Below are 71,423 nucleotides of genomic sequence, written 5' to 3'. Positions count from 1 at the left end.
TGTTTGTATGAATGATTTACTGCACACATAGTCTTCTCTATCCTGCTCTTACTGGGCACTGTATTTTTAAGAATTTCTTGATGTTAATACTTAAACTGCTAGTTTACTCATTTTCATTTCATATAAAAATAAATGATATATAAATTCATTTGATATGATCATCAATTGATCTATTAATTTCCCTGTTAATAGGGGCTGGGATTTTTTTTTTTTTCGTTTTTTTGTTTTATTTATTTTATTTTTTTCGAGACAGGGTTTCTCTGTTTAGCTTTAGAGCCCTTCCTGGAACTTACTCTGTAGGCTGGCCTTGAACTCTCAGAGATCCGCTTGTCTCTGCTTCCCGAGTGCTGGGATTGAAAGTGTGTGTTACCACCTCCCGGCAGGGTCTGGTTTTTAAAAAATAAACATGATTGATGATTTTGTGTATATAACCATGTTTGAGAATTTCTTTAGATATACCTGACAGGAGGATTGTGACCAGGGACACATAATGAAATACTTTAAAAAACAACAAACCACACACATGCATACACACACACACACCCCTCTGAGGGTACAGATGTTGTAGGTAGGCCCTTCTCAATACAACCAGAAATTACTAAACTCTTCTCCAGAGCAACTGTTCCAAATTACATCCACCAAGAATATGTGTGAGCCCTTACTTTTCTACGTTCTTGTGCATGTCAAATAGCATTTCATGGATTTGTGTTTTGTACTTTCCTGATTGCTTGCTTGCTTTTTTTTGTTGTTGTTGTTTTGTTTTGTTTTTTCGAGACAGGGTTTCTCTGTGTAGCTTTGAAGCCTTTCCTGAACTCACTCTGTAGCCCAGGCTGGCCTTGAACTCACGGAGATCCACCTGCCTCTGCATCCCAAGTGAGTGCTGGGATTAAAGGTGTGCGCCACCACCGACCAGTCTTGATTGCTTTCTTAATTTTCTAGGACAGGACTATGTTTGTCATGAGCTGTTATGTATTGGTTGGGTTTTGGTTTCATTGGTTGACATTCTGTTCAGAATATAGTCTTTCTAAGGCAGAAACACCTCTCTGGTATGCTCTATTAGCCTCGGAGCTCACATCAGAATATAGCATATAATAAGGGTTCAGTATGTAGATATTTAATAAATTAACTTGGAGTGTGTGACACACACACACACACAAAGCACATACATGTGTAAATCCCTTCAGTAAGTCTGGCATGTCTATAAATAAATGCCCATGTAATAACAGGGATTTATATCTTTATAGTCTTTCTATCCAAAACCTATGCTTCATATCATAACCAGTTCATAATACTCAAGTTCTAGTCTTCATTTCTTCCTTCCTTTATGTAAGTCATGCAGTGAGCTTTCATAGGCAAAATCAGTAACCAGGAGCGTCAAATAGTGAAACATATGTACCATGAATCAGAAAAGGTCTCTCTCTACTCTGGTCTGGAGCCTAGGATTTGAAATATACTGATGTCCTATTAGGCAGAAATTGTATTTTCCACATGAGAGAAACCAAAGTTATAGTGAAGTTCACTATTAAATAGAAAATTATACTGGAAGCCCATTGCATTTGTTAAGATTATCTGTGGCACAATTAATTCTTTCTTATCCATGTGAAACTTTCTGAGACAGATGGAGACTTCAGCAGAAATTCATGAGGCTAAGTGCTATAATTTTTTTTTTAGAAATGTAAAAGTTGGAAAAGACTAGAATAGACCTCAGCATTCTGCCCCCTCTCCCTTCACATCCACCGTTCTCTGTGCTGCAGGCACCCCAACACTACCAACTGCAAACCTTTCTGGCTTCACTCAGTTCCCTGAGCTGAGCGCTACTCTGACTGCTTCTCAACTTAGTTTTGCTTTGGTTCCTGTCTTATGGGATATATAGGACAAACTGTCCAGCACACCTTAAACCAGGAGCAGTCCAGGATGTCTTACGAGCACACACAGTGAGGACCAGGAGTTAGAGTAGTAGCAGGTCACCCAGAAGCTACCAAAGTTACTCCTGTTTCAAGAGAAGCACCAAGTCACAGATGTGGTCTCAAACAGATTCCTAGGGAAAGATGCCTTCCTACCTCTAGGAAGCCATGGTCCGAAGGTTTCATTCTACAATTCATGCTATGAACATGACAGCCAGGAGTCACTCCTGTGACAGATGATGTAAGACACATCCAAGAAAGGAGAAGGATTCTAGGCCAACATTCCTTTTGATGTCTTCCAGAGTTATCTGCAGCTGAACATGTGTTCAAGATCTTTGAAGCCTCTGGCTTTTACCCAGGAACAGTTTCACATCTTCTGTTTCTTTAACTGTTCTTTCCCTAAGTATTTCCTGGTTCTTTATCCAACTTGTTGATCTCCTTCCATTACCAATTACAAATTTATCAACAAATCCTTGATTTCCTGGACTCCTAAAACTGAGCTTTGAGGACAACAAGGGGTCTTTTTCTGTATATTTATTTATTATCTATTTAATTAGTAGAATTAGAAAGTTCAAATAGTGTATGTAGCACTGCCTCTTTCTGGTGGGCTTATGGTCCACTAAGCCTTTCTGAGATTTTACATTGTCTTATTGCAGGAACATGACATCGAAACACCCCATGGTATGGTCCACGTCACCATAAGAGGCTTACCAAAAGGAAATAGACCAGTTATCCTGACATACCATGACATTGGGCTCAACCGTATGTATTTGATTTACAGCTTCACTTTTTATCATCGTGTGTAATCTTTATATATTAAGGGAACAATAGTATTCCATTACTTGTTTATTTATTTATTGGTTTTTCAAGGCAGGGTTTCTCTGTGTAGCCCTAGAACTCTCTTTGTAGACCAGGTTGGCCTTGAACTCACAGAAATCCACCTGCCACATGCTGGGATAAAAGACTAAATGCGTGTACCACCACTGCCCAGCCTTCTTATTTTTATTTTTATTTTTTGGGGGTGGGGGAGATAGTATTCATTTTTTTTAAATTATTTTATGTGTATGAGTGCTTTTTTTTTTTTTTTTTTTTTTTTTTTTAGATTTATTTATTTATTTTGTATACAGCATGTATGACCAGAAGAGGGCACCAGATCTCATTACAGATGGTTGTGAGCCACCATGTGGTTGCTGGGAATTGAACTCAGGACCTCTGGAAGAGCAGTCAGTGCTCTTAACCTCTGAGCCATCTCTCCAGCCCCGTATGAGTGCTTTTACAGCATGTGTACCACATGTGTACTTGATGCCTGTGGATGTCAAAAGATCATCAGATCCCCCAGAACTGCAGTTACAAACAGTTGTAAGCCACCAAGTGGGTGCTATGAACTAAACCCTAGTCCTCAGTAAGAATAGCAAGTGTCTTCACCACTGAGCCAGCTCTCCAATCCCAAACAGTGGTGTTTAATAGAGCAGAGCTACACTCCATCGTTATTGTCATGTGCAGGGTTAGCATCCTTAGGTAGTATACAGGACATGTGCTTGGGGGATTTTAGACTATATTCTCCTTTCTGTTATGTCCACTTCAGACAGATCAATCTACTTCTATGAAAGCAGAGCTGAAGTCTGTTTCCTGTCTTGTTTTTGTTGTGATGGTACTGGAAATGGAATGTAGGGCCACAATCATTCGAAGTGCTTTGCAACCACCTCAGCCACGGTGTTTTGTATTGTTTTGTTTATGTTTGAGGTTAGAAAACTTAGAGTTTTAACTTAATTTTATTGTGAGAAACTCACTGAAATACTAAGTTTTCTTTCTACAGCCTATTATTAGCTTCTTTAAGTTGGTATTCTATCATGGTACAATTTGAGTATCCCTATTATCCAAACTCAAACACAACAATACTACAAAATCTGAAGCTGTTTCAGTGCTTCTGTGATGTGATAAGTAGAAATTTCCATGCCTGACTTCATGTAGTAAGTCACACTCAACACAGAGGCACACTAAAGATACTGTATACAATGATCATTAGACAATCTGTATTAAGTATATGTGAGATAAAAATGAATTTCATATTCAAATTTGACTTCCAACCAGAAGATTTCTCATTATTTATATGCAGATATTTCAAAATACAACATCCTTGGCACTTCTGTTAAAAAGCATTGCAGAAGCCGGGCGGTGGTGGCGCACGCCTTTAATCCCAGCACTCGGGAGGCAGAGCCAGGCGGATCTCTGTGAGTTCGAGGCCAGCCTGGGCTACCAAGTGAGTCCCAGGAAAGGCGCAAAGCTACACAGAGAAACCCTGTCTCGAAAAACCAAAAAAAAAAAAAAAAAAAAAAAAAAAAGCATTGCAGATAAGTAACACTGAACCTGTGGAATGAGATTAGACTCTAAGGCAGGGAGAGTGTAATACCAGTGTTGGAATACCCTCTCAAGTTTAGATTCTAACTACAGGTGCACAGACTCTGTAAACCTGTAGCCTTTATGCTGACTCCAAGTGTTGAGTTGTTAGCTCAGGGCTGGTCTTTAGCATGAGAATTGATGAGGGCCCTACACTAAGAGGGTAAAAATGAAGCAGCATCTCCTCCTTGCACATAACAGTTCTGACAAAGCCCCATGTGATGACCAGCAGCTGAGGATGTCCTCTAGCCAGAGTCAAGGGAAGGTCAGTGTCTCCTCATCAGGGAGAGGAAGAAGGTGCATGGAGACAGCACTGTGGGTAGAAGACTACTTGTGCACCACCAGGAAACCCAGCAAACCTCCACAAGGTGGTTCCTACTCTGAACCCATGGCTGGAGTTGAGAAGCAGCTGTTCTCCAGTCACTGAGAACAGTGCCTCCTGTAGAGTCTCCTTGAGAGCTTGAGTCACAGGCTTTGTGCAGAGCCCTGGCTTAAGTGGACTGCTGCTGAGAAGGGAGTGAAAGGACAGTGGCCCAGCATTGCTGGGCAGAGGAAAACTGGGGAGAGCTGGAGAACTTGTGATCCACAGCTGTTCTCATCTCATAGATAAATCCTGTTTCAATACCTTCTTCAACTTCGAGGATATGCAGGAGATCACCCAGCACTTTGCTGTCTGCCACGTGGACGCCCCAGGCCAGCAAGAAGGGGCACCCTCCTTCCCAACAGGGTAAGGCCCTAGGGAAGATCTCTGGGAGGCATGCAGGCCAGAGAACAAATGGGTGAACCGGTTGTAGGGGGCTCTTGGTGTGTTTCCCTCCCTGTGATGGTATCACACTTACAGGTGGTGCTGCTTGCCTGTCTTTCTGCCCCTGGTCTGAGAAGCCTGTGTGTAAGTGTGTTGAGGACTGTTGTGTGTTTTCACAGAGAGAGGAATGCCTCTTCCTGGCCAGCACCTATGTGCCTATAGTCTCAAGGCAGAATGTGTCTGGAACACCCACTTCTCACAGACTCTGATCTGTCCCCTGACTCCTTTGTTTTACATTTGTCACATGTGTCTCTTCCTAAAGTGCCAAACACATAGGCTGAACCCAGACTCCTTCGAGCTTGCCAGTCTGGGAGTACCTTTCCATCTGAGTTCCCACCTAGAGATGGATTTTGGACACCCGGGAAACCATTTACCCTGGAGCCATCTTGACAGGCAAGGGCACCATCTGACTGGCCTTGGCACTCAACATCATCCTAAACTTGTTCTGCATGTCAGCATCACAGACTCCCAAGTGCCCCCTGGGCAGGGTGCCAATGAGAGCTTTGGAGGGAGGAGAGAGGAGGGAGACCTTCCCCTCTTGTGCTTCATTTCCTAGTGACTTCTGGAGCTTAAACATTCCAAAGACAATAGAGAGTCTGCCCCTGCATAGAAGCCAGGCTCTTCCTGTTTAATGCTTGTTGTTAGCTCCCTTGATTCACAGAACCCTATAGGGTCTGTGTCAGTGTACAAGTAAGTAGATGAGCTGGGATTCCAACCCAAGAAGTCTTGTTACAGAATCTTAGTTGACCTTTCCAAGCTGTTGTGTCTCTCAAAGACAAGTTGTCATTCGCCCAGGTGACATCCATCAAGATTTTTCCTGACTTGTGCATAAATAGTTTTGAGGACACTCTATCCCTTATAGTGTTTACCAGATACAGTCTGAGCTCCCTGTTGGTTATAGAGCCCATCCTGCCTCCTTATATAGGAGCCCATTTACTATATACATACACACACACATACACACACTTACTCTAGTACAATATGTATTATCCTAAGTGAAATAAATGACATTTATTCTGAGGAACCCAAGTTTTATAATGGTGCATAGGCCTAGGAAACGGTGTTTCCTGTTATATTTAAATGCCTAAATATGATTGGCAGACTGCAAGCTACTTCCTGACTTGACTCTTGCTGCTGAACATTCCTGAGCCTGGCAGCGAATGTTCAGGGTTTGGAAATAGCACATAGTGGGCCATCTAAGCAGTTCTCTTCCTATAGCTTCCTCTGGCATAAAGAGTGTGGCCCCTTTTACTCCCTTCCTCACATGGCAGTCATGGAGGATTATGGAGCAGGCCACAGTTGTTTCTAGGCACCACATCACATCCTTTGAGCCTTTGGTTTAAAAAAAAAAAAAAATCATGTGTTTTTCTAAGACTCCTGGACTGGTCAAGGTCTCCTAGTGCCTGGGAACTGTGGGTGCTTTCTAATTCAGAAGGTGTCCTTCTGGGTTTCAGGTATCAGTACCCCACCATGGATGAGCTAGCTGAAATGCTGCCTCCTGTTCTTACACACTTAAGGTGAGTAGATTCTATAGTCTTCCACTTTCTTCCCCTCATTGCTACAAATGAAACCCAGGCTCTCACTCCCAATAAACAGATATCAAAACAAAACAATAGATTATCGTGTTGTTTTATTACTTTATATTCCCTAAATATAAATACAGTGATTCACAAACAGAAGAGTCATCACGTTCGTTGTATTTAGTTGGGACATGGGTGTAGGTGAGAGATCATCACAATAAATGACTTAGACAAAGTAGGCTGGAGTGTATCTCAGTGATAGAGCAAGTGATAGCAAGTATTGTGCTCTGAGATTGGTCCTTAGCACCAAGCAATATCAGTACAAAGAGGTCTGTGGCTGTTATGATAGATAAAAGAGCAAGCAGGCTCCTCATAAATGAAGCTAGCTAGGGAATGTCTCTCTGGATAGATGCCATATAGACTAGGACAGAGAGCCAGGGAAAAAGAAAGACTAATTAATAAGATCGAGTGGAAGAAAGGCATGTTATAAAGTCTGAGAAACACAGACCAGATTCCATAGGTCTGAAAGATTAGATAAAAGTTGACAGTGTCCTTATTGGTAAAAAGGAAAGACATCGAAGGATTTTAATCCTGGTCTGATACACAAGTTAGACTTTTAAAAGGATTACTGTAGGTATATAAATTATACATTGGTAAAACTATTAACTTTAAAAAAAAGGATTGCCGGGCGGTGGTGGCATACGCCTTTAATTCCAGCACGTGGGAGGCAGAGGCAGGCGGATCTCTGTGAGTTCGAGGCCAGCCTGGTCTACAGATTGAGATCCAGGACAGGCACCAAAACTACACAGAGAAACGCTGTCTCAAAAAAACAAACAAACAGAAAAAAGGATTGTTCCTCTTCTAGTAATTTGTAAAGGAGTAAAAGCAAAATGCATGGAGACAAGTTAAACAACCACTGTAGTTTAGGAAAAGATAAGGATAGCTTGGTACTTGATTGTGTTAGGGGACAGATTAAAATACATTGTAAGGGCTGAAGAGAGGGCTCAGTAGTTGAGATTCCTGCTCCTGCAGAGAGCCTGAGTTCAGTTCCCAGCACCTATGTTGGGTGACTAACAACTGTCTGTATCTCCAGCTCCAGGAGATTCATTTCCCTATTTTGGACTCCACAGGCACAATGCACTCACCCTGCACTTATCCACACATAGATACAGGGTATACATATAATAAATGAAAGCTTATTTATTCTTAAAAAGTTAAAATTATATAAAATGTAAAGTGAATAGTAACTAATGGAAATATTTCTGGGTAGTTTTGACATGATTTGCTGATGAATTTTGAGGTGATAGTGAAAATGAATTCCAGGTTTGAGGCATATATATATATATATATATATATACAATTTTTGAGACAGCATCTCTCTTGTAGTCCTGGCTGTCCTAGAACTCACAATGTAGACAAGGCTGACCTGGAACTCACAGAGATCTGCCTGTCTCTGCCTCCCAAGTCCTGAGAATAAAGGTGTGCATCACCACACCCACAGCATATTTCATTTAACTATAAAAGGAAATTTGAAAGTAGGTGGTGTCACCCTTGTTAATATAGGTAAGACACTCTGGGGTTGGAGAAGTTAAAGAAGCTTGTCTAGGAAACTGTATGAGACCCTGCGTATACACCCAGCTTATATTCTTTCCAAAGGTAGTTGACTTTGTCAATTGTTGATGTGTCCTATTCACAGTCTGAAGGGCATCATCGGGATTGGAGTTGGAGCAGGAGCCTACATCCTCAGCCGATTTGCAGTAAGTACAGGAAGGATTAGTCTCAACTCCTGAGGCAGTGAGTGTGGAGGTCCCAGCTGGGTGCCTGCTTGTGTTGGCTTTGTAAGTTCCAGCTGCTCCAGCCACATGTGTGTGTAGAGGACCTGAAAATCCACACATGAGGACAGAACACTGTAAAGAGACTCAGATGCTACTTCTGGGGGGATTGTTAAAGCCATGAAAAGTGAGCTTGGGAAGAACTGACACCATAATGTGACAAAACAATGGGACTGCACTTTCCTACCAAACCCTATGGAAGGACTCCTGCTGTGACATTCCTCCTGGATCCCAGGAAAGTGGTTTTGGGGGTGGCATTGCCTATTCAGATGGCTTCAGGAAAAACATTTCAGGAGCCCGAGTTGTACCACAGCAGCCCACATAAGCCCCTATGGCAAGTGTTTTAGCACACTTGCTCATAAGGAAGTCCCCCTAGGAGTTGAACCACTGCAGCATGCTCTCCTCTGCTGCAGTAACAGAACTCTGGTCTTCCCCAAGCCCCCATGCAAGGGAAGATGGCTTGACAGCATTTTGAGAGACTGGTTTCCAGGTGCTGGGTCAGATTTCAAGAGGTATTATTGTCTGTAGGTGCTCCAGTCTTCCTTCCAGACAGAGGCAGTGAGGCCTAGCACAAACCTGCTTTAAGAGAGTGGGGGTGGGAGTCTCACAGTTGTCTCTGTCTCTCTCTCAGCTCAATCATCCAGAGCTGGTAGAAGGTCTTGTGCTCATTAACGTTGACCCGTGTGCTAAAGGCTGGATTGATTGGGCAGCTTCCAAAGTAAGTACTAAATGACGGTGTCCATCTGTTCATTTTCTGGTCCCTTAGAAAATTACCTATTTATGAAGTTTAAAGGAAAATGAGATGTTTTGTTTTGTTGAGTGTTGTGAACTGAATGTGTTATGCAAGCATTCTTAACATCAACCTTCATCTACAACCCATCACAAAATGTTTATATAACTTACAAATGTTTATACAGGTAATCACTACATAGCTAGTACATAGAATATTTTCAGATCTTCTACCTTTTCCCGAGAGATACTACTCTTTGCCAGTTACTACTTTATTCTGACTTCTATTACCAACAGGTTGGTCTCATGTGTTCTGAAGCCTCATGTAATTGGTATTGTAGATTATATTCTTTTGTGTGTCTCTTCTTCTTCCCCTTATTTCCCCCACCCCCACCCCCTCACCTGCCCCAGGACCGAACTCAGGGCCTTGTGCTTGCTAGGCAAGCACTCTACCACTGAGCTAAATCCCCAACCCCTTCTTCCCCTTATGATTGTAACAACAACAACAACAAAGAGTTTCCTGCTATTATATTTGTTTCTTCCCTGTGGTATAGGGAATGAGTCCAGGCCATTTCACATGCTAGAGAAGTACTATAATGTTATGCTATACCCCAACTCTTATCATCTTTTTAAAAGTTATAGGTTATAACTTGAATTTCCCTAAGAGGCAGTGACATCTCTGCCTATTTTTGGAATATTCTTGTAAAGTTCCTTTTAAAATTCTCTGCCCTTCTTGTGTGAATCCCCATTCAACATAAAAACATTTTACATGTATGGAGCTGGAAAAATGGCTCAGGTGTTAAGAGCACTGGCTGCTATTCCAACCTGGGTTCAATTCCCAGCACCCACATGGCAGCTCACAACTGTCTCTAACTCCAGTTCTGGAGATATGATACCCTCACATAGACATACGTGCAGGCAAAACACCAATGCACATAATAATAAGTAAATACTTTTTAAAATTTTGCATATAAGTCCCCTTGCTGGATTCTTTCTTGTATCTCAAATGTCTTAATCTGGCTTGCATTTACTCTCTTAATAAATAAAATGAATGAATGAATCATATCTCTAGTAAACACAGAAATAGCTTTTCCCTCATAATCATGAGGATTATTAATGTTTACCATATGAAAAATGAAGAAATTTGATCTCTGAAATATGTGCCAGCAGATAGGAAACAAAATAAGTATGCTAATTGTTGGTTTTAATGCGGAGGCGCTGTGTTATTTATTAAGCTGCCCTGTAACTGTGCGAGAAAGGCCACAAGGCATGACAAAACCCACTATCAGAGTTTTATTAGGAGAAGAGAGGGACAGAAGAGAGCGTGACCATGCCTGTGGAAGACATGTGAAGAGAGAGAGGTGGGGGGAGGAGAAGAAAGGGGAGGAGTCTGTGTCCAGCTTCTTATGGATTCCCCTGCACATGCGCATATGGGCTTCCGGAGCTACACACGCATGCACATAGATTGTGTGATCACTCTGTGCACAATTATGAGATCATGCAGCACACTGACTATGTAGGACATAAGGCCCCTTACTTGTCTACTGAACTTCGCATATGTGGTTATGTAGCTGGGGGAGTGGCCAGGAGTTCCAACACTAATGACCTAATGAATATAAAAATCCTCATGCTAAATTAGAGTAAAAGAGAGATCATGGAAAGGCTTCATATTCTGTTAGCATTGGGTTCTCCTGTGTTAAAACATGATTCCCTGTTTTCAGATTGAAGTAGAAGCAGTCTGTTTTCTTCTTGAAGGCAAATGTTATTTCTGTGTTTTAATATAAATCCATGGGTGTTGAAATTAAAGCAGTAATGTTTTCCATAAGAGAAAAAGAACTTAAGCTTTCATTTTCTTATCACCAAGATGACTAATGTAAAATCTCATTTTTAAATACCTGCTTTTAAATACTTTTTGGTTACCGTGAATGTCTTTGTAATTTGCCACCGAAAGACATGTTCTCCAGAGCACTACAACCTCATTGATCACATGTGTCAGGGACTCAATGATACTCAAACCCATGACATCTAGTAATTCAGTATCTGAGAACTTTAAAGAATAGTGATGCAGATTTAAGGGGAGGGTTAATAATGATTTTTAAAGAAATTAACACATATTTAATGCTTACTGTATAGCAGCCACTGTTTTGTTTTTGGGGGGCGTTTCTTGGTTTTTGTTTGTTTTGGTTCTGGTTTTTTGAGATAGGATTTCTTTGTGTAGTCCTGGCTGTCCTGGAACTCCCTATGTAGACCAAACTGGCCTCGAACTCAGAGATCCACCTACCTTTGCCTCCCAAGTGCTGGGATTAAAGGTGTGTGCCACCATCGCCCAATTTTCTTTTTTTTTTTTAATGTTTAAACTGCTCTTCTCAGGTTAGCCAAGTCAATTAATAAATTATTTAAAGTCACATAGCAAGAAACTCACCAAGCTAGGATACTTGTGAAAACATTATTTGTAAGACAAAAAGATAGACAAAGTCTAATCATTAAAGAGAAGGTAACAAAAATTTGATACTATAGGATAAAATAGTATATGATCAAAATTTTATCTTATTTAGGCCTGATGTGAGATGAGGATAGAGTTTGAGGCCAGACTGAGCTATACTGTGAGACCTTGTTTCCAAAACAAACAAACAAAAAATATTTTGGCTGTTTGATAAGGAAAATTATAAAATTCTCACATAAAGAAAAATCTATCTGGGCCAGGAATGGTGGCACACGCCTTTAATCCCAGCACTCTGGAGGCAGAGGCAGGCAGATAGATCTTTGTGAGTTTCAGGCTAGACTGGTCTGTTTTTCAAATTCCAGGTAAATGAGACCCTGCATATATTTTCTACCTATCACCAGACCAGATTCTGGACAGTCTGTTCCTCCCCACATTTATTTACATTTGGGGGAATATTGCCTTCCCTAGCTTTGGCTGGAGTATACTAACAATGCTGTTGGCAGCTGCTGTGGAATTCTCTCACAGTCGGACTTGAGTAAAATGTGCTCACCTGTCTAGTATAGCACTCCCGCACTTAGGTGTGTAACAACCTAGTGACATCTAAGAACACTCTGGGGCTCTGAGCATCAGGAATAGTGCAACACTTGACATGAGCTGGGTGATTAATGTCCTCCTCTTACAGCTGTAGTCTTTGGCTCCCCCACAGCCCAGGGGTGATTTCAGGTCATCTTTCCTCCTTAATCTTTCACCCATGTCCATGTCTCTCCCTCACCTCCTCTTCTGCATCCCCACCTCCAACTCAGTGCCTTACCTCCAATCCAAGTCCTCAGGAGGAATTCCATCTAAAGCCCAGGAAGAAAGCTTAAAGGGGAGTTGGCAAGATGGTTTGAGCTGGAAATGTTTCTGAAAATAGACTGTCTCCAGATTTACACAGATTGCTGCATTTATTAGATATGAGATGCATCATTTTGAAATGGGAAGAACTGGGAGAAAAATGTTCAAAATGTGAGAACATTCTGTAAATATAGCTATTCCTCCCACTGCCTGAAATAAAGATGGCTAAAACTGGAAGGAATTTTTTTTCTTTGTCTCTTGCATGTCTTGGGCGGGATTGTAAGTGGATCTCTACCTGCCGTCAACCCAGTGTAGATGCAGAAATAGGGGCAGGAATGAAGCAGCAGACTGCCACGAGTCTCAGGACTCAGAGTTTTGAAGAAATGGCCATTATTCCTTCCAGCCCTATTTCAAAGCAAGCTCTGCTCATACCATGGAAAGAATACTTAGTTTTTTCCTTATATTTTCCCTTTTTTTCACATTTCTTTGAAATGATACTGATCTGTGTTTTTGATTTGCTTTTGAAAGATAATATGTGTAAAGTACCTTCCTTTAGTGAAGAGCCATGAAATGCTCACATGTGCTCACTCTCCTAACACAGTTTTTATCTTGTAGCTCTCAGGCTTGACGACCAACATCGTGGACATAATTTTGGCTCATCACTTTGGGCAGGTAAGCACCTGTGCAACCTGAAGAGCTGGGTTTACTGGCTTGTGTGCAAAGCTTTGTTGTGCTCTAGGAAAGAACGAGGTACCTTGCAATCTACTGGATCCTGTAGTCAGAAGGGTATGTGGCCCTGCAAAGGCCAGGCCTGTGGGAGAGGCTTCCCTTAGCCTCAGGGATCTTGGCACTTGGAGAGTGACAAAAAAAACAGCATCTCCCCCACCTGTCCCCTGTGAGCAGAATGCCATCTGTGAATGTTTGACAACACCAGTGCCTCACCAGACATATTTAGAGCTATCAGGAGGTTCAGAAAAGGCTTCACAGAAGTACAGATTTCAGAAGAAGAAGAAGAAGAAGAAGAAGAAGAGGAGGAGGAGGAGGAGGAGGAGGAGGAGGAGGAGGAGGAGGAGGAAGAAAAGTAAAGAACTCTAAAATGTTATTGTGAGGGGAGCTTAGAGATGATTATATTCAGCCCTCAGGAACTGGTGGACACTGAAATCTCCAGCAGGGGTGACTGTGGTCCTGTGGATAATTGTTGGTGGGGATTTGCCTCCTGTCCTGTTTTCAAAGGGAAAAGTGAGTGATAGAGAAACTGAGCAGTGAGATCAAGAGCTGTGAGGTACCTGGAGTGTGGAGGAACAGTTACAGCGAGGGGTAAAGGCTGGTCAGCCTGCATACCTACTTCTAAAGACGCCTATAGGAACATGGAAGGTTAGAATAGATCGAGTTGGTATTACCTGCTGCTTATGTATGAATTAAGTGTTTTGTCTTGTGTATATAGTGTAAGCCTGTGTCCTCTGGATAAACATCCAATGCTCTCAACCACTGAACCATCTCTCCAGCACCTTTGGCTTTATTTTAAGATAGGGAAACAAAGGGCAGAAACACAGCATAATATTTCACCATTGTCCACACGGAAAATAATGGAGCTGACCTTTGATTCAAAGTCCAGCTCCAAAGTAATAGTCTTTCCTTCATTGTTTTCTTTTTTTCATCACATTTTATCAGTGTAACAAATTTATTTTAGAGAAAGGAGCTTATATAGGCTTATTACAGAAAATCTGCAACCCATCTCATTTCCTGTTTCTTATAGGCAGTCACTCTTTAAGTCTTCTGATTCCTCCCTCTCTTGCCTCTGAGACAGTGCCTTATGCCCAGGCATGGCCTCAAACTGGGATCCTCTTCCTTCTGCCTTCCAAGTGCTGGGATTTTAATCTCATTCTTTTGTTGATGGGTGGCCTCCATCCTATTGTTTTATTAATAAAGGAGACATAATTCACATATACTGCGATGCACACACTGTAAGTGCATGTCTCTGACCTTTGTCCTATGTATTCACATGTAGCTACCATATATATTATTGTATAGAATATTTCTATCAGCCAAAAAGGTTCTCTTGTATTCTTCCTAGTCACTAATCCCCCTAAACAAAGTACCCACTATTCTATTACCTCTCTTCTTTACTTTGCCTGTTTTTGAACTTGAAATAAGTAAAATCATAGTGTATAGTGTCTGGGCCTGACATTTTTGGCTCTATGTAACTGTCCTTAGTATATGCCATTCCATATACCAGTTGGTGCCCTCATTTGACACAGAATATGGAACTGAACTATGGATGAGTCAAATAGAAAAGATGTTAGCCATTCAGTGTATCTGTGCATTAGTAAATCCTAAGCTTCACCCCAAGTCCCCTCATGAGCGGAAAGGCTATTGCCACTGAAAATACAAACCAAATAAGATGGACTTGTTCTGCAGCCCAGTTTACTGGTGTTTTCTTTCACTTATTCTAGGAGGAACTGCAGGCCAATTTGGACCTCATTCAAACCTACAGACTGCACATTGCCCAAGACATCAACCAAGAAAATCTCCAACTCTTCCTCAGTTCCTATAATGGGTAGAGTTGTTTCTCATTCCTTCAGTTAACTGTGTAGTCCAGCTCTAAAATCTGCGTAACTTCTAAGAAAGCAGAGAGGAGAAATAATCTACTGCCATTGTTGTATTGCCTGTGCTGTTTGACCATTCTAGGGTGGAAGAGCTATAAGGCCGATTTTAGAAAGAGCTTGAAAGAAGTAAACAGTGAGTTCTAAAAAGAGTTGTAGTTTCTAGATTGTCCTGAGGAAGAAAAAAGAAAGCTAACTTACATATATTCAAGAAAAGCAAATAATCATGGGGACCTGAAGGGAAGCACATGTAGGAAGACACTGGAGAGAACACTAGGGCTTGATTTTGATTCTGTTTGCTGATATCTCATCATGAAGCAGGCAGAGTAACATGTGGATGTAAGTCAACTCCTTTTTCCTTGAGTGTTTCAAACTTTACTTTCCTGTCTATTCCTGTCGGAGGGTAGGCTGAGGAGAGAGCACTGGTTCCTACCCTAGTGGTAGTTTTCCAAAGAGGGAATGTGGTGGGAAAGGCTGCATTTGTCAGCTCTGAGTTTGCAGAGTTACACACCCAGTAAGGTGCAATGCTAAATTCTGAATCTGGTCTGGAGAGCTTTCCTGCTTTTAATTGAAATGAAAAAGATAAGAGCTCTATGCAAAGCTATTGTAAGTATAACCCTCTTCCCAAATAAAAGTATGCCATTCCCTCCTCCTAAGGGGCTCATTCCTACAGACCACTTGGAAAATTCGTTAGACTTGAGGATTTCAGTATTGCTCTTGTTTGAGTTTTAAAGTTCTCCCCCTTTTTAGCATCCCATAAAATCCCTGTTCCTGCTCTCTAGCATGCAGGGTGCCATGGAAACAGCCTCAGGAGAACCCTCAGGGCCCTTCCATCCTCAGGTGTGAAGAAAAGACCTAGACTGTCATACTCTGGATTACATGTCCAGAAAACACATGAAGGGCCATGATTTTCCTGCAAATGATACTGATTCTGTTTGGTTTGTCTAGACGCAGAGACCTGGAAATTGAAAGACCTATACTGGGCCAAAATGATAACAGGTTGAAAACATTAAAGTAAGTCCCTGAGTCTCCCCACTGAATGGCTGTGTATCTGCCTGTCATGACAAATCCATTGTCCACAGTGTTTGTGCTTATTTGCTGACTGACTCCTCTTCTTTCTCATGTTCCTAGGTGTTCTACTTTACTGGTGGTGGGGGACAATTCACCTGCTGTGGAGGCTGTGGTAAGTATGTCCTGATGTGAGCAGGCTGGGATTAAAGTGTAGTCAAATGTATGTGGCAGGCACACCACTGACAGTGTGTCATGGAAACATGACCACATAGGGTCATGCTGTATCTAATTGCACCTACCAGGTTTTACTGTTACATGTTTTGAAAATAATTCCTCAGCTGTCACCAGGTCTCATCAGATTGATTAGTGTGGGTCTTGACGGTGTGCTGCTGTCCATTCTGTGGCAGTTATTGTCAGATTTTCGGCACTCAGCCTTCCACTTATGGGAAGTTAACCACCACAAACTCAGCAAATAAGAAGGTTGCAGAGGGGGCTGGAGAGATGGCTCACAGATTAAGAGCACTGCTTGTTCTTCCAAAGGTCCTGAGTTCAATTCCCAGCAACCACATGGTGACTCACAACCATCTGTAATGAGATCTGGTGCTCTCTTCTGGCCTGCAGGGATATGTGCAGACAGAACACTGTATACATAATAAATAAATAAATCCTTAAAATATATTTAAAAAAAATAAAGAAGAAGAAGGTTGCAGAGGGCCTGTAACGCTTTTTCTTGTGTTGACTTAAATAGCATGTTCATTTATTTTTTAAAAGTATAGTTTAGCCAAATAAATAAGGCCTTTTTATCTTATTTCCACACTCTCTTTTTTTGAGAGGAGGGGCCTCATCCAAAACACAGAGTAGACACTCCTCTAATCACCCAATTAGACCTGACTCCCTGGCCAGAGCCCCATATGCCTCTGGTGGTGGGGACCTGAGAGGTGGCCCTGGGACTATCCAGGAGAAGCTCCACGGGTGCTACTTCAGGATTGACACCTGGCTTTGTTCACTAAGTCAGCATCGTTTTGAGCATCCCCTATTTGTTCAGGGCTGAGGAGTAACAGATCTATTTGGGGATTTGGAAAATGCATAGATGTGTCAGAGACCAGTGATTGAGGCTGGGAATGTAGCTCAAGGCAGAGCACTCACATGTAAGGCCCTGGGTTCAGTCTCCTGCCCTGCAAGAAAACACACTGGGCCCTGGTGATTGTGGTTAGTTAAACATGGAAACACGGTCAATTGTATGAATTACAAAGTAGTAGATAAAGAAAAGCATGCTTTATTATGCTAAATCCAGACATGGAAATTGATTTCTTAGAAAATATTTATAGCTTATCCACTATATTCCGAGCACTGTGACTAGCCATTAGATACCCATTTTAAAATTCTACCTGTAGAATCATTGCATATGCTGTAGAAAAATGGTGCATTTATCACAACCTGCATTGTCATTCACATAGAGCAAATGAAACCTCTGATTGATCTTGGCTTTTAGATCACCTCCTGATTTTAGAGGAGTTTTGTATACCTGCCCATCAGCAATCCCAAGATCCAAAGTTCACCTGGATTGCTGATTCTTGCCTAGGTAACTAGAGCCACTCCCGACGGGCCACTGCCTCTTCAATATGCACACATGCCACTGCCCTGCTAACCACTCAGACCTTGTCACCTCAGAAACCCTCTGCCTTCCACAGTGAGCTCCAGTCTGCCCTGACTTTGCCTCTGTGCATCTGCACTTGACACTCGCCACTCTAGTGACACGGGAACTGCACGACCCTCCTTTCTCTGCCTCCGGAAGTCCCCAGACACCCACCTTTCCTTCTTGTCTATCTCTGCCTTTCTCTGCCTCCGGAAGTCCCCAGACACCCACCTTTCCTTCCTGTCTATCTCTGCCTTTCTCTGCCTCCGGAAGTCCCCAGACACCCACCTTTCCTTCTTGTCTATCTCTGAAAATCCTACCTGGCTTTCCATGTGTTCATTCCACACAGCTGTGAAGTTTTCAAAGCTATTTCATTTTCTTTTATGGTATATATTCCAGATATATATTATCACAGGTTTTATGTGTATATTCTTAGAAAACATAAGGGAAAGCTGTTTGATTGAGTGAGCCATAAACTATTGTCCTTTTAGAGCTGGAGGTATATAGCTCAGTGATGGAGCATGTGCTCCAAGATTATCTTCCCAAAATATTTTCTTTGAGGTCCCTGCCTTCATAGATAGGATACAAGATCCCATACATGGAGATGTACCAAGCTGTCGTCCCTGATTTTGCTGACCATTGCAAGGGAACAGTCACAGAAGAATTCAGCTTCACACTGGGGAGCCAGAAGAGTCAGTGGTTGGGGAGGGGGCAGCCCTCCACTCTAGGCAGGAGGGACTGAGCAGGGAAGTGGAGACAATGCACAGGCCCAGCTGATAGGCCATTGGTGCTGGGACAGCATGGAGGAGATCCCAGCAGGACAGGGCCACAGTCTTCTTTGTCTCTTGGAAAAGGAATGTCACAGCCAGCAGGAAAAGCTTTTAGATTCAACATGTTGTTCATTAAAAGACTGAAAGCATCAGAAAAGGAAATGGCAAAATTTTAGATGAACTCTGAACCATCAGACAAAGTGCCTCACACATGACATCTAATCTCTTTGGCTTATAAGATCACTGGGATGGTAATTCTAGCAATTTATAAAATTGTTTTGTTTTTTTCAGGTTGAATGTAATTCTCGCCTCGACCCTATAAATACAACTTTGCTAAAGGTAATGTGTCTTCTTTCACAGCCAAACGTTTGTGATAAATTAGATACGCTTCAACTCTGTGTTTTCATGCAGAAAGGATAATTCTCTTCACTCTGCTCATGGGCACTTGTGTGTTCTCTCTCTCTCTCTCTCTCTCTCTCTCTCAGAATAAGAAAAATATATTAATTACATTTATGTATTTATCGGTAGTAGACACCATGTGCCAAGACACACAAGGACAAGTTACAGAAGTCAGTTCTCTCCTTCCACCACATGGGTCTCAAGGATGGGACTCAGGTTGTCAGGGTGGGCTGCACTGGCTGCAAGCACTTTTATCCTCTGAATCCTCTCACCAGCCCAAAGAATATATTTTCTAAATTCTCATATATTTTCTAAATTCTCATATCTTGTCCACTAAAAAAATATGTTGTAAAATACTAGTGTCCTTTTTCCCTATATTTTTTTAGATCATAAGATCAGAGGAGCTAGAGGTCTGAGCATGGTGGTACATGCCTTTAATCCCAGCACTCAGGAGATACAAGTGCATCTCTGCCTGGGCTACATAGAGATACCCTGTCTGGGAAAAAAAAAAAGAAGAAGAAGAAGAAGAAAGAAAGTTGGGATGGTGGCCTGTGCCTAATAATTCCAACTGGTAGGAGGCTAAGGCAGGATTGCTGTGAGTTTAAAGCCAGCCTGAGCTCTATAATGAGTTCCAGGCTATCCTGAACTACAAAACAAACAAACAAAGATTAGAAGATATTTATAGCCCTATATTTGTTTTCCTCCATTTATGTCATAAACATTTAGTGAACGTACAAAATTACAAGAGCTAAGGTAGTATTGGGAATGCTTTATATCCTGAGTCCTGTTGTATTTTTAAGGAAACTTCTAAGAATTTCTTAATGATAAGGGGTACATTTTTTTCTCTTCGGCCTCCTTGGACTCGTTAAAAGTTTCCAGATTATCAAGATTCACCCTCGACAGGTAGTAATAGTGCACACCTTTAATCCCAGCACTTGGGAGGCAGAGGTAGGTGAATATATGAGTTCAAGGCCAGCCTGGTCTACAGAGTGAGTTCCAGGACAGCCAAGTCAGAGAAACCCTGTCTCAAATAAAAAATTCACCCTCATGAAGTGTCCCCTACAGACGTTCTGGCTGAGTGTTGTCAGAACTGGAGTCTCTGCTCATGTGTTTGGGGAACTGGCCTGCTGCTCTGCTGCCACTGTTCTGTCTCCCTCCGCATGACTCCTGCCTTCTTCCGTCTCTCTCCAGTGTGTGTGAAGGGCAAGCACTGTCACCAGCAGCAGCATTAGTTCTCAGAACACACTTAGTGCTTGGAGCTGCGCAACTCACGGTGCTCTGGACTCCCCATGACGGATGGCCTTCTCTAAAATACAGATAAAAAAGTTTATGGTTTCAGATTTAATTTTTACAAAGTATAGTGGTGTGTGTCTCAAAAACCAGACTTGGGAGGCAGAGAACCAGGAGTTGAAGTTCATCCTCAGCTACATGCCAAGTTTAGGCCAGATTGGCCTTCATGAGACTCTAGCTCACAAAACCATGGGCCAGCTAGATGGCTCCACAAGTAAAGGCATTTGCTGCCAAGCATGACGACCTGAGTTTGATCCCCAGATCTCATGTGGTAGAGGAGAACTGACCCCCACCAGAGGCTTTGACCTCCACACACACCAGGCAGGATATGCATACACACACACAAACCTAAGAAATGGAGCTTTTAAAATTTAATGAAAACTATCGGGCTGGAGAGGAGGCTCGTTGGTTAAGAGTGCATCCTACTCTTGAAGAGGACCCAAGAGAGGAACCAAAGTTCCCAGTACCCATGTCCCAAGGCACACAGCTGCCTGTAAGTCCAGCTTCAGGGAATCTGATACCTCTGACCTCTGCAGGCAACCCGCACTCATCTGCATAGACATAAATGTAATTTTATTTTATTTTTTTAAGATTTATTTTATTGTTATTTTTAAATACATTAATGTGTGTGTGTGTGTGTGTGTGTGTGCGCGCGCGCAGTGCTTGATGGATGTGAGCCCCCTGGACGTGAACCTCCTGACAGGATGCTGGGAACCAAACTCTGGAAGAGTAGTAGTAAGTGCTCTTAACCAGTGAGCTCATACACGTAGTTTTTTTTTGTGTGTGTTTCTTGTTTGTCTGTTTTTTGAGACAAGGTCTCACTATGTAGCTCTAGCTGACCTGGAGCTTACTATATAGACCAGACTCACTTTGAACTTAGAGATCTGCCTACTTCTGCCTCCTGTGTGCTGGGTCTAAAGTTGTGCACCACCATGCTTACCCATACATACACATAATTTTAAGTGAAAAACTCAGTTGTCAAAGAATAAATAATATTTTTTTAAGAAAGAAAAACTCCAATTAGTTTTCCACTGCAGTAGCCATGAAGGTTTATTTCTGGGCACACACACTTATTCACAATAGCCTAGAGCAGAGGAGACGTCTCCTGTGGCAGATGGAACAGATACTCGGAAGTATCTGATGGTCGATGTGTGACATAGTTTTTCTTGGGCTAGCGATGCACTTCAGAGGGTACCTAGTGTGTATGAGGTCCCATCATTGCAAAAAAGAAAATATATGTAGTTTTCCCACATTCTCTGCATATAGGGCCTGTTTTATGGTTCTAATCAATCATGTGTTTGGTTTATTTTTATTTTGTTTCTTTTTCTAATTTTTTTTCCGGGTGTTTTTTTTTTTGTTTTTGTTTTTTTATTATTATTATTTTTCAAGACAGGGTTTCTCTGTGTAGTTTTGGTGCCTGTCCTGGATCTCGCTCTGTAGACCAGGCTGGCCTCGAGCTCACAGAGATCCACCTGCCCCTGCCTCCAAAGTGCTGGGATTAAAGGCATATGTCACCACGCCTGCCTCAGACATGATATTTTCTGGTCACACTCTTCTCCCTACCCTTTATTATGCCTTTGCCATACCCATAAGCCTCCCCCACCCCCATATCCCAACAAGTTCCCACCCCACTTTCATGTTTTGTTTTGTTTTTTACTTTGTAACCCACTGGGCTTAACCAGGCCATCCACATGGGCATGTGGAGCTATGGAGCTAGCCACCAGAGCGTGAGCAAGTCACCAGTGCCCACACCACCAAAGACAGTGACTGCCTCTCCACCAGCAGCCCTTCAACTCCCCTTCTTCTCTTTTTCTTCCTTCCTTCCTCCCTTCTTTCCTTTCTTTCTTTCTTTTTTTAGAAACAGTAGCTCTCTGTATAGTCAAGACTTGCCTGGAATTCACTATATAACCTGGGTGGCCTTGCCCCAGATGTACAAGGCTTGCATTATAGGCATGTGCAACAATGTCTTACTACTAACCAGTTTTTAGCTTCTAAACTTTGCAAAAATCTCAGCCCATACTAGTTTGGTCTGTTTTATATTTGTCAGGTTAAATGGTTGCTTCTCATGCTTGTTTTTCTCAAATTGTTCCTTCTTAACCTCAAATTCTTATGCTTTCTGTGGTATTCTCCTGTCTTAAATAATGGCTCACATTTAAAGAAAGTGTTAATTCCAGCAATGAAACAGGGATTCATATAGGTTGGTTTAAGACAGGGTTTCTCTGTGTAACAGCCCTGGCTGTCCTGGAACTCACTCTATAGACCAGACTGACCTCAAACTCAGAAATCTACCTACCTCTGCCTCCCAAATGCTGGGATTAAAGTTGTGTGCCACCACTACCTGGCTGAGGATTCATATAGCTTTAAATCATTATTTTATTTTATGTGTATGAGTGTTTTATGTGTGTGCATGTGGGGTGTGTGTGTGTGTGTGTGTACACCATGTGCTTGGCTGGTGTGAGGTCAGAAGAGGGTATCGAATGCTCTAGATCTGGAATTATAATTGTGAGCTGCCATGTGGGTGCTAGGAATTGAACCCAGGATCTCTGGAAGAACAGCAGGTACTTGCTGTAACTACTGAGCCATCTCTTTAGACCCTTCATACCCCTTTAAATAGAGGCAAGTCAGCCAAGTAGCCTCTCTCTGAGGTCAGTTCACATCAGCGGGAAGGAGTACACTGGTTTCTGTTGGGCAAACATGCAATGGGAACAGTCTTGAGCGCAGGCTGGCAGCTGCTACGTCTCTGTCGCAGTGTTAGAAATACGAGTTCTCCAGCCTCATTGCAGAATCCTGGGGGTAATATCCAAAAGTCAGGAGTAAACAGGGAATTCCAGAGCACACTAGCAAAGCTCTGAGACTGCGTGATGAAAACCCTTCAAAAGTAAAGAACAGTACCACCAGATCCAGCTTGGGGAGGGCATAGACAGGTCTCCACTCCTCATGGCGTCACACCCCTTTGTCATAAAGACAATGAAGAGATGAAGGGAATTATAAAGCAGGCATGGTGACCCATGCCTGTGCCCAAGTACTTAAAGGCAAGAAGTGGAGGACTAAGCAACACAGGAAACCCTCACTGTAGCTGGAGTTTTCCTGCCTGGCCCACAGTCAGGACAAATCTCTTTCACCTGCCAGTCCCACAGCCGCTCAAACCCGACCAAGTAAACACAGAGACTTATATTGCTTACAAACTGTATGGCCGTGGCAGGCTTCTTGCTAACTGTTCTTACAGTTTAAATTAATTCATTTACATAAATCTATCCCTTGCCACATGGCTCGTGGCTTACCAGGATCTTCACATGCTGTTTGTCATCATGGTGGCGGCTGGCAGTATCTCTCTGACTCAGCCTTCCACTTCCCAGCTTTATTCTCCTCCTTGCCCCGCCTATACTTCCTGCCTAGCCAACGGCCAATCAGTGTTTTATTGATTAATTAGCAACACATTTGCCATACATCCCACAGCACCTCACCCTGACCTCTTAGCAGGAAAACAGGACCTTACACAGCAGAAAGCATTGAGACATGGGAGCATATTGTTTGAGGGCTGTGAAAGTAAGCTTCTTTGGACACAGGCAGAGCCAGGATGGAAGTTGTAGCTGATAGCACTGTCAGCCTAACAAGAAACACCTGCACAGTCCTGAAAGCCAGGCCTGACAGCCTGGGAATGAAAAGCAATGGATGTGTCTCTCAGGTTTCAGTCCAAGGGTATTGCCAGCATCAAGACTGCATAGAGTGCACTGAAGTGATGCAAAGATGGATGCAGTTGAGCATCAGGGAGACCACAGTTCCTTCCTGACCCTTTCTGTGCAGCCCTGGCTGTCACAGAGATCTGCCTGCCTCTGCCTCCTGAGTGCTGGGATTAAAGGTGTGAGCATACTGCCCAGCCATTCCTGACCTCTTTGAAAGGACTTGGGATGCTGAGAGCATTCCCCTTAGTGGAGGTCCTGCTGACTTAGGTGTTCTTCCTCTTCTAGATGGCAGACTGTGGAGGACTGCCCCAAGTAGTTCAGGTAAGAAAGCGAACATAATAACTACTCTCTCTCTCTCTCTCTCTCTCTCTCTCTCTCTCTCTCTCTCTCTCACTCTCACTCTCACTCTCACTCTCACTCTCACTCTCACTCTCCTCTCTCATTGCTACCTCTCTACTTAGGTACAAATTAATGCCTTCTTTGTTTGTTCCCCCAGCCTGGGAAGCTCACCGAGGCCTTCAAGTACTTTTTGCAGGGAATGGGCTACAGTGAGTAGTATGTTTTCTATTTAGCAGAAATTTATGGATAATAGGATACATTTACCATCTGGGAGACCACAAGTCTCAGGACATAGCCCATCTGCTAGTAAGCCTTTAAGTAGAAAACAAGAGAGTATGGAGCATTCACCCATCTGTGCATGTGTTTAAGTTAGACTGACAGCTAATATATATTCTCAGACTAAGGTAATTCTTTTTCTGTTTGTTTGTTTTGTTTTATTTTTCAAGACAAGGTTTCTCTGTGTAGACTGGCTGTCCTGGAACTCACTCTGTAGACCAGAGTGGCCTCAAACTCAGAGATCCACCTGCCTCTCCCTCCTGAGTGCTGGGATTAAAGGCATATGTCACCACACCTGGCTCTGAGAAGTGATTTTATAGCATACTGAGGCTCCAGAATGTTTAGCTTGCCTCCTGGGGAAACCAACCATAAGCAGCATAGCCATGATTGAAATCTCAGAAGTCTGACCAGGCCCACATTAACCACTGAAGCTTTGGCTGCCTTAGCCATGAATTAGATCTTGTGATTTATATCTGAACCCAGCAGGTTTTACCTGGCCCACAGAACGTAGTAGATACTCCAGGAGAAAAGGACAGTGTCCTTTGTGAAGTGTGTTCTGCCGTGAGATAAGCTGGTAGTGTTTCCAGCACATCCATGTCATGTGCTGCTGTATTGGGCTCCTACTTCTTCCTCCCCTGAGCTTTTTCCTTTGTCACAGAAACACACACTTCTCTCGGAGGAAATAAATAAATACCTTTAGCCCCAGACAGAGCTCTTTACCCAGCAAGCAGGTTTTCCATCTTTGGTGCCCATTCGATAATGACCATTGGCGAGCTGCCTCGGAAGCTGGGCCCTAGGTTCAGACCTGTAGCTTCCAGGAAGACCATGTGTGTCTTGTCTAGAGTGGCTATGTTGTCCCTGTCTGTGAGCTACTACCAACCGAGCCCACACACATGGCCCTCTGGCTCACCAGGAGGAGAAGTCCTCTCCTAGCCTAGTCTCATCCTCTCTCCAGAAAAATACCTAGTCATGCAGCTGACTTCTAAACCAGGGTAGGTGGGGTGCCTGCCTGTGAAGTGAGGATGGAACAGCTGCTTTTGTCTGTTTAGAGAAGTGACATTAAAGGTGGTGCTTAAGCACCAATGCTCTTCTCTAGGACCTTGAGAGGAACTTTCATCCCTGGCTCAGTATCCTGTCAGCATCTTCTAGGCAGCCAAAGTTGTCACTTAGCTCTTGTGGGTCACTAACCTGCCTTTTCCTGTGTCCATCCTGCTTCCAGTCCCGTATGTGCAGCTCAGTCACCTCAGCAGCGAGTCAGGTACCTTCCTGTGCTGGCCCTGCCCGCCTCCCAACCATGCTCTTCCTGCTGCATTGGCTGCCTGCAGCATGTCCGCGGTTTCCCTGTGCAGTGAGAGCCCGATAGAACAGGGCTCAGTGTGTTCTAAGAGTTGACCCTGCAGATCAGGCCTGGTCCTGTAAGAAAAGAGGATTCTACTGAACTGCAGGCCTCCTCTCGGTCCTCAGCCAGGGTGACAGTGGCAGCTAAAGCACAATTCGGGGAGGGGATCCCCACCACCACCTACTTCCTAGTCCGTGAAGTGAGCCCTAGACAGGAATCAAAAGGGCCTGCAGCCTTGACTCTAGGTAGAAGTGTTAGCATCTGTGTCCAGAGACCACCACAAAGATGGAATGACAGCAGGGACAGTGACTGATGATCCAGAATAATAGGCAGTGAGTTCTGTCAGGTAAAGCCCTGTCCAGGCCATGCTGAAATTAACAGTAACAAAATAGGTGTCTAAATTAAACAACCCCAGAGTCAGTCCCCTCTCAACCCCTGACCCCCAACAGCCTGTTCCTCATCCCTGTATAGTCATCAGCTCCAGAACACCTTCGCTCCCTCTACCCATCTGTGTCTCCTCCCCAGAGGGCAACAGTAGCCTGTGGACACGGATGGTAGTCTTGTTGTATCGGGCTTGCACTGTGTTTGTGAAACACCTTCCTACTTGTGTGGTTTGTCATTCTTTCTTTTGGTTTAGTCTTGCATGCACTGCAGGTTTTGGTCACCAGTATGTGTTCCCAAAGCCACCTTCCTAATCACTGTATGAATGGCGTGGGCCAAGCTAAGAGGCTTTACTCCGCCCTTAGGGTTTCCCATCATACTCTGAAGTAGAATCTGGGGAGAATCGAGGTGCAGGGGATCAGAGCAGCCTTGCATACAGCCACTCATCTGGAGCAAATAGTGCAAAGTGGGGGTACCTCTTCTGTCATCCTGGGTGTCATGTTAGGTGGGCTGGGAAAGGTAGAGTCTTTGGTGAAACTTGTAGAGTACCAGAGCTTCATTGAACTCTTAATATCCTGCTTCTTTATTACAGTACCGTCTGCCAGCATGACCCGGCTCGCCCGATCACGAACCCACTCCACCTCGAGTAGCATTGGCTCTGGAGAAAGTCCCTTTAGCAGGTCTGTGACCAGCAATCAGTCAGATGGAACTCAAGAATCCTGTGAGTCCCCTGATGTCCTGGACAGACACCAGACCATGGAGGTGTCTTGCTAAGCAGATGCTACTCCCTGGACCATGCAAGTCCCTCCTCCTTGAAATGACCACTCCATAATAGAACATTTCATCCTGTCAGCTGGCCTCCACTTTCACTCATGCATGGCCACAGAACCTTTCTCTAATAGCCTGGACTTACCATTCTCTCTACACACCCCTTTTTGTATATACCAAGAACCACACCCATGTCATTACTGTAACATTCCAACATCTTGATCCGATCTGATCTCCATATCTTCTCTTGCCAGCCTTTCCCTATGCTCCCTCAAATATGTACCTGACGAGATTCTTTGATTCCCAACTCCATGTGTGTGCGAGCACGCGTGTCTGTGTCTGTGTGTGCATAGTTCTGTGATTTTAGACATGCTTTCTTGTAGCGCTTCTGCAAAGGGACTTTTTTGCATTCTTAGTGGCGTTTTAAAGGGAAATATGCAGAGCAGATATCTGGATGGCTTGGACCACAAGATTGGATTTTGGTTCCACTTGGACAATATTTGCAGTGATTTCAGGAGAGAGCAGGTCTGAGGGATGTGGGGACTGTAGTTACTGTATGGACCATTGATTAGCTGTGACCAGTAAGAGTCACCTGTTACACAGATAGGCAAGGTGGCAGTCACCTTTCTTGTCCAAGTGGATTCATACATACCATTGTTTAAGTTAGAAGAAGGGATCTGAAACCCATAAATGATGTCTGTACACCATGGAGTTTTCTCCAAAGAATTGGCGTAAGCTCTAGATTAGCCAAGGAAGATGGAAAACAAAACGCCAGGCTCCACTCTGCAGACAGAAGTGCTGTCCCTGTAGCATCTGATACCACTTCCCAGACACCCACACATCTGCAGGTCTGGATGGAGAGTTTTTCTCCATCCCTCTGTCCCATAGAAGGGGACAGCATGATTTAAAATAACATCGATGGTGAGGGTCTTAATGAGGTAGAGGAGGAATCATTAACACATCACCATGATAAGTAAGTGTAGCCTAGGTTTCAGCAAACATTAATGGAAACCAAGTCACATTGAAGTGGAACCCATTTCTGGGAAAGTTTTAAGCGTGCAGTGTCCCTTTATAGGAGGGAAGGGGACAATCTCAGGGCAGCCCTGTCCAGGTTGTCGGTGAGGGATCATACCAGCCAGGGAGACCCTCTGGGAGAAAGCTGCCACACAGCAAGGACTCTTCTCTTGGAAGTATCCAGATGTGAGCCCAGCCAGGGTCATGTGGTTCCAAATCTGAGGAAGAGGTTTTTCACACACGCCTTGCTTTCTGCTAAGATAAGGAAGGTGTCACTCTGCCAGAGTGTGACTTTTTACAGATTAAATAAAGCTGTATATGTCTCATTGTTCCCTGGCTGCTGGTGTCATTTCTGCAAGCGACTCTCTAAAGGCTTGGGCTGGGAATGAGGTTTTTTTTACTGGGTCTGGACTGTGCATTTTCTTGTCTGTAATTACTTATCCCATTCAGTGACACTTAATAGAGGGAGGACTGGACACTTTAGAATAATGTGTTTGAGGTATCATAGCCAGTAAGGGCATACTATGCTGAATTCCCAATCTATCTGACATGCCCAGGTCCCCTCAAAACTCCCAAGAAGCCTGACAATGCTATTCTTGATGAGAGGGAACTAGAGTCTGAGAAAGCTAGTCCATACCTTACGTTCCATCATCTCAATGGAATTCCTGGTCCTGTCATGTGATAATTTACAACCACTTTCCTGGGTTCCTCTTAAAATAGCAGGCTATAGGCCTTTAATCTTAGCACTCGGGAAGCAGAGCCAGGTGGATCTCTGTGTGTTCGAGGCCAGCCTGGGCTACAGAGCGAGATTCAGGACAGCACCAAAACTACACAGAGAAACCTTGTCTTGAAAAAAAACAAAAAGATAGCAGGCTGTATTTTTTCAGAAGCTGCTGTATTTATGCCCTCTAAGAATAGTTTTAGAAGCCCACCATCTTGTAAAGGGTAGAAAGAATGGTCCACTCTGGGACTGGAAGAGAGGGCTTTGCTTATATCAGGAATGAAGGATTCAGGAGGAGAGCTGGTGGCTATAACAGGTTTCTGAGGTTCCGGAGAAACAGTCTGCTCCCTCCTCGATTGCCTCCAGGAGACTTGCATTCTTCCATCTAACATGCCCTCATATACATGCTGGTCTCTTCTGGACTACCCAGTTGACTACCCACTACTGCCCACAGGGCCCTGGACCACATTCTTCTAACATGACTGAAGAGAACTCTGAATTATCCTCCAATGGTTGCTCTCACAGAGTGAGATTCTCAGTTTGAAAGGAGTGGAGATAGGAACAGATATGAGTTGGGGTCAATTGCAAGCTCTAAAACAAAGCAAAAAAGTCCACAAAATCCCAAAAGAAGACGGCCATCCTATCTCTGCATGTCTCTCCTCTGCCTGAGCAGCAGGCAGCTCCCTCCTCTACATGAGGTCACTGTATCCTCCAGACGTGGCCATTGCCATGAAAATGGGATTAGAGAGAAGCAAAGCAGCCTGGGCACTGTGCAGTTTCTGCGGCCTTTCACCAAGACTGCCCACCCACTCGCCAGGACACCACAGACAGTGCCTAAGCACATAGTATGCTCCTCAGACATGTGACAAATGATCTAATCTCTTCTGCAAATGTGGCCAACACCTGTTTATCCTCAGCCTCATTGCCACTGTCTGGACCTCATCTTTCCCAATAGTTTACCATGCCTTGGCCAGACCAGGAAGAAAAGCTGCAGAGTCCTAGAGAAGTGTCCAGGAAAGAACAGGTCCCTTATGGCCCAGGGCTCCTAAAGGTTATGGTCTTGCTGAACTAGAGCCAGGAAGTTAATCACCTCCAATCCCTCCTTCAGCCCTGTGGAATCAGTATTATGATCCTTCATCACAGGAGACTGGTCTGAGTTAGTCACCCATGCTACCCATGGCAGGCCTAAAGCCAAACACTTAGCCTGAACCTCATACTCATGGCCAGCTGAAATGGGAGAATTGCCCTGGTAGTGAGCAAATCCCATCCCTCAGGAGGCAGCAGAACTACAACCACCACCGCCGCCGCCACCACCACCACCAAGGCTGTCCAGTCCCCAGAGTCTGAGAGGAAGGGGCTGTCCAGAGCCAGTCCTGGGGGACCAGTCTGCTGGGTGCTCCTGAGCTCTGTGCTGTGGACTCAGGTCCTGCACAGAGGCAACAGAGAACACTGTTTCTCCAGTTGATAAAACAGGGCTGCAGGACAGGTGGGCACAAGAGTGCTCCTCCCTGCAAGACTGGGTCCACTCAGTGGGGACTGTTCCAGGACATGGATGCCATCCCAGGGCACTCATGGACAACACCCTAATGCATGCAGCACGCGGCCCTAGGGCAAGGGAGGTGCCCACTGTGTCCCCGTGCTGTTCTGTGGGCTGTTCCTCCCAACTGTGAACACTTGGCTGTGCCGGGCACAGAACCCAACCTCAGTGAATGACAGTGGAATAGAAGCAAACAGGTGAGATCATACCTTGTCCTGCTGAAAACAATGCGACCATCTGGAAAGGATTAGAGAGCGAGCCCCCCTCACGGAAACACTTCATGTAGCATTGGAAAAGCAGCATCCCTCTAGAAACCAAGGTTTGCTTAGTCTGAGGACAAGACACTGTGCCAAACACTACTCACTTGTGTTCACTCTGTTGCTGTGTGTTGGGTGCCTTCGGTGGGCCTCCCAATGCTGAGGAGAGGGCATGGACTGTAGGAACGGTGGATTGAACACATGTTCCAGCTGAGCCTGGTGGCAGTCACAGGACTATGAAGCAAAAGGATCACCTGAGCCCAAGAGTTTGGGGAAAACCTAGGGAACATAGTCCTCAGTTCAGAGTCTCATGAAAACAAAACACAAGACAACAATAACAGAGTTTGTAACCGGATATTCAAAACCAGGAAGGAAGTATGCTCCCAGGGCTGGCTTTCCCAGGCATTATCTACCATGCCCAAGTGTTGGGTGTGGTTATCCCCACTTCTCAGATGAGGAAAGGGGGCACCAAGAATGGAAGTGACCAGTCAGTCCCTCAGAGCCTTGCAAGTCACCACTGTGTCACATAGGCTGACAGACTCCCAGCAATCTTACCCAGTGTTTTTGGTACCAATCAGTATTCAGTGTTGCCTCTGCATGTGACTCCCATCCCAAGGCCTCCTGGCTCCTCCTCGGTCCATCTCTAACCCTAGCTGTGGTTGCTGACATGCCTGGAGAGAGCTTAGTGTCTTGTCACTATCCCTCCACCAACCAGCAGAATGTGACCCTAGGTGAAGGAATGGTTCTTCAGGCTACGGGAGTTCAAAGGAGGATCAGCAAAGGCTAAAAATTCCTAGGAAGCTTCCTGAGAAATGCTGGGATCCAGACAGACTCAAAGGGAATGGAAAGGGCAGGCTGGCCCGCCAGAGGGGACACCAAAAAAAGGCCCAAAGCTCCTACACAGAGATAGAAAAGACCATTGGTGTTCTTAAGAATGGAGCAAGGCCACAGCCTAGGAAAGACGGATACAAAGCAAACCACCTGCAGCTTGCTGGCAGTCTCTTCATGTGAAGAAAGGGCTGGGGCTTGAACCTAACAGGAGGGGTCACTCCCAGTGTGGGTCAAGTGTCCGGGTCCTAGCTGGGATCCATGGACTGTGTCTCCACAGCAGCGCCCTTTTCAGATTTCTTTCAAAAGTGTGCTTCTGAGAGTCTGCTGAGGAATGATGGGAAGAATGCCCAGTGGAGAGAAAAAAAAAAAAAAGGCCTGTCCAACCCAAGCTCCAGTTTCTCTGATTCACACAGGGACCCGTGTGTGTCCACAAAACCAGGTAGGTCATATCTGTGGAATTACCAGGGCCTTCCCAGGCCTCATGAGTGTATATAAACTTAGATCTCACCACCTCTGGGTCTTTGGCCAACAACCCTAACACACAGCATCAAGCTTCAATGAAAGCCTGCAAATACCTTTTCCAGTGATCTACAGGTTCCCAGCTTCTGCTGAGTTTGCCGCCTTGGTGAAGACATTGCAGAAGCAGATAAAAGAGGAAACACCAGGGCTAGTCAAGTGGTGGAGCACCTGGTCAGCACACAGGGAGCCATGGCTTCCATCTCCAGCCCACACACATAAAATACTTAGTTCCTCAATCACACGGTCCGCATTCCAAGTGTTCAGTGGCCTCATGTACTGAGTGCTACCTTATGAGGTAGCTTAGAAATAGGATATCTACATTATTTGTTAGAAATCTACATTATTTGTTACAGGAAGTTCTCAGCCTAAGAGATTATATGAAATACTTGACAGAGAATCAGTTTTCTTGCTGTATATGTGTGTTTGATTTATTTTTAATTGTGGGGGGTGCACATGAGTTTAAGTATTCACAGATGCTAGAGGCATTGGATCCCCTGTAGCTGGAGTTGTAGGTAGTTGTGAGCCCCCTGACATGGGTGCTGGGAACAAAACTTGGTTCCTCTGCAAGAGCAATAAGAGCTCTTAGCCTCTGAGACATCTCTCCAGCCCCTTGTTTGATTTTTTTTTTTTTTTAATAAAGTCTTGCTGTTTAGTCCAGGCCCCTGGAACTTGCTGTTACAGACAAACCTGCTCTGAACTCACTTTCCTTCTGCATCAGCCTCCTTAATGTTGGGGCTGTGGGTGGGCCCTAGCACTTGTGCGGGTTTAAAAATAAAGTATATGAGATTTATGTATTACTATTTATTTATTAATAGATAATTGTTCAAAATAATGGATTTCATACTTATGCTAAGTACTTTGATCATACTCATTTTCCATTACCCTTTCACCTCTCCCATCTTCCCTCTTCCTGAGGAGTCCTTTCTACTTTCATGTCAGAGTGTGTGTGTGTGTGTGTGTGTGTGTGTGTGTGTGTGGTGTGTGTACATGTTTGTAACCTATGTTCCACAAATAAGATAAAACATACAACATCTTAAGTTGGCTTATTTTTACTAAACATATCATCTCTAACTATATACATTTTCCTAAAAATGATATGTTGTTCATTATGAACAAATGAAACTCTGATATATGTATATGATCCTTTTTCTTTCTCCATTCACTTGTTCATGGCCACCTAGGCTGATTCTAAAGTTTGGGTATCATGAAAGTGGTAAAATAAATATAGATGTGCAGGGTTTTTTGTTTTGTTTTTGTTGTTCCAGACAGGGTTTCTCTATGTAACCCTGGCTGTCATGGAACTAGCTCTATAAACCAGGCGGGCCTCGAACTCACAGAGAACTTCCTGCCTCTGCCTCCTGAGTACTGGGTTTAAAGGCGTGGGCCACCCTGCCCAGCTAGATGTGCAGGTTTTACCATGGTTTATTGATTTGAATTTCTTTAGGTATATATGAAGGAGTATAAGAATGATTTTCTAAAATATCCCTGAGCAAAAGTCACAGCATTTAAGATAATTGCATAAACAATTATCCTAGAAATTTTAATATTTTTATGTCAAAACTAGCTATGGGTTTAAGTCTAATTTTTATTGCCCAAAACAGCCCACTGATACTTTTTTTTTTTTTTTGAGGTTTCTCTGTGTAGCCCTAGCTGTCCTAGAACTCACTCTGTAGCCCAGGTTGGCCTCAAATTCACAGAGATCCACTTGCTTCTGCTTCTCAAGTACTGGGACTAAAGGCATGCACCACCACCACCTGACTTAGTGGGTTTTTTGTTTTGAACTAAAAGTCACTTTATTATAAAGAATTTGAAAATATAAATATCACACAGCCAGATTAACATAGCCACTCAAGCACTTGCCTAGACTCAAAGTCTGGATAACTCAGTGAATAGTTAATTAGAATAGCCATTTAGAAGCCATGGAGCTTCACTTTGGATTTTACACTTTCACTATCAATTAATTATATTTTTATGCACATTCACCACACAAAAAGAAAAATCCATGATAGAATTAAAACTAGGAAAACAAGTAGCTTTTTTTCATGACTTGTATCCGTTACCCACATCCTTCCCTTCCTCATCACCTAATAATACTTTCTTGTTCTCCTGTCCACATGTTGTACTATACCCACACACATGTACACATCCTAGACCAGAATCTACATAGGACATGTAGTTTTTTTCTATGATTGGGTGACCCCAATATTATATAAATCTCTTCTGAAATCACACCTTGATTTAGAGTTTGAATAACATTACGGTTCTCCAGAAAAAACAGGAAGAGTCATGTGTGCATGTGGCTATGCATGTATGTGTATATATAAAGATTGACAGTAAGGAATCTGCTTGTGTGAATGTGAAGCTGCAAAGTTAGATGGTCATAGAGATGAAGACCAGGGGAGAGTTGGTGTCCCAGTCCTGGGCCCTCGAGCAATATGGAGCTTAATGGATGTGGTGGTTTAAATAAGTGATGTCCCCCATAGGCTCATACATCTGAACACTTGGTTCCCAGTCGGTGGTGCTGGTTGAGAGGCTGTGGAACCTTTAGGAGGTAGAGCCTTGCTAGAGGAAGTGTGTTACTGGGAACAGACAGAATTTTCAGCCTCACCCCACTTCAGTCTCTCCCCTTCGTGTTTGGGGTTGAAGACTTGAACTCTCAGCCTTGCACACCTGCTGTGAGGCCTCCCCTGCCGCTGTGGACTGGCCCTCTGGAGTGGAGAGTTAAACTTTTCCATAGGTTGGTTTTGCTCATGATGTTTTATCACAGCAGCAGAAAGTCACTAATACCATGTGATTGGGTCATGTGCACACCGCACTATGGCCAGTGAGAGTTGCTGAGCATTGTGTGGAGTTAGTCATTTACTCTTTCTCTCCCTCATCGTCAACTAAGTCTATGTGAAGATTGAAGAAAGAAGAGACACAGTTTAGGTTGACATGCCAAAGAAGTTTTCAGATGAGGTGTGCTGGGAGTTGTGATTTGTCGAAAGCAGAAACAGGAATCCAAAAGTGTTGGCTGAAAAGTATGAGAGGTAATGCAGGGCTCATAGGGCTCACAGAAACTGAAGCGAAATTATGGAGCCTGAATGGGTCTGAGCTAGGTCCTCTGCTTATACGTTATTGTTGTACAGCTGCGTGTTCTTGTGGGACTCCTAACAGTGGGAGGGGGGCTGTCTCTGACTCTCTCACCAGCTCTTGGGACCCTCTTTCTCTTACTGGGTTGCGCTGTCCAGGCTTTTTTTTCCCCCCCGGTTTTTCGAGACAGGCTTTCTCCATGTAGTTTTGGTGCCTGTCCTGGATCTCGCTCTATAGACCAGGCTGGCCTTGAACTCACAGAGATCCGCCTGGATGTGCCTCCTGAGTGCTAGGATTAAAGGTGTGATCCACCACCGCCCGGCCCTTGTCCAGCCTTAACATGAGTGTTTGTGCCTAGTCTTAATGTAACTTGTTATTCCGTTGATATTCCTGAGAGGTCTGCTCTTTTCTGAAGAGAAACAGATGAGGAGTGGATCTGGGGGAGAGGGGAGGTTGGTGGGAACTGGGAGAAGTAGAAGGAGTTAAAACTGCTGTCAGGATGTAACATATGAGATAAGAATAAAAGAAGATAAAATTAAAAAAAGAAAAACAGTATGAGAGGCAAAGGTGGGGAGTTAATGCCAGGTCAGAGAGAATGTGATTTACTGATGAGCCAGAGGCTAATTAGCAGATTGTTTTACTGTGAGACTGAGAACATGAAATGTATACCTCTTCTAAGGGCTGCGGTAGTGGGATATTGTATCAGAAATTCTTGGAGTGGGGCTGATGAGAACCCGTCCATCCCTAAGGATCTGTAGAAAGTTATGGTCACTGAGGGAGGAAGAAACATTTTTTCCTGTGGTAGAGTCACTGATAAAGTGCCATGTTCCTGTAAATGACTCATGTTCCTAAAAGCAACAATATGAAACTCATCAGGGGACGGACGGACGGACACACACACACACACACACACACACACACACACACAAACAAACAACTGAAATAGAACAGTGACTGCTTGTGAAGAAAAAGAGAATCAGTGGGAATAGGATGAGGAGGTAATGATGGGTGAATGAGATCAAAGTACATTATATGCATGTTATAGTGTTGTTTATAATACATATCTGCTAATAAAAACATTTTAAAATTCCTATGTATTGGGTTATAGTTGTAGCTCAGATGATATACTTGTCAAAATGGATAATGCCCTGGATTCCATATTCAGCAACACACACACACACACACACACACACACACACACTTCCAATTCCTACATAACAATGGAAGACTCATGTAGGGTAAAAAGGGCCAGTGAAAGAACACCCTGCCCCTATATTGAAATCCAACCAACCCAGAGCATGAAAACCAACCACCCTTGAGCACAAAATCCAACCAATCTCTGAGTTTGTCCCAAACTCAGGAATTGAAATCCTACCAATCCCCACCCTGAAAATCTCTACCTTGGAAAGCTCCGCCCCTAAGAAACACTATATAAAGCCCTATGCCTGTTCAGTTTGGGGCTGCCCTTTTTCCACCCTGGCAGAGGCAGCCACTCTCCTGGATTCCTCCCTCCCTATAAATCTCTTGAGTGAGATTTGTGGTAACAACTTTCTTTTGCTGGAGCAGAGCAGAGATGTAACACTTTGGCTGGGTAAACTCTCTTGCTGGAACAGAATTGTTACACTCTGGGGAAGCTGAGCAGAGCTCTGACAACCCAGCTGGAGCAGAGTTGTTACACTTGCATTAGGAAAACCTTTCCTGGAGCAAGGACTGTAACACTTTGCTGGGGAAACCATCCCCCACCGGAACAGAGCTGTAACCCTTCTGTTGGGATACCTTTAGAGCTGTAGTATACCTTGGCTTCTGACTGCCAGGATACCTTTCCTTTCAGAGCTGTAACACAACTCATACTCTCGCCTGATAAACAGAAACAATAAATTTTCATATTAGCAAAGATGTTGCTGGAATGGAGAAGAAATAGTGACAGGCATGAAGTGATCATAATTTAACTGATAGGAGATAAAGGATCAGTGATACTGTGACAATTCATTTAACTAAAGGAAGGGGACATGAGAAAGAGACCAGAGTTGGTAGTTATCTGATACTGGTACCATCCTAGCTCCCACTGTTTGTTTGTTTCTTTGTTTGTTTCCAGACAGGGTTTCTCTGTGTAAAAGCCCTGGCTGTCCTGGAACTTGATCTGTAAACCACAGAGATCCACCTGCTCTGCCTCCTGAGTGCTGGGATTAAAGGAGTGTACTACCACACCAGGCTCTAGCTCAAATTGTTAACAGGCTCTCTGGTTAAGATGAATCTTTAGTTGATAGGACAAGGCAGTCAAGATAGATATTGATGTCAGCAGCCTTTATGAGCTTGGGTTGTTTCATAAGCCTGGAATGTAGCATGTTCATAAAGTATACAACCTCAGAGATAGATACCAGAGCCTGGGGGAAGCCACCTTGAGCTCCACCGTTTGATCACAGGCTGCCATTGTGGGTCACATTCTAGAATGCTAGTGTGGAAGTCCCTAAAGAAAGAGCCAGTAAGACAAATGAGGGTTGACTACAGCAGAAAGGTGGCGGCAGCTCACACCCTGAAGTGGTCTGACCATTGAATCAGCTCCACAGCCGGGGTCTCTGCACCTCTTCCCCACATGGAGTCTCATTCAAGCTGTCCATACACTAGTTTACAACGGATATGTGTGCAAATCCCTGTGGAGGTGAGTGTCTCCCTTCTCTGCATGTTGTTTCTCTAGACAATTTATATTCACATTCTTCAAAAGGAAGATGAACCCCGAGACTTTGAGAACACAATAGGCCAAAATAGAGGAACACTCATTTTCCTCCAGGTGATGTGATTCTCCTTGTGGCTGAATAACTCCATTGTGTATACATGCCACATTTCCTTCTTCCATCTTGATAGCAGCTATGTGACTGAGGGGAGATGAAATCTCAGTGTAGCTCAGGAAATTTACATTTCCCTGAGAGCTAAGAATGTGTTTCTTACCTTTTTATTATGTATTTTTATGGTGTGTATGATGCGAAGGGGAGGGTTGTGCACAGGCCTCAGGGCACATATGGGGTCAGAGACAGTTTTGTGGAGTCTTTCCTCCTCTACTTGGGATCAGACTTATATTTCCAGCCTGAGCAGGAAGGGCTTTACCTGCTGAGTCTCCTCACCAGTCATGAACTTCTTTTATCGCCTGTCCAATTCACAAGCTCCTTTATTGACTGTATGATTTTTATACAAAACACTAACTCTGATGTTTTAAAAACTTAGTATTTTACATTTATCTATTTGTTTGTGAGGGATAGCATACATACCGTGGTGCAGTGGGGAGATAAGACAATTTGTGGGAGTCAGTTCTCTCCTCCCACTCTGTGGGCTCTGGGAATTGAACTCAGGTCATCAGGCTTGGCAGCAAGTGCCTCTACCCACTGAGTCATCTTGATGGCCCCCCACATTTAATTTTTTTGGGTTCTTTATGTATTTACTACCAAGTATACAGTGATCAAAGGTTTTCTCACACACTGTGCACTGTCTCTCAGCTCTGCTGATTGCTTTGCTGTCCAGAGCTTTGCCTTTGATGTAATCTCATTTATCAGTTATTATTTCCTGGGCTGTCGGAGCTCCTTTAGAAAGTCCTTGCCTATGCCTTAGCTTGAAGTGTTTGCTCTAGCATTTCACTTTGCAGTCTTACATTAAGGCCTTTGATTTATTTGGAACTGATCATTGCAGAGAATGAGAGACAAGAATGTAGCTGAAGTTTTTCTGTGCCTGCCCAGCTAGCTCAGGCGGTAGAGCATGAGACTCTTAATCTCAGTGTTGTGGGTTCATGTCCCATGTTGGGCGCCAATTGTAGATGAATTTCTAAACAGTCTTATTAAATAAGAAACACAGAGCCAAATACAGAGGTGCAAGCCGTAGAGATCAGAGCAATAGCTGCCAACTAACCTTAGCTTGCCACCTCGCCATAGCTTCCCAAGAGAGCTTCTTCCTATCTAACCTGTGCCTTTATTGCCTTCCTGTTCTGCCTTCTCATTGGCTCTAAGCCCAGCCGCATCACTTCCTCATCACTGCCTGTTTATACAGACCTCCAGGTCTCTATGGTTGGTACTGGGATTAAAGGCATGGTCACCACACTTGGCTGTGTCCTTGAACACAGAGACTCTGCCTGCCATGTGATCGGATTAAGGGTGTGGGCTACCACCACCTGACTTCTGTTTATGGCTGACTATGACCTCTGATCTCCAGGCAAACTTTATTTATTAACATACAAATAAAATATCACATTTCAACACAAATAAAATATCACCACATAGGAATCTACCTTCATTTTCTACATGTGGCTATCTGGTTTCTCCAGCACTATTGGTTGAGAGATATTCTTTCCTGCAGTATTTGAGCACCTTTGTCAAAGTCAGGTGGCTGTAGTTGCTTGTGTTTATTTCTGGGTCCTCTGGTTTATTGCATTGATCTACATGTCTGTTTTTATGCCTGTACCATGCTGTCTTTATAGTTCTGTAGGATAATTTTGTCTTGAACTCTTTGTCAGACATTAGTATGGCTCCACTGGCTTGCCTGGCTTCCATGTGCTTGGGACTTCAACATCTACTCTTTCCCTCTCCGTTTCTGTCTTTAGTGAGGTATGTTTGTCACAGACAACCAACCATTGGATCTTGTTTTTTTGTTTTTGTTTGTTTGTTTGTTTGTTTTTCAAGACAGGGTGTCTCTGTGTAGCTGGCTGTCTTGGAACTCACTTTGTAGACCAGGTTGGCCTCAAACTCAGAGATCCAACTGCCTCTGCCTCCCAAGTGCTGGAAGTAAAGGCGTGCGCCACCACTGCCCGGCCTGGATCTTGTTTTGAATCCAGTCAGCTCATCTTCTTTTGGAGAATTAGGGTGATTTACACTTGGGTCATTATTGTTGAGTTTGCTGATTCCTGTTATTCTGCTGGTTGTTTTCTCACTGGTTTGGATATTATATGTATTTTTAGCTGGAGTTTGCTGTGTTACTGAGTTAGACATGAGTTAGAATGAGTCTTCCTCGGTTCTCATTTGTTCAAGTATTTCTCTTACGAAATGAATCCTTTCTGTGCTCTGTGATTGAACCCACCCTCTTTTCTCCCCTGGTGTCATATTCCTTTGTGTCCTCTGAAGGTTTCTGGTCTCTTAATTTCTACCTCAGCCCTTTCTAATCCATGAACATCCATACCATGTCTCTTGGTCATGGATCATTTCTTGAATGCTTTGGTCATATCTTTTTTTTAAATTAAAAAATTGCACATGTGTATATGTGTGCACATGCCATGGTGCTTGTGTGTTGGTCAGAAAACAGCTTGCAGTGGCCTGTTTAGAGTGTCCTTTACTTGACTCATAAAGCTCCTTTTTCTTTTTGCATATTTATATGTGTGATAATGTGTGCTTGACTATATGCAAGTTCACATGTGTGTATATCTATATATGTGCACATGAACAAAATAAGGAAATAATTGCAAAGGCTCAGTAAGAAAACCAACCTTTGCATTTATTTTTGTATTTCATCCATATGCTCAAACTACAATCTTACAGGTTAGGTAAAAGAGTCTATAAGTCATTAAAATAAAACTGTCTCTATTTTTCTATGCTGCCATATACTGGCACAAGAAACAAAGCTATGCACCTAAATTCGCCAGTCTCTTAGGCCTAGGATACTTGAAAAGAATTTCAGGTAAAATACACTGTTAAAAGTTCTTGGGGAACCCAGGCAGCGGTGGAGTATACTTTTAATCCCAGCACTCAGGAGGCAGAGCCAAGCACATCTCTGTGAATTTGAGGCCAGCCTGGTCTACAGAGCGAGATCCAGGACAGACACCAAAACTACAGAGAAACCCTGTCTCAAAAAAACAAAAAACAACAAAAAAAAGTTCTTGGGGAAGTTATGAGTGCATATGAAATTCAAAGCAGGAAACAGCTGATATATTAAAAGCAAAATAACACCAAATATTCCTTGAGATTTGGCTTAATCCTCTGGAAGAATGCCTTGATTTTTCCAGGTATAGCTTTATCATAGTCAGCTGAATTCTTCCTATAATCCTGCAGCTCATTACAAAGGGACAGTGAGGAAAAAGCTAGGTCAGACAAAAGAAGAGAAGAGATGAGCCAGGCGTGATGGCTCAGGAGGCTTTATACTCCCAGCATTCTGGAGACTGAAGCATGAGGGTCTTTATAAGTTCAGGCTCTGTCAGAGACAGACAGACAGAGGAGAGAGGAGAGGGAGGGAGGGAGAGAGAGAAAATATGGATGCTAGAAGCACAAAAAAGTAAGACAATCATAAGAAGAAAACAGAAACAAAAAAGCTTTCTAGAAATAAAAGTTATACTAAAAGTGAAGGCAAAGAAAAGGGAGACACTAAGAGACAGAAAGAGTCTGTACCCTCTGTGTCCACGAATATCACGGCCCTTTGAAAGAATGATAAGCTGCGCTGGTGGTGGAGCTGGTTACTGCGTGGAAAGGTCACGAGCCATGGCCACGACTACCTAGTTACAGAGAGCTTTATTAGGAGGAAGAGGGGTGGGGTACAAGAGAACCAGGCCTGGGAAGGAGCACGTGCGGAGAGCAGAGGGAAAGACGGTGGGGTGGGGGGAGAGCAGAGAGAGGGTGGGGTCTGTGTCCCGCTTTTAAGGGCTCCCAGTACAGAACTACGACACCCATGTGCTGACTGCATGACCATGCCATGCACATGTAGTCGCCAGCACACACTGATGACGTGAGACACAAGACTCTGAACTGCGCATGTGTAGCTGGAATAGAGGCAGAATTTTAACTCCCGTGGTGGGGTCGGGGGTGGCGGTCTGTTGATATTTGGTCTCTTGGCTTGCCTACCATCCCAATAGGGCTAGGCCTGAACCATTCAAAGGCCAGATGTCTGATGGATGCCTCCATCCTAGATCTTCCTTTCTGTGCACACCAGGAGCCCTGACGGTCGCACTTAGCTTTTCAGTCTGTGGGCCAGGAAGATTCTCACTACAGAGATGCCTCTTTCCCTCCCCCCACCCTGCATACCACGGGATGGTTAATGTCTAAGCAAAGGAAGCTCTTTGAGGGTGTTGGAGAGTAGGCCTGTCCCAGTGCCTCCATATCTCATCCAACAGGAAGACGCTATGCAAATCAAATGCTTTCCTGAACTTGAGCTTTGAAATTCTCAGCATGCAGGCCTGAAACCACATGACAGGTGATTTCAGACAGTGTGTCAGTGTTCAGTCTCAACCAAGGACACCTTTCTCAAGACGGTGCCTTGGTGTGGTTCTCTGGTGTGTGTGTGCGCGCGCGCGCGCGTGCGTGCGCACTTGTGTGTGACAAAATGGATTTCTTAGTGTTGGCTTGCCACAAAGGAGCAGCAGTCACTAAAACACCAAATTCCCCCACTGGAGTTTTAAAAGATTCTATTTACTTTTATGTGTATGAGGGTTTTGCCTGTGTATTTGTGTATTGTGCGCATGTCTAACGCCCAGGGAGAGGAGACCAGCACATCAGATCTTCTGGAACTAGGGTTACAACAGCTGTGAGCTGCCAAGTAGGTTCTGGGAACCGAACCTGGGTCCTCTTCAAGAGCAGCAAGTGCTCTTAACCACGGGGCTATCTCTCTAGCCCCCAGCCCCACTGGTTTTAAGACACAAAAACTGCAGGCTTGCCCTGTGGTGAAGCTGCCAGTCTCCTCACCAGGGGCGACTGGCTTGCTGCTTGGATGTGGCCTCTGCTTCCTCTCCACACCACACACTGCTGCGATGAAGAGATGGGCCCTTGCTGGGCTGTTCACCCCTGTCACTGTGTATACATTCTGCCTTCTGTGCTGCTTTTCAACTGTTCTGTCTGCTCAGCTGTGGTTCTTATTTCCTTCCTTCCTTCCTTCCTTCCTTCCTTCCTTCCTTTCTTTCTTTCTTTCTTCCTTTTTTTTTTTTTTTTTTTTTTGTCTTTCTGAGTCAGGCTTACATTTTTAAATAGAGTATATTTTTATTTATTCTTTGTCAATTTCATATATTCAAGCAATATATCTTGATCATATCTACCCCCAAACTCTCCCTTCCCACTCCAACGCACCCCCAACATGTCCCCCTCCCCTTTCCTGTCTCTTCCCTTTTTAATTCTCTGTCTTCTATTATCATGAGAAAAATGTTTACGCATGCTAAGACATCCTGGACTGCTCCTGGTTTAAGGTGTGCTGGACAGTTTGTCCTATATACCCCATAAGACAGGAACCAAAGCAAAACTAAGTTGAGAAGCAGTCAGAGTAGTGCTCAGCTCAGGGAACTGAGTGAAGCCAGAAAGGTTTGCAGTTGGTAGTGTTGGGGTGCCTGCAGCACAAAGAACGGTAGATGGGAAGGGAGAGGGGGCAGAATGCTGAGGTCTATTCTAGTCTTTTCCAACTTTTACATTTCCCCAAATAAACAATATGATTAGTTAATGAGTCGATGAGATTTCTGATGTCTGCACCTGTCAGTCTCACATCAGGTAGGTTGAGATTTAAAATGCAAAACCCACTGTGCTTAGTGGTGAATGCCTTTAATGACAGAACCCAGGAGCTGAAGGCAGGAGAACCAGAAGTTCAAAGTCATCCTTGGCTATGCCAGGAGTTCACCTGCATTAGAGAACCTATCTTAAAACAAAACAAAACCTACCAAGGGCTTCCGATATAACTCCTTCTCGACAGTGAACTGCATCTTTGCTGAGGACGCAGAGGAACTGTCAAGCTGATCAGATATTAATATGTCTCCACAGTACGGGCCAGTGAGATGGCTCAGCTCAGCACTTGCTGCTGAGCCTGACAACTTGATTTCCATCCCCACATGGTGGAAGCGAAGAAACAACTCCTTCAAGATATGCCCTGGTTGTGTGTGCCCCTCAAATAAACAGATAAATCTGTAGCCCAGGATGCTACTCATGACAATCCTGAGCCTGCCTCCCACATGCTGAGATACAGATGTGAGCGTATACATGGCTTCATGGTCATTTTTTTTTTTAAATGTTTTGTTTTCTGAGATAGTCTTGCTAGACAGTTCAGGCTGATCTCAAACTCAGCATCCATCTACCTCAGCCCCCAAGTGCTGGGATTACAGCTGTGCACCACCCTGTTGGACAGCAGTGTATCAAATCCTGACCCCCAGCTGCAGTAGACAGATAAGGTCAGGCATGCAGGATGAAAGCCATGAGGTACAACAAAACCCACTATTAGAGTTTATTAACAGAAGGAACAGAGGGAAATGTGCTTAGGCCTATGGAAGATGGTGCTGGGAGAGAGAGAGGAAGAAAAGGAAGGAGGTGGGGAGGAGTCTGTGACCTGCTTTTTATGAATCCCACCCACCCACCACCCACACCCACACGCACACCCCTCCACCACCACCACCACCACCACCACCACCACCACCACCACCCACCCCACCCCACCACCACCCCCCGCACATGCACCTATGGGCTCACATAGCATAGATTTCGTGATCACGCAGCACATGGATTCCTAGGACATAAGGAATGACTAAGCCTCTTGCTCGGCTACTGGACAGCACATGTGCAGTCATGCAGCAACAGTGGGGAACAGGGTGTATGTGTGATGCCAATGCCCCCTTTGCTGTTAACTCACTTCCCAGGTGTAAAATGCTGTCTGTTAGCTGAGGACTCACAGTGTCCCATTATGGTACCTGCCAGCATCTGTGAAAGAGGATTGCTGCACGAGCAGCAGCTGGGTCTAACAGTAAATTCTCACACTACTGAGAGAATCTGCAGAAGACACGTGTTAAGAGGCTTTGAAACCTCTCATTTTTTACCCAGAAGGAATCTGATGTTCTGTTTCCTTAACTGAACTCCCAGGTCTTTCCTGGCTCCTTATCCAACTTGCTGATCTCCTTCCCACAGCCAATTGCAAATTTATTCTCAACAGATATTTCATGGACTCATAAGTGAGCTTTTCAGATGTAAAGTGGGTCTTTTTTCTATGTATTTGTTTCTTTATTGTCTATCCAGATAGAATTAGAAAGTAGGAATACTACGTGTAATAGCATCTCTCTGGTGGGCTTATAGTTCATGAAGCCTTTCTAAGACCTCACACTGTCTTGTTACAGGAACATGACATAGAAACACTCCATGGTATAGTCCATGTCACCATAAGGGGCTCACTGAGAGGAAATAAACCAGTAATCCTGACGTACCATGACATCGGGCTTAACCGTATGTATTTGATTTTGCACATTCCCTTTTTTTTTTTTTTTAAGATTTATTATGTATACAGTGTGCCTACATATATGCCTGCATGCCAGAAGAGGGCACCAGATCTCATTACAGATGGTTGTGAGCCACCATGTGGTTGCTGGGAATTGAACTCAGGACCTCTGGAAGAGCAACCAGTGCTTTTAACCTCTGAGCCATCTCTCCAGCCCGCACATTCCCTTTTTTAAAGAAAATATTTACTTTTGTTTCATGTGTATGAGTGTTTGCCTGTGTGTATATATGTGCACTACATTCATGCAGTACCTGTGGAGGCCAGAAGGGGATGTTGGATCCTCCAGAACTGGAGTTACAGGTGAACCATCATATGGATGCTGGAGTTGAACCCAGGTCCTTTGCAAGAGCAATAAGTGCTCCTAACCACTGAGCCATCTCTTCAGCCCCAAACAGATTCCCTTTTTAGCATGTGTAATCTTTGTATTAAAGAACACAATAATAGGGCTGGAGAGATGGCTCAGAGGTTAAGAGCACTGACTACTCTTCCAGAGGTCCTGAGTTCAATTCCCAGCACCCACATGGTGGCTCATAACCATCTGTAATGAGATCTGGCGCCCTCTTCTGGCCTACAGACATACATGCAGGCAGAACATTGTATACATAATAAATAAAATAAATCTTTAAAAAAAAAAAAAAGAACACAATAACAGCAGTCTAGTAAGACAGATACATCCCTCCTCTGTCTTAACACCTTTTTAAATTAATGGCAGGTTAACATTCCAGGGGAATGAACAGGGTCAAGTATGTTGGGGGAACTGAAATTACATTTTACATTTGTGTCATATCTTCAAAAGGATAGATTATCTGATAAACTGATAAGAAATTAGAACTGAGATCATATATAAATAGAAAGAGACAGCATCTCTCTACATAGCCCTGGCTGTCCTGGAGCTCACTATGTAGATCAGGCTGGCCTTGAACTCACAGAGATCTGCCTGCCTGTGCTGAAATCAAAGGCCCATCATGCCCAGCCTTGAAATCTGATTTCTTTTTACTCATATCCTAGGTTAGAAAATTCCAGAGTTTAAGGGTTTTGAATTCAGTAGCAAAAGTCTTATTTCTACAGACTTTTCTACCTGGTATAGGTTGAGCTTCCCTAACCTAATAATTCAGAATCTAAAATGCTATAAATTTGAATTGAGTGCTGACAGAGAACACCTAGACACAATGAAGAGCCAGCAGCACTACAAATGCTTAATGTGTGTGCATGTTCAGGGTCAGTCCCCACATCCCCAAAACAGCAATTATCTTAAAAATTACTTCAGGCTATGTGTATTAGGTATATGTAAAACTAAGTCTATTTCATGCTAATCTTTCGGCCAATCCCCAAGATGTCTCATTACACATCTACAAATATTTCCAAAGCTGAAATCCATACCAAATCTACTACTAAGCATTTCAGAAGTGGCTACTCAACAAACAGCATAGAATTAGGCTCTAGCCATGGGGCCAGACTCGGCAAACCTGTAGCCTTCATGCTGCTCTGGCTCAGAGTGTTGACTTGTTAGCTCAGGGCTGATCTTTAGCATGAGAATTGATGAGGGCCCTACACTAAGAGGGTAAAAATGAAGCAGCATCTCCTCCTTGCACATAACAGTTCTGACAAAGCCCCATGTGATGACCAGCAGCTGAGGATGTCCTCTAGCCAGAGTCAAGGGAAGGTCAGTGTCTCCTCATCAGGGAGAGGAAGAAGGTGCATGGAGACAGCACTGTGGGTAGAAGACTACTTGTGCACCACCAGGAAACCCAGCAAACCTCCACAAGGTGGTTCCTACTCTGAATCCATGGCTGGAGTTGAGAAGCAGCTGTTCTCCAGTCACTGAGAACAGTGCCTCCTGTGGAGTCTCCTTGAGAGCTTGAGTCACAGGCTTTGTGCAGAGCCCTGGCTTAAGTGGACTGCTGCTGAGAAGGGAGTGAAAGGACAGTGGCCCAGCATTGCTGGGCAGAGGAAAACTGGGGAGAGCTGGAGAACTTGTGATCCACAGCTATTCTCATCTCATAGATAAATCCTGTTTCAATACCTTCTTCAACTTCGAGGATATGCAGGAGATCACCCAGCACTTTGCTGTCTGCCACGTGGACGCCCCAGGCCAGCAAGAAGGGGCACCCTCCTTCCCAACAGGGTAAGGCCCTAGGGAAGATCTCTGGGAGGAATGCAGGCCAGAGAACAAATGGGTGAACCGGTTGTAGGGGGCTCTTGGTGTGTTTCCCTCCCTATGATGGATTTTGGACACCTGGGGAACCATTTACCCTGGAGCCATCTTGACAGGCAAGGGCACCATCTGACAGGCCTTGGCACTCAACATCATCCTAAACTTGTTCTGCATGTCAGCGTCACAGACTCCCACGTGCCCCCTGGGCAGGGTGCCAATGAGAGCTTTGGAGGGAGGAGAGAGGAGGGAGACCTTCCCCTCTTGTGCTTCATTTCCTAGTGACTTCTGGAGCTTAAACATTCCAAAGATAATGGAGAGTCTGCCCCTGCATAGAAGCCAGGCTCTTCCTGTTTAATGCTTGTTGTTAGCTCCCTTGATCCACAGAACCCTATAGGGTCTGTGCCAGTGTACAAGTAAGTAGATGAGCTGGGATTCCAACCCAAGAAGTCTTGTTACAGAATTTTAGTTGACCTTTCCAAGCTGTTGTGTCTCTCAAAGACAAGTTGTCATTCGCCCAGGTGACATCCATCAAGATTTTTCCTGACTTGTGCATAAATAGTTTTGAGAACACTCTATCCCTTATAGTGTTTACCAGATACAGTCTGAGCTCCCTGTTGGTTATAGAGCCCATCCTGCCTCCTTATATAGGAGCCCATTTACTATATACATACACACACACATACACACACTTACTCTAGTACAATATGTATTATCCTAAGTGAAATAAATGACATTTATTCTGAGGAACCCAAGTTTTATAATGGTGCATAGGCCTAGGAAACGGTGTTTCCTGTTATATTTAAATGCCTAAATATGATTGGCAGACTGCGAGCTACTTTCTGACTTGACTCTTGCTGCTGAACATTCCTGAGCCTGGCAGCAAATGTTCAGGGTTTGGAAATAGCACATAGTGGGCCATCTAAGCAGTTCTCTTCCTATAGCTTCCTCTGGCATAAAGAGTGTGGCCCCTTTTACTCCCTTCCTCACATGGCAGTCATGGAGGGTTATGGAGCAGGCCACAGTTGTTTCTAGGCACCACATCACTCCTTTGAGCCTTTGGTTTAAAAAAAAAAATCATGTGTTTCTCTAAGACTCCTGGACTGGTCAAGATCTCCTAGTGACTGGGAACTGTGGGTGCTTTCTAATTCAGAAGGTGTCCTTCTGGGTTTCAGGTATCAGTACCCCACCATGGATGAGCTAGCCAAAATGCTGCCTCGCATTCTTATATACTTAAGGTGAGTCCAAGCTCCAGTCTTCCCTTCGGCTCTCCTCGATGCTGCACCCCCACCAACAGGGGCTCTGCCGCTGAGCTATCTCCCCCACCACTCTATTCTGTTTTCACTCTCCCTTTTGTGTCAGTCTCTTGTGAATGTGATTTAATGAGCAAAAAGTGAGTTAGTTAGGACATCAGCTGCTTGATAAACAATCACAGTAAAATGCCTTAAACAAAGCGGGACTGGAGGTGTAGCTCAGTGATATGTAGCTCAGTGATTTGTAGCTCAGTGATAGCGCACGTCCAGCAAGCACTAGAGGTTGATGATTAGCACCTTCAACACAAAGAAAACACAGGATGGACTAAAGTGGGTGGTAACTGATGGCAACATTCCCAGGTAGATTTGACAGAATTTGCTGATGGATTTTGAGGTAGTGGAACAATGAAGATGAATTCCAGATTTCAGGCATTGTTCATTTAACCATAAAGGCAAATTTTAAAGTAGGTAGTATGGCTGCCGGGAAGTGTAACCATGAGGTCCTAGGTTCAATCCTCAGCGGGTGGGGTTGTGAAAGAGAAAAAGAAAAGAAAGGAGAGGGAGGAGAGAGAAAGGAGAGGGACAGTGTTTTTGTCAAATAAGGAGGGTACTAACGCTTGAGACTACAAACAAAAAGCTTACCCAAGTTCCCACAGCTACTAAGTGTGAGCCTGGCTATGCGCCCAGCTTGTATTCCTTCCATTATACAAAGACGCCAGTAAGACACTCGATTGTCCGTCTGCCTTGTTCAGTGTGAAGAGCATCATCGGGATTGGAGTTGGAGCAGGAGCCTACATCCTCAGCCGATTTGCAGTAAGTACAGGAAGGATTAGTCTCAACTCCTGAGGCAGTGAGTGTGGAGGTCCCAGCTGGGTGCCTGCTTGTGTTGGCTTTGTAAGTTCCAGCTGCTCCAGCCACATGTGTGTGTAGAGGACCTGAAAATCCACCCATGAGGACAGAACACTGTAAAGAGACTCAGATGCTGCTTCTGGGGGGATTGTTAAAGCCATGAAAAGTGAGCTTGAGAAGAACTGACACCATAATGTGACAAAACAATGGGACTGCACTTTCCTACCAAACCCTATGGAAGGACTCCTGCTGTGACATTCCTCCTGGATCCCAGGAAAGTGGTTTTGGGGGTGGCATTGCCTATTCAGATGGCTTCAGGAAAAACATTTCAGGAGCCCGAGTTGTACCACAGCAGCCCACATAAGCCCCTATGGCAAGTGTTTTAGCACACTTGCTCATAAGGAAGTCCCCCTAGGAGTTGAACCACTGCAGCGTGCTCTCCTCTGCTGCAGTAACAGAACTCTGGTCTTCCCCAAGCCCCCATGCAAGGGAAGATGGCTTGACAGCATTTTGAGAGACTGGTTTCCAGGTGCTGGGTCAGATTTCAAGAGGCGTTATTGTCTGTAGGTGCTCCAGTCTTCCTTCCAGACAGAGGCAGTGAGGCCTGGCACAAACCCGCTTTAAGAGAGTGGGGGGTGGGAGTCTCACACGGTTGTCTCTGTCTCTCTCTCAGCTCAATCATCCAGAGCTGGTAGAAGGTCTTGTGCTCATTAACGTTGACCCGTGTGCTAAAGGCTGGATTGATTGGGCAGCTTCCAAAGTAAGTACTAAATGACGGTGTCCATCTGTTCATTTTCTGGTCCTCCTCCTCTCTCTCCTCTTCCTCCTTCTTGTCCTCTTCCCCTTATCCCCTTCTTTCTCTTCCTCCCCCACCTGTCAGTGGTACTAGAGATTAAACCCACAGTCTCATGTATACTAGGGTACCATTTTATCACTGAACTCACACCCCAGCTCTCAATTTTACCTTGAGACAGGATCTCACTAAATTGCTCAGGCTAGCCATGATCTTGTGACCCTTGAGTCTCCTAAGAAGCTTGGGTTTCAGGCCCTGGTCACTAAACCAGACTTCTCTTGTTCCTTCATAAAAATAGCTTGGCTTTTTAACTTGTTGTAAAGTTTTATTTATTTTTATTGTATGTACTTTTTATGTACTTATTTTTATTTTATTATTTTATGTTTTGCCTGCATGTATATGTGTGCACCATGTGTGTGCAGTTCTCACACAGCCATCTTTCCAGCCCCGGGCCTTTTGTGAATACTCTGTATAAGTGTCTTTTACCCATCACCATGTATCTCTTATTAAAAAATGTTCTGCGCCGGGCGGTGGTGGTGCACGCCTTTAATCCCACCACTCGAGAGGCAGAGCCAGGCAGATCTCTGTGAGTTCGAGGCCAGCCTGGGCTACCAAGTAAGTTCCAAGAAAGGCGCAAAGCTACACAGAGAAACCCTGTCTCGAAAAACCAAAAAAAAAAAAAAAAAAAAAAAATGTTCTGCATGTAAGTCTTTTGCTAGATACATGTATTACTTGGATTTGTGTAGCTGGGACCAAATTACCCAAGAGAACAACAGAGGCAAGATCTTTTTTGACCCACAGTTTCAGACATTTCAATCTGTTGTGGCCGAGAGGTGATGGCATAACGGAGCAGTTGACATCTGGGCACTGGAGAAAAGGCAGTAGAGACTCCACCCACTCCACCCATCCCCCCACCCCCGTGGCCTAATCTCTCTCTCTACACTGTACTGCCTTCTAATAATAAATACCAGGGCATTATGAGTCCAGGAAACTAATCCATTCTCCAGGCCAGAAACCCAGGATCTGGTTGTTTGGGAAAGCCCATCAGCTATATACTGAAAAGATGTGTCTTAGTGATTGTCTAAGCTTCTCTTTACTGTGTGTAGTCTATGTATTTATTTTTATTGAATGGGCTCTTTGTTTGTGGTCATTTTAGACAGGATCTTACTCTGTAGCCCAGGCTATCATCGAACCTGTGGCATTCCTCCTGCCTCAGCCTCCCAAGTGCTGGGGTTGCAGGTGTGAGTCTTCTTACCCAGTCACATGTTGCTTTATTTTGAGATAGGGCATGATATATCCCAGGCTGGCTTTGAACTCCCTATTGTAGCTGAGGATGCCCTCGAGCCTCTGATTCTCCTGCCATCAGCTCCCAGATTCTGGCATTACAGGTCTGCACCACCATGTCCCAGTCCTAAAACAACTGGTGTGCCTGTGGATGGAGGTCAGAGGACACCTTTAGGGAGTCGGTTTTGCCTTCTTCCTCGCTAAAACAGTCTCTCTTGTTTCTGCTACTGAGCAGCTTACTCAGGGCCATCTGGCTTTTTACAGGGGTTCCCTGGGTTCCGGGGATTAACTCAGGTCATCAGGTTTAAGTAGCTAACACTTTGATCCACTGAGCCAGATCCTGGTAGAAAGGCTAGGCAAATGATTTTATTTTTGCTGTTGTTTTTGTATGTGTGTGTGTAAGTGTGGGTGCATGTGTGCCTTGATGCACCTGTAGAGGTCACAGAACAACTTGCACAAGTTGATTCTCTCCTTTCACCATGTGGGTTCCAGGGCTTGAACTCAGGTCCTCAGGCCTGGCAGGAAGGGCCCTTGCGGGAGCCAGCTTTCATCACTCATACCCTAAGTATCTGTGTTTGTGGTTTTGTTGTAAACAGGGCTTCATTACAGGGCCCTGGCTCACCTGGAACCGTTAGGCGAAGCAGTGTGGCCTTGAAACAGCAGCAGTCCTCCCATCTCTCCTTCAGAGTGCTGGGGTCACAGGCATGGGCACTGTGTTTGGCTTCCTAGGCATTCCTCAGTACAGTCAGGCTGGCAAACAGAATTAACCCTTGAAATACGTGAACCCCATCAGGACAGCCAGGGCTGAACAGAGAAACTCTGTCTCAAATTAAATAAGCAAACAAACAAATAAATAATGTGGACCTGCCAGGCGGTGGTGGCGCACACCTTTAATCCCAGCAATGGGGAGGCAGAGGCAGGTGGATCTCTGTGAGTTCCAGGCCAGCCTGGTCTACAGAGCAAGTTCCAGGACAGGCTCCAAAGCTACACAGAGAAACCCTGTCTCAAAACAAACAAACAAACTAATAAGTAAATAAATAATTTGCTCCTCAAATATCTTCTGTCTATGGACTGCAGTTTTCCTTTCTTGATGAATAAAATTAGGGAATGAATGATTGTTGATGTTTGCTATCTGAAAAAGGAAGAAAATTAATTAACCCTTAAGATATATCAAAGGAGAGAGGAAATTGAAAGGCATGCTATTGACTTTATTAATATAAGCTATCACTGAGCTAAATGAGTAAAAAAAAAAAAAAGACAAGGAGGGGAGGGAGATGGCTCAGTAGGCACAAGCACTTGTCTTGTGGGCCACAAGAATATATTATAGAGACTCAGCTGTGGATTAAAGCTGTGCCTTGACCAGCCAAGGGTCTGTCAAGAGGCAAGCCATTTATTATGAATATTTGGTGCTACCCAGCCTTTAATATTCCAGCTGTCTTCTACTATGAAATTCCTGCGTGACCAAATATTTTCAGACCTGCTGAACTTGTAGGTAACTTCCCTGGTGGAGCCAGTACCTGGGTAAGGTCACATAAGCAAAGACAAGCAGAAGGGAGACACATAGCTGTGTTTCTTGTGCAAATGAAGCTCAGACCATCCCCCCTGACCGGAGGCCTAGCGGCTCTCCAGAGCAACTGACTGAGAACAAAAGAGGATTTTACACATCACGGTGAGAGGAAGAACAACATTCCTGAGGAGGCAGAGAACCACATGCCCAGGGAAAGAAAGGGCAGGCATTTTCTGTCCCTACAGAATGGCATGGCGAGAGAGAAGAGAGGAAGACAGAGGTTCCGTAGAGGGTAAGCAGATCTCTGGAAGAGTTTTCTGAGTGCCAGGAGTAGAGAGAGGCAGAGAAGGAGAGAGAGGATACAGAGGACGAAGATGAGGCCGGAAGCATAGAAGTTTGGTTGTTAGCAGGACAATGAGCTAGGGAACTGGATGGAACTGAAGCTATGGAAACAGGATTTCATCCCAGAGAAATAAAGTAGATGGATATAGAGCTTGGTATGTCTAGAGTTATTCCTGCCTTGAATGCCTGACGGAGTTATAGCTGTACTGATAGAATTTTGTCTTAGAGGAATAAAGTTAACAGACATAAGATATCCTCAGATATCCCATGCTGGATGTAGCTAGACCCCAGTGACCCTAGGTACTCCAAACACTTGCCTCCAAGGCTGATGACCTGAGTTCAATCCCTGGGACCCACGTAGCAGAAGAGAACCAGCTCCCACAAGTTGTCCTCTGACCTCAGCATACACGGTGGTGCATATGCCCACACAATTACACAATAAAAGTAAATAATTTTACTTACTTAGAGAGATACTCCGGCGGTTAAGAGTGCTTGCAGCTCTTGCTGATGACCTGTTTGATTCCCAGCACCCACATGGGAAGGCTCAGAATCACCTCCAACTCCAGTTCCAGGGTATGTGATGCCCTCTGCTGGGCTCTGAGGGCACCTGCACTCATGTGCACATATCCACACAACACATGGATATACACATAATTTAAAAAAACAATAAAAAATAAATCTCTAGGAGTTAAAGAGAGGGCTCAGTGGTTAAAAGCACGTTAACTGATTTTCTAGAGGACCCAGGCTCAGTTCCCAGCATCCACATGAGCGCTCTCAGCTGTCAGAAGGTCTGGTGCACTTCTTCTGACCTCTGTGGGCACCAGGCATGCACATGTGCATGTATGTACATGCAGGCAAAACACCCATACAGATAAAACTAAATAAATCTAAATATTTTATTTGATTTTATTTTATTTTAGTTTTTTAAGACAGGATAGCTCTGGCTGTCCTGGAACTCACTCTGTGTACACCAGGCTGGCATCAAACTGCCCCCCCCAAGTACTGGGATTAAAGGGGTGTGCCACTACTGCCCAGCCTAAAACTTTTTTAAAATAACTCTTTTTTTTAAATAAAGAAATGAGGGAAATGCATTGTATTATATATTATCCCATTTGCATGGATCTCATCTATGCTGAAAATGATTCCTTGTTTTTAGGTTGAAAAGAAGTAGGGTTTTTTTTGTTTTGGTTTGGTTTTTGTTTTTTTTTCGAGACAGAGTTTCTCTGTGTAGTTTTGGTGTCTGTCCTGGATCTCACTCTGTAGACCAGGCTGGCCTCGAACTCACAGAGATCCTCCTGGCTCTGCCTCCTCAGTGCTGGGATTAAAGGCATGTGCCCCCACCACCCAGGGAAAAGAAGCAGTTTTGAAACATTTTCATGCTAATATGTAAGTATTGTTGTGCCCCGGCCAGTGGGGTCTTCAACAGGGACCTAAAAGGAGGGCCGGTGAATGAGAGGGACAAGAGACACAAAGAATGAGAGCAAGACAGGACGTCTGATCAAGCTCCAAAATTTTATTTTTCTCTCAAGGCATATATATATATATATATATATATATATATATATATATATATATATATATATATGTAGGCAAAGGGGGTTGCGAGCAGGAAGTGACTTAATTATGGGCTGTTCAGCCAGCAGGAAATGTTGCTCTGAGGGTTATCTATCTACCCTTGTCTAACTGCCTAATTGCCTAACTGCAGCTCATTCATCTGATATCTGAGAGGAGGTTCTGGTATCTGTGGGAAGAGGTTCTGGTGCTATGGAGACTTAAGCAAGGCCTAGATCTAAGAAAAGAGGAGAGAAACCCAAATATGGCAGCATGTGTGTCAAGGTCGCTTAGGCTTATGGCTCCCGTCATTGTTGTAACCTACACTGTGTCCATGCACATGTGGAGGCCTAAGATTGACGCTGGGAACCTGTATCACTGCTCCACTTTATCCATTGAGCCAGGGTCTCTCAATCAAACCCAGAACTCACTGATACGGCTGTTCCTACTAATCAGCTTGCTTGGGAGTGGCATAGCAGGACTGCAGATCGGATGCAGCACCCTCTCAGCATTTGTGTGGGTTTCTGGGTGTCTGGACTACTGTAGAACTCAAATGCACATAGCAACCACTTTAAGCACTGTGCCATTTCCATAGCTCTGATATTTTTTTGCATTTATTTAATTATATTTTATTATTGTTATTAGCTGTGTGTGTGTGTGTGTGTGAGTGTGAGTGTGTGTGTGTGTGTGTGTGTGTGTGTGTGTGTGTGTGTGTGTGTATGCATCTAGGCCATATCAGACTTGTAGCTATCGGAAAACTACCCTCTGGATTTGATTACTTTTATCCATCATGTTGGCCTGGGATCCTCAGGCTTGGCAACAAGTGAGTTTATTGGGTGAGCCACCTCAGGAGCCCTGAGAGTTTTTTAGTAGAAAATCTAGTACCTATATAGTGTTTATTGAGTACCAGACACTGTTCTTTAATTATATATATGGATGTATGTATATAAACTTCTTGTTCTCAGGACAATTCAGAAAAGTGGCGTGTGTTAATCCTACAGAGAGATGTCATTTGCCTAAGTTAAAGGTCCAAGACTCAACATAGTCATGAAAGCATTGGTCGTCAGTCAAATGGACGGGAAAAGAGCCTAAGTACCCATAATAAAGTAACAGACTTTCTATACAGTGGTAAAATATCTGACTGACACGTGAGTGTCAGGCCAGCCTGGGCTGCACGACTAGATCATATTCCAAATCCAAATACTTGTAATCTGGCTACTAAAGGAGAGGAGAAAATTCTCACATGAGGCCAAAATAGACATACACTATGATCTTAATTTTGTTAAATACATACACATACATAAGAAAAGAGGGAAGTAATCTGTGAGTAGTGGTTACATCTTTCTCTATTAATTAATTGCAAATGATAGTTTTTCATGTTTTCTCCTTTCCTAATTTTATATAATGAGCATGTATACTTTTATGATTATTTATAAACAGTCTACCTATCACCAGACCAGATTGTGAACAGTCTGTCTGTCCCTCCCCACATTTATTTACATTTGGGGGAATATTGCCTTCCCTAGCTTTGGCTGGAGTATACTAACAACGCTGTTGGCAGCTGCTGTGGAATTCTCTCACAGTCGGACTTGTGTAAAATGTGCTCACCTGTCTAGTATAGCACCCCCGCACTTAGGTGTGTAACAACCTAGTGACATCTAAGAACACTCTGGGGCTCTGAGCATCAGGAATAGTGCAACACATGACGTGAGCTGGGTGATTAATCTCCTCCTCTTACAGCTGTAGTCTATGGCTCACCCACAGCCCAGGGGTGATTTCAGGCCATCTTTCCTCCTTAATCTTTCACCCATGTCCATGTCTCTCCCTCACCTCCTCTTCTGCATCCCCACCTCCAACTCAGTGCCTCACCTCCAATCCAAGTCCTCAGTAGGAATTCCATCTAAAGCCCAGGAAGAAAGCTTAAAGGGGAATTGGCAAGATGGTTTGAGCTGGAAATGTTTCTGAAAATAGACTGTCTCCAGATTTACACAGATTGCTGCATTTATTAGATATGAGATGCATCATTTTGAAATGGGAAGAACTGGGAGAAAAATGTTCAAAATGTGAGAACATTCTGTAAATATAGCTATTCCTCCCACTGCCTGAAATAAAGATGGCTAAAACTGGAAGGAATTTTTTTTCTTTGTCTCTTGCATGTCTTGGGCGGGATTGTAAGTGGATCTCTACCTGCCATCAACCCAATGTAGATGCAGAAATAGGGGCAGGAATGAAGCAGCAGACTGCCACGAGTCTCAGGACTCAGGGTTTTGAAGGAATGGCCATTATTCCTTCCAGCCCTATTTCAAAGCAAGCTCTGCTCATACCATGGAAAGAATACTTAGTTTTTTCCTTGTATTTTTCCTTTTTTTCCACATTTCTTTGAAATGATACTGATCTGTGTTTTTTATTTGCTTTTGAAAGATAATATGTGTAAAGTACCTTCCTTTAGTGAAGAGCCATGAAATGCTCACATGTGCTCACTCTCCTAACACAGTTTTTATCTTGTAGCTCTCAGGCTTGACGACCAACATCGTGGACATAATTTTGGCTCATCACTTTGGGCAGGTAAGCACCTGTGCAACCTGAAGAGCTGGGTTTACTGGCTTGTGTGCAAAGCTTTGTTGTGCTCTAGGAAAGAACGAGGTACCTTGCAATCTACTGGATCCTGTAGTCAGAAGGGTATGTGGCCCTGCAAAGGCCAGGCCTGTGGGAGAGGCTTCCCTTAGCCTCAGGGATCTTGGCACTTGGAGAGTGACAAAAAAAACAGCATCTCCCCCACCTGTCCCCTGTGAGCAGAATGCCATCTGTGAATGTTTGACAACACCAGTGCCTCACCAGACATATTTAGAGCTATCAGGAGGTTCAGAAAAGGCTTCACAGAAGTACAGATTTCAGAAGAAGAAGAAGAAAAGTAAAGAACTCTGAAATGTTATTGTGAGGGGAGCTTAGAGATGATCTTATTCAGCCCTCAGGAACTGATGGACACTGAAATCTCCAGCAGGGGTGACTGTGGTCCTGTGGACCAATCTATAACTTTCAGTCTTAGGGGATCAGACGCCCTCTTCTGGCCTCTGTGGGTACTGTGAGCATGGTGCACAGACAAGTGCCAGCAAAAAGAGCCAAACATACAATAAGAATTTTCAATACAATTAAAAGAAAATCTGGGCATGGTGGCACACACCTTTAATCCCACCACTGGGGAGGCAGAGGCAGGTAGATCTTTGTGAGTTCCAGGATACAGAGCCTGGTCTATAGACCGAGTTTCAGGGTAGCCAGGGCTACATAGAGACCCTGTCTCAAAAGAACAAAACAAAATAAATAACTTGCTTCAGATATCCAAACTCAGTTATTTTCCTCAGGTTTGGTGGCCTAATCATACAATAGAGAAACTGAGACTGGGATTTATTGTTATCCATATTGTAAATGGAGTTGACAATAGTTTTTCAATTTGAGCTTCAATTCTTTGAGAATTTCATATGTGAGTGCACGTGTTCACATTGTTTCCACCCTCATTCTCCCTGGAGTTGACATTTGAAGCCAAAGTCACTGCCAAAGCCCATATCTGTTCTTTCTTTGTGTCTTTGTGTGTGTGTGATATGTATATGTGTTTGTATGTATGTATGTGGGTATATGTGTACATGTGTGTGCATGTGTGTGGAGGTCAGAGGTCAGCATAGGTGTCTTCTGTCTTGCTGAATAAGCCTGTTCCCACTAGTTAATTTTCAGTTGTAGGCATTATCTGCTTGTCACCAGGGCTTCTGGCCAAAAGGTTTGGCTCTGGGTCTGAACATTTATTTGCCCATATTAAAAGAAAACAACATTATGTGTGCATGACATATAGATTCATATAGATTCTCATATGGAAAATTTAGTTTGTTTTTAGTTTTGATCAAAACCGGGAAGAGAGAAATCCTCAGTCTGTGTCCACCTTGCACAGAGGCACCCGGACCGAAGGAAAGGATGAAACAAAAACCACATAAGTGTGCAAATGAGGGTTGACCTGTGTGCCTGCTGCTGGGACTGGGGGTAGCTTCTCCTGGTGCAGGACTGTTGGGGTTGTTGTTTTCATTCCCAGCATGGTGTTTCTCCAGGAATCCTAACTCCTAGAGCCCCATTAGAATTCCCTTTTTCTTGTTCATGTTTCATTCTATTCTATTTTTTTATTCATGCTTCATTCTTGATGGATTTGGGACATTGTGCCACTGGGTTGGTCATCTGTCACTAGACTGGTACATGGGTTGTATCAGTGAACCTGAAGCAGGTAAAGATTTATGAAAAAGCTGGAGAGATGGCTCAGTAGTTAAGAGCACTCGCTGCTCTTCCAAAGGACCCAGGTTCAAGTCCCAGCACCTACATGGCAGTTCATAACTGTCTGTAGCTCCATTTCCAGGGGAATCCAACACCCTCATACAGACATACACGCAGGCAAAACATCAATGCATATGAAATAAAAATAAAAAAAGATTTATGAAAAAAATAACATAATAGAACAGAGAGAGAGAGAGGGAGGGAGGGAGGGAGAGGGAGCTGCATACCTACACCTAAGACTGAAAAACCACCAGAATACTGGCAGGAGTCAAGGCTGGAGAGATTGCTTCACCTAGTGGACAGATAGGTGATATGCACAGGAACCACTGGGTCCTCGTCTCCACAGCTTTCATCAGGGAATGTAGGTCACAGTTTCCCCCTTGTCTCTGAACAAAGGCTTCTTTGAAGTCATTGGTGATGCTCCTGTGCTATCGGAGCTGAGAGGAGTGCACCCAGAGCAGACTCTCACTTAGAAAGGGAAGACATTGTAAAGAAGACCTTGAGCTGGAGAGCTGGCTCAGTTATTAAGAGCACTGGCTGCTCTTGCAGAGGACCCAGACTTAGCACCCAGCACCCACTTGGCAGCTCACAACTATGCCACCAGTTTCAGGGGATCCAGTGCACTCTTTTGGTTAACTTGTGACCTCATACACATGGTGTACTAACACACAAGCAAACACACATACACATAAAAATAAAACAAATATTTTTAAAGCACTTTTTGGCTAAATTTAAGTAGCAAAACCAGTTTTTAAGAATGGCCCTTGTTGCCGGGCGGTGGTGGCGCACGCCTTTAATCCCAGCATTCGGGAGGCAGAGCCAGGCGGATCTCTGTGAGTTCGAGGCCAGCCTGGGCTACCGAGTGAGTTCCGGGAGAGGCGCAAAGCTACACAGAGAAACCCTGTCTCGAAAAACCAAAAAAAAAAAAAAAAAAAAAAATTTTGCATTAGTGACTAGGTCCCTGTTTGCCCTTCATATACCTATAATGCTGCACAGTAGACTCTGGAGACATAGAGACAGGAGAAAGGGAACCAAAGCCGTTATTAGGACTACGACAGGGAAGAAGACTTTATGGGACTTAGCTGCAGATGGCTGTCATTAGGGAGACAGTAGTGATCACAGTGCATGTGTGTGTGTGTGTGTGTGTGTGTGTGTGTGTGTGTGTGGCCACTACCTGTAGCTGAAAGTTTTCCTGTGTCCCACCCGGTTTGCAGCCCAAGTAAAGTCCACTCACACCCAAGTAAACACACAGAGGCTTATATTAATTAAAACTGCTTGGCCATGAGCTCAGGCTACCACTGACCAGCTTTTACACTTGAACTCAGCCCATTTCTGCTAATCTGTATGTCGCCACGTATTCTGTGGCTTTTTTGTTGTTGTTTTTGTTTTTTGTTTTTTTGTTTTTCGAGACAGGGTTTCTCTGTGTAGCTTTGCACCGTTCCTGGAGCTCACTCTGTAGCTCAGGCTGGCCTCGAACTCACAGAGATCCACCTGGCTCTGCCTCCTGAGTGCTGAGATTAAAGGCGTGCGCCACCACCGCCTGGCATGCACTGTGGCTTTACCTGTGTTCCATTACATGTTGCTCCCTGGATGGAGGGCTGGAGTCCCTGACTCAGCCTTCTCAGAATTCTCCTCTCTGCTTGTCCCGCCTATACTTCCTTCCTGACTACTGGTCAATTAGCATTTTATTTATCAACCAATCAGAGCAACACATTCACAGCATACAGAAAGACATTCCCCCATCAACTACCCACTAAACTAAGGCAGCAGCAAGCCTTTGGTCTTCTGGGGTGAGCTAAATGTTGGCAGTTTTGATGGGCACCATTTCAAAAGATGTCTTCCTTATTTATAAACATCCTGGTCTTAATGTTTTCGGCCATGACTTACTCTAGAACTGCCAAGTCTCTCCTGCTGTTGACATGATTGCCTTGCACAAACATCCTGGCCTTGTTATTTTGGGCCTTATGTAATGTGGAAGCCCACAGAGGTTTCCTATCAGAGATCTGAGCTTGCTTTACCCAGCAGGGCTGCATTAGGGGATGGCTTGACCACGTGTGTGGTTACTGGATGTTTGGAAGGGTCTGCACTTTGCTGTGCTAGGGGGAGGTCTTTTGTCCTGCCCTTTTGCATTCCTATAAAAAGCCCTTTTGAACAGACAGAAGGAGCCGGTGGATATTGATCCAGGTCCTCCCGATGCTATCCTGTGTTTCTGTCTGTCTTCTCCATACTATCTTTCTATTTAAAAATTTCTTATCCCTCTCGTCTCAAGAGTACCTGGGAAAAAGTGGGAGCAGGCCTCCCACAATGTAGGGTTAGAGGGCTTGAGCTTTGATGGATGCTGAAAGAGCTGTGTACAGGGCAGAAAAAGCATACCATCTCCAAGGTAACATTTCTGCAAAACATTTCCCAAAGGACCAACATGTCTACATGTAGAGCTGAGGGGACCTGATCAAAATATTTGAAGAGCAAAGGAGAGAGACACAGCTCCAGGCCTCTTGTCCCATTTTCATTGCCCATCAGATAGTTACAGGCTCAAATGAAGGGTCAGTGTTTTCAGCAAAAGCAGCCTTCAAACTTCTGCTGTTACCTAGGCAACTGTTATCATAACTCACACATCAGAAGTGTTGTCTACAGGAATGCTAGAGTGGGAGCAATGATGTATTGCCAAGCTGTGTGACTTCCAAAAATCAGTGCTAAGTCAGTTAAGGCTCAGTAAGCTGGGGGTGGGGCAATTTGATTTTCTTTAGTGACAGTTTCCCTGTTGTCTTTGATGTTTGTGTGGCTTCTCAGACCCTACCAGTTTTGTAACGGGTCATCTGTGAGAAATTCAGAGATATTTGTGTTTTGCCCCTTCAGCAATCTCTACCTGTCTCAAAGTAGCATTTATTCCCTTTTTGTAAACTCAAATTCCTCTCTAGGGGAACTGGGTAGTTATTTCACTCTGATTATTGTTATTTGTACTGTTGTCTGTCATAGTATTCATTTCTTGTTTATTTGTGTTTGTGTGCATGTATGTGTGTGCGCATGTGTATGTGTATATGCACGTGCTCAAGTGTGTGTGTATGTATATGCAAGTACTCAAGTGTGTGTGTATGTATATGCATGTGCTCAAGAGTGTGTGTATGTATATGCATGTGCTCAAGAGTGTGTGTGTTGTTGTTTGTTTTTTTTTTTTTTTTTTGCTGGACACATCTTTTTTTTTTTATTTTGCAATACAGTTCAGTTCTATATATCAGCCACAGATTCCCTTGTTCTCCCCCCTCCCACCCCCCTCACTTTTCCCTCAGCCCACCCCCTATTCCCACCTCCTCCAGGGCAAAGCCTCCCCCGCAGACTGAGATCAACCTGGTAGACTCAGTCCAGGCAGTCCAGTCCCCTGTTGTTTGTTTTTTGGCTCTTTTGTGGACCTGCCACCCAGTTCCCAAATAAATCACACACGGAGGCTTATTCTTTTGTGTGTGTGTGTGTTTGTCTGTTTTTTTGAGACAGGGTTTCTCTGTGTAGCTTTGGAGCCTGTCCTGGAACTCACTCTATAGCCCAGGATGGCCTCGAATTCACAGAGATCCACCTGCCTCTGCCTCCCGAGTGCTGGGATTAAAAGTGTGTGCCTTTAATTATGAATGCCCAGCCTTAACTTGGCTTGGCTTCTAGCCAGCTTTTCTTAATTTAAATTATCCCACCTATCCTTTGCCTCTGGGCTTTTCTCATTCTCTTCTGTAAATCTTACTCTTACTCTGTAGCTTGTTGTGTGGCTGGGTGGCTGGCCTCCTGGAGTCCTCCTCTTTCTCTGGCTCTTAGATCTCTCCTTCCAGATTTCTCCTTTTGTATGTTCTCTCTGCTTGCCAGCCCTGCCTATCCTTTCTCCCGCCTCGCTATTGGCTGTTCAGTTCTTTATTAGACCATCAGGTGTTTTAGACAGGCACAGTAACACAGCTTCACAGAGTTAAACAAATGGAACATAAACAAAAGTAACACACCTTAAAATAATACTCCCCAACGTGTGCATTTCTGTGTGTGCACGTGTGCATGTCTGTGTGTGTGCGCGTGTGCACTCGTGTGCTCTCAGACTGTTTTCTCTGTAGCTTAGAATATGTCTTCTGCTTATTCTAGGAAGAGCTGAGGACCAACCTGGAACTGATTCAAAGTTACAGACTACGCATTGCCCAAGATATCAATCAAGGAAACCTAGAGCTTTTCCTGCGTTCTTATGATAGGTACAGTGTTTCCCATTCCTGTAGACCAGTTCAAAAGAGATGATTGGCATCTGTAAGAGAGAAGAGGCAAGGAACTTCCCCCGTGTTGTGTGAAAGGAGAGAACACTTGAGCTTTGAGTTAATTGCTCTTTGCTGGAATATTTCATAAGGCAGAAGTAGCCTGTGGGTGCTGAAATACAAAAGACAAGTTTATGTGTTCCAGAATTTACACACACTTCCTCCATTGTCAGAGTGAGGGGGGTGTGCTGATTCCTGTCCTGGGAACCACTTCTCAGGGTGCAAACACTGGCTCCTTGGAGGAGGGAAGAGCCTGAGGAGCTGGGTCAGTGTAACTTTCCGGAGTTACACAGCAGGAGTCTGGCCAGGCTCAAACCTGCTCTCCAGGCTGTCCCTATTTTTAGTTGAAATTCTATTAGTAGACTGCTTGTCTCAGTGCACAAGGTTCAGTGTTTGATCCCAGCACTGAAAGGAAAATCCTGTGCTACAAAGAAAGTCCTTCCTTCTCCTCAATCCCAAACAGTCAAAGTATGCCATTCCCTCCTCCTAAGTGGCTCATTCCTACAGACCACTTGGAAAATTCGTTAGACCTGAGGATTTCAGTAGTTTGAGTTTTAAAGTTCTCCCCCTTTTTAGCATCCCATAAAATCCCTGTTCCTGCTCTCTAGCATGCAGGGTGCCATGGAAACAGCCTCAGGAGAACGCTCAGGGCCCTTCCATCCTCAGGTGTAAAGAAAAGACCTAGACTGTCATACTCTGGATTACATGTCCAGGAAACACATGAAGGGCCATGATTTTCCTGCAAATGATACTGATTCTGCTTGGTTTGTCTAGACGCAGAGACCTGAAGATAAAAAGACCCAAACCAGGCCAAAATGATAACAGGCTGAAAACATTAAAGTAAGTCCCTGAGTCTCCCCACTGAATGGCTGTGTATCTGCCTGTCATGACGAATCCATTGTCCACAGTGTTTGTGCTTACTTGCTGACTGACTCTTCTTTCTCATGTTCCTAGGTGTTCTACTTTACTGGTGGTGGGGGACAATTCACCTGCTGTGGAGGCTGTGGTAAGTATGTCCTGATGTGAGCAGGTTGGAATCGAAGTGTAGTCAAATGTATGTGGCAGGCACACCACTGACAGTGTGTCATGGAAACATGACCACATAGGGTCATGCTGTATCTAATTGCACCTACCAGGTTTTACTGTTACATATTTTGAAAATCAATTCCTCAGCTGTAGTTGGAATTTTCTTTGAGCCACCAATCAGCTCTCAAATAAAGATATGGAGACTTATTATTAATTATGAATGCTCGGTCTTAGCTTAAGCTTGTCCCACTAGCTCTTTTAGCTTAATTTACCTTGTTTCTATTCATCACTTTTTGCCTTGGGACTTTTTACCTTTCATTCTGTATTGTCCTACTTTCCTGCTTCCTTCATGTCTGTCTGGCTGGCCCCTGGTGTCTCCCTGGCATCTCTTTTTCTTTCTTCCTTTTTGCAAGCCTAAATTTCTCCTCCTACTTACTCTCCCTGCCCAGAAGATCTGCCTATACCTCCACCCTTACTATTGGTCATTCTAGGCAGGCAAGGTAAAAACAGCTACACATCTTTACATAATTAAACAAATGCAGCACATCTTTACATAATTAAACAAATGCAGCACATCTTTACATAATTAAACAAATGCAGCAACACATCTTTGCATAGTTAAACAAATATTCTGCAATACTCAGCTAAAGTGAGAAACCCACAGGAGTCTACTTAAGGAGTATTAGGGAATTTATTAGGATATAAATTGAGGAGATACACTCACAAATACAGAACTGAGGAGACAGCTGAAGTCATCTTCGACCGGGAGCGAATCCACCTGGTAGTTCGATCACACCAGGAAGGAGGCAGCAGGGAGAAGGGGCTCGTGACCCTCCCCCTTTCCTTTAAGAGGTCACATACAACAGCAGGAAGCACCGCCTCCTTCAGGCCCATATAGCCCAAGGTCATGGGTGGAGCAAATACTATTACACTCAGCAGTCACAAGGTCTCATTAGATTGATCAGTGTGGTCCTTGATGGTTCTGTGTGCTGCTGTCCACTCTGAGGCAATTAGTGCAGGGAAACACTATATACTTATTTCAGAGTCCTGGCACAGAACCAGCCTTCCACCTGGGGGAAGTTACCACAAATCTGCAGGCTGGAAAGTGGCTGAGGGCCTGTAGCCTTTCCCTGCTTACTTCTGTGCATTGTATATTGAAAAAAGTGCTCAGTGTGAAGAATAAGGAAAATGTGACAAAGCAGGGTGGGCAGTTGTGATCCCATTACCCAAAGACAAACTTTTCTTTAACGTAGCCGATTATATGAAATATGTCAGATTTGGGGGCTGGGTTACTGGGGAAGGTGGCACCCAAGAGCTAGTTTTTTGTTTGTTTGTTTGTGTTTCTTGGGGGGGGGGTGTTTTTTTTTTGTTTTGTTTTTTTGTTTGGTTGGTTTTGGTTTTGGTTTTGGTTTTGGTTTTGGTTTTTTGAGACAGGGCTTCTTCTCTGTGTAGTTTTGGTGCCTGTCCTGGAACTCACTCTGTAGCCCAGGCTGGCCTCAAACTCACAGAGATCCACCTGCCTCTGCCTACTGAGTACTGGAATTAAAGTCATGTGCCACCGCCCGGCTCTGGAATATTTTCAATTACATCTGGGAGGCTGGAGAGATGGCTCAGTGGTTAAGAGCACTGGCTGCTCTTCCAGAGGATCCAGGTTCAATTCCCAGCACCCACATGGCAGCTCACAACTGACTGTAACTCCAGTTCCAGGGGATCCAACACCCATGGTAAAACACCAATGGGGGGAAAATCATTTACATCTGGTCTCATGTTTCTAGTAGAACCATTTTCTAAAAAACTTCTCCTTGGTCCTTGCCCAGTCAGAACTGTAACATCTCTGGTTGTGGCAGTCCATTTTTCTAACAATTGTAATAATGGGCTGTGAAAGATGGAAATTTTGAGTACATACTTTATATGGCACAAAATTGTGAGTCAGTGGAAACAAAGATTATGAGGGTTCAACTGTTATTATTTTGTTATTATTTATCTTAAGGAAAACTGTAAAGTTTGAGGCTGGAACATCACTGGGGTAACTTCAAAAAGAAACGTGTGGCTCTTCAGAGTTTGGGTACATGTGTTAAGAACTGAAATGTCGCAGGGCGGTGGTGGCACTCACCTGTAATCCCAGCACTCAGGAGGCAGAGGTAGAAGAATCTCTATGAGTTTGAGGCCAGCCTGATCTACAGAGTGAGTTCTAGGACAGCTAGGGCTAAATGGAGAAACCCTGTTTTGAAAAACAGAAACAAACAAAGAACTGAAATGTCTGTACACTGCCCCTCAACCAGTAAAATCTCAGTGTGAAAGAAGAAAAAGAGAGAGTGTCACAGAAGAATTCAGCTTCAACTGGGGAGCCAGAGACCTTGAGGCAAAAGAGTCAGTGGTTGGGGCGGGGGCAGCCCTCCACTCTAGGCAGGGGAGACTGAGCAGGGAGGTGGAGGCAATGCGCAGGCCCAGCTGATAGGCCGTTGGTGCTGGGACAGCATGGAGGAGATCCCAGCAGGACAGGGCCACAGTCTTCTTTGTCTCTCAGAGAAGGAAGGTTCCTTGCCCACACGTCATGGGCAGTAGGAAAAGCCTTTAGATTCAGTGTGCTCTTCATTAAACAGTAACAGACGACGAAGTTGCCCGATATGTATTTATATTATGCAGTTGGTTGTATTGTTTTTACTTTTTACTCTTTTGGGGGGGGCCCACCACCCAGCTCCTAAGTAATCACATGGAATCTTGTTTCTAGCCAGCTTTTCTTAACTTAAATTAGTCTGTCTACCTTTTACCTCTGGGCTTTTACTTTTCTCTATTTCTGTATCTCTTTTCTTTACTTCTTTACTTCTTACTCTGTGTCTGGCTGTGTAGCTGGGTGGCTGGTCCCCAGTGTCCTCCTCCTCCTTCTCTTGCTCCTCTATCCTCTTTTCCCAGATTTTTCCTCCTATTTATTCTCTCTGTCTGCCATCCTGCCTATCACTTCTCCTGCCTGGCTATTGGCCGTTCAGCTCTTTATTAGATCCAAAGGTGTTTTAGGCAGGCAAAATAACACAGCTTCATGGAGTTAAACAAATGCAAAATAAAAAGATGCAACACGGGGCTGGAGAGATGGCTCAGAGGTTAAGAGCACTGGCTGCTCTTCCAGAGGTCCTGAGTTCAATTCCCAGCAACCACATGGTGGCTCCCAACCATCTGTAATGAGATCTGGTGCCCTCTTCTGGCCTGCACTCATACATGCTGTATTCATAATAAATAAATCTTTAAAAAAAAAAAAAAGATGCAACACATCTTTGTATCATTAAACAAGTATTCCACAGCATAAACAAATGTAACGCATCTTTAACTAATATTCTACAACAATATTACATATACTTACTCTATGTGTATGTGTGAGATCAGATAACAATGTGCAAGAACTGGTTCTCTGCTTCCATCATTTGAGCTCTGGGGATCAAACACAGGTCATCAGGGTGGCAGCAAGTGTCTTTACTGCTGAGTCAATTTGCCAGCTCATTTCCAGATTTGTAGATGTGTTCTGAAGGATCAGCTATGACAAGAATCACTTGAAATCCCACAGTCTATGTTGGTACTCTCTTTGACTGGGTCAGCCACCAGCAAGCTGAGCTGCTGATCTTGTAGGATCATGCTGATGCCAAGCCACCAATTATTTTCCTAACAGTTTATAAAATTGTTTTCTCCTTTTTGTTTTTAAAGGTTGAATGTAATTCTCGCCTCAACCCTATAAATACAACTTTGCTGAAGGTAATGTGTCTTCTGTCACCATTTGTGAGGGAGTTAGCATGATTTCAAACTAGGGTGTTCTAGGGAAGCTTCCCAGAAAAGCTTCTGTGAGTCTGTCATTCACTGTTTCACACAAAAAGGAACGTAACTTCTGAGTCTATTTTTCTTATGTTAGTTACTGTTATTTTGCTTCAGTAAAACCCCATGACCAAAGCAACATATAAAATAAGGTGTTTAATTGGGCTTACAGTTTCAGAGTGTGAAGTCCATGATGATGGAGAAAAGGCTTGGCAGCAGGAACAGTGCATCCTGATCCACAAGTAGATTGCAGAGAGCACACTGGGAAGGGCACAAGTCTTTTGAAACCTCAAAGCCCACCCCCAGTGACACACCCCCTAGTACCTCCTAAATAGCTCTACCAACTGGGACCAAGCATTCAGACATGTGAGCCTACCAGAGTCATTCTATTTCAAACTACCAAAGTCCTCGTAGATGTTGGAAAACAGAATAAACAGTACAAAAAATTTAAATGGCTCATAATCCTAGTACAAAGAATTATATATAGTAAAGGTATTGGTGTCTTTTTCCTGTACTGTTTTATATCACTAAAATCAGAAAGTATGAACTGGGCAAGGTGGCAAACACCTCTACTATCAGGAGGCATAGGCAGGTGGATCTCTGAGTTTGAGGTTAGCCTGGTCTGTAGATCAAGTTTCAAGACAGTCAGGACTACAGAGAAAAACCTGCCTTGAAATCTGCCCCCTCCCAAAGTTATTTATAGCTCCATATCTGTTTTCCTCCCATTCCTGACATAAACATTTCCCCAGATCGTCAAAAACTGCATAGGCCAGATGTGGTAGCACACATCTGTAATGTTAGCACTTGGGAGGTGGAAGCAGGAGCATCTCATCTTGAAGGCCAGCTTTGGCTACATAGGGAGACTGTCTAAAAAACAACTGTAACAAAGATGTTAATAATTCACTGGGCCAGCGTAGTGGCACACGCCTTTAATCCCAGCACTTGGGAGGCAGAGGGCAGATCTTTGTGAGTTTATAGGCCAGCCTGGTCTATAGAGTGAGTTTACAGGACAGCCAAGGCTACACAGAGAAACCCTGTCTCAACCCCCCCCCAAAAAAAAATCTAAATGTCGTGTGTGCCTGGCATAAAGTTTTCTAGCAATGAAACCATGGAATTCATATCCCTTTAAATAGAGACAAGTCAAAGTCGGATGTAGTGGTGCATATCTTTAATTCCAGCACTCAGGAGGCAGAGGCAGGAGGATCTCTGTGAGTTTGAGGCGAGCCTGGTCTACATAGAGAGTTCCAGGACAGCCAGGGCCACATGGAGAGCCCCTGTTAATAAACAAACAAACAAACAAACAAACAAACAAACAGAGTCCAGTCAGCCAAGTAGCCCCTTCGAAAGGCCTTGGGATGCTGAGAGCATTCCCCTTAGTGGAGGTCCTGCTGACTTAGGTGTTCTTCCTCTTCTAGATGGCAGACTGTGGAGGACTGCCCCAAGTAGTTCAGGTAAGAAAGCGCTCATAATAACTACATTCTCTCTCTCTCTCTCTCTCTCTCTCTCTCTCTCTCTCTCTCTCTCTCTCTCTGTCTCTCTCACTCTCCTCTCTCATTGCTACCTCTCTACTTAGGTACAAATTAATGCCTTCTTTGTTTGTTCCCCCAGCCTGGGAAGCTCACCGAGGCCTTCAAGTACTTTTTGCAGGGAATGGGCTACAGTGAGTAGTATGTTTTCTGTTTATGGTGATGGGGTAAGTTTGACATCTGAGAGTTCACAGTTCTCAGAATATAACCAACCCATTGACTAACTAGCCTTAAAGTGGAAACCAATAGGGTATAGTACATTCGTCTGTGTATGTATATGAGATGGGCAGATGCTCATCAGCACTTAACTATGTCAGAAGGTCCTGGGAATGGATAGAAGTCTCACTGTATTGGACTTACACTTGTTTTTCTTTTGTTCTTTGGTTTAGTCTTGCATGCACTGCAGGTTTTGGTCACCAGTATGTGTTCCCAAAGCCACCTTCCTAATCACTGTATGAATGGCGTGGGCCAAGCTAAGAGGCTTTATTCCGCCCTTAGGGTTTCCCATCGTACTCTGAAGTAGAATCTGGGGAGAATCGAGGTGCAGGGGATCAGAGCAGCCTTGCATACAGCCACTCATCTGGAGCAAATAGTGCAAAGTGGGGGTACCTCTTCTGTCATCCTGGGTGTCATCTTAGGTGGGCTGGGAAAGGTAGAGTCTTTGGTGAAACTTGTAGAGTACCAGAGCTTCACTAAACTCCTAATATCCTGCTTCTTTATTACAGTACCGTCTGCCAGCATGACCCGGCTCGCCCGATCACGAACATACTCAGCCCCCAGTAACATCGGATCTGAAAAAATTTATTTCACCCAACCTGTGACCAGCAGTCAGTCAGATGGAGCTCAAGAAGTCTGCGGGGTCCCTAATCTCCTGAGCACACACCAGACCATGGAGGTGCCCTGCTAAGCAGATGGGTCCCCCCTGGACCATGCAAGTCCCTCCTTCAGATGACCACTCCAGAATAGAACATTTCATCCTGTCAGCTGGCCTCCACTGTCTTTCACTCATGCATGGCCACAGCACCTCTCTTACCAGTAGCCTGGACTTACCATTCTCTCTACACACCCCTTTTTGTCTGTACTAAGAACAACACCCATGTCATTACTGTAGCATTCCAACATCTTGATCCGATCTGATCTCCATATCTTCTCTTGCCAGCCTTTCCCTATGCTCCCTCAAATATGTACCTGACGAGATTCTTTGATTCCCAACTCCATGTGTGTGCGAGCACGCGTGTCTGTGTCTGTGTGTGCATAGTTCTGTGATTTTAGACATGCTTTCTTGTAGCGCTTCTGCAAAGGGACTTTTTTGCATTCTCAGTGGCGTTTTAAAGGGAAATATGCAGAGCAGATATCTGGATGGCTTGGACCACAAGATTGGATTTTGGTTCCACTTGGACAATATTTGCAGTGATTTCAGGAAAGAGCAGGTCTGAGGGATGTGGGGACTGTAGTTACTGTGTGGACCACCTATTAGCTGTGACCAATAGAGGGGTCTGTAGACAGATTCCACAGAGCCATCGCATCCGGCTTGAATTCCCAAGTGGCAGCACCCAGGCTTTGAACACCTTTTTTTTTTAAATCAGTGACTACAACAGAGCCAACCCTGTTGGCACAGGTGTGGGTGAGCCAGCCCCGAAGATGTAAGCATGGGAGACCTGT

The 71,423-nt window shown here is 44.2% G+C and overlaps 2 protein-coding genes across 3 annotated transcripts in view; both read left to right on the top strand.

Moving 5' to 3' along the window:
- The window catches only part of LOC131909880 (protein NDRG3), a 66,889-nt gene extending 39,623 nt beyond the window's left edge, over window positions 1-27,266 (top strand). For both annotated transcript variants that reach the window (XM_059261783.1, XM_059261784.1), the window contains 13 exons: window positions 2,561-2,666; window positions 4,908-5,028; window positions 6,561-6,623; window positions 8,323-8,383; window positions 9,090-9,176; window positions 13,080-13,136; window positions 14,918-15,021; window positions 16,016-16,081; window positions 16,199-16,250; window positions 18,776-18,823; window positions 24,142-24,177; window positions 24,353-24,404; window positions 26,784-27,266. In XM_059261783.1, coding sequence (XP_059117766.1) covers window positions 2,561-2,666; window positions 4,908-5,028; window positions 6,561-6,623; window positions 8,323-8,383; window positions 9,090-9,176; window positions 13,080-13,136; window positions 14,918-15,021; window positions 16,016-16,081; window positions 16,199-16,250; window positions 18,776-18,823; window positions 24,142-24,177; window positions 24,353-24,404; window positions 26,784-26,965 — 1,035 coding nt within the window. In that variant the 3' untranslated portion in view covers window positions 26,966-27,266. The remainder of the gene's footprint in view (window positions 1-2,560; window positions 2,667-4,907; window positions 5,029-6,560; window positions 6,624-8,322; window positions 8,384-9,089; window positions 9,177-13,079; window positions 13,137-14,917; window positions 15,022-16,015; window positions 16,082-16,198; window positions 16,251-18,775; window positions 18,824-24,141; window positions 24,178-24,352; window positions 24,405-26,783) is intronic.
- Window positions 27,267-37,301: 10,035 nt separating this feature from the next.
- Window positions 37,302-70,958, top strand: LOC131909879 (protein NDRG3-like). Its single transcript, XM_059261782.1, has 14 exons — window positions 37,302-37,569; window positions 44,944-45,049; window positions 47,106-47,226; window positions 48,429-48,491; window positions 49,259-49,319; window positions 50,029-50,115; window positions 57,341-57,397; window positions 63,251-63,354; window positions 64,186-64,251; window positions 64,366-64,417; window positions 68,131-68,178; window positions 69,651-69,686; window positions 69,844-69,895; window positions 70,487-70,958. The coding sequence occupies exons 1-14, from the start codon at window positions 37,504-37,506 to the stop codon at window positions 70,666-70,668; spliced, it is 1,101 nt and encodes a 366-aa protein (XP_059117765.1). The 5' UTR covers window positions 37,302-37,503; the 3' UTR covers window positions 70,669-70,958.
- The last annotated feature ends 465 nt before the right edge of the window (window positions 70,959-71,423 follow it).

This window comes from Peromyscus eremicus, chromosome 4 (genome assembly GCF_949786415.1).
Source record: "Peromyscus eremicus chromosome 4, PerEre_H2_v1, whole genome shotgun sequence".
Taxonomy (NCBI): Eukaryota; Metazoa; Chordata; class Mammalia; order Rodentia; family Cricetidae; genus Peromyscus; species Peromyscus eremicus.
The sequence above is the reverse complement of the archived record's forward strand: the minus strand, read 5'-3'. Positions and strand labels throughout refer to the sequence as shown.

Excerpts from the sequence above, each read along its gene's own strand:
- LOC131909879 (XM_059261782.1), top strand. The coding sequence starts at position 37,504 with ATGGAGTCTCATTCAAGCTGTCCATACACTAGTTTACAACGGATATGT. Across the intron at positions 37,570-44,943 it reads GTGTGCAAATCCCTGTGGAG|GAACATGACATAGAAACACT; the intron begins GTGAGTGTCTCC and ends GTCTTGTTACAG. Across the intron at positions 69,687-69,843 it reads GACTGCCCCAAGTAGTTCAG|CCTGGGAAGCTCACCGAGGC; the intron begins GTAAGAAAGCGC and ends TTGTTCCCCCAG.